Source organism: Chionomys nivalis, chromosome 10 (assembly GCF_950005125.1).
Source record: "Chionomys nivalis chromosome 10, mChiNiv1.1, whole genome shotgun sequence".
NCBI classification, from domain to species: Eukaryota; Metazoa; Chordata; class Mammalia; order Rodentia; family Cricetidae; genus Chionomys; species Chionomys nivalis.
This window is the reverse complement of record NC_080095.1, coordinates 11,345,591-11,417,679: the sequence shown is the minus strand read 5'-3', so window position 1 is coordinate 11,417,679 and position 72,089 is coordinate 11,345,591. Positions and strand designations below refer to the sequence as shown.

At 38.2% G+C, this 72,089-nt stretch overlaps 2 pseudogenes and 3 gene segments (V, D, J or C); all 5 read right to left on the bottom strand.

Annotated features, from left to right (window-relative positions):
- Window positions 1–1,082: 1,082 nt before the first annotated feature.
- Window positions 1,083–1,502, bottom strand: LOC130883083 (Ig heavy chain V region PJ14-like; the record flags this gene model as incomplete). The annotated part of the segment is given in 2 exon segments: window positions 1,083–1,372; window positions 1,457–1,502. Coding segments are annotated over 2 exon segments (336 nt in total), but the record flags the coding sequence as incomplete, so codon positions are not given.
- A 17,687-nt stretch (window positions 1,503–19,189) lies between these two features.
- On the bottom strand, window positions 19,190–19,718 carry LOC130882846 (immunoglobulin heavy variable 3-23-like; annotated as a pseudogene).
- Window positions 19,719–27,506: 7,788 nt separating this feature from the next.
- On the bottom strand, window positions 27,507–29,221 carry LOC130882671 (PC4 and SFRS1-interacting protein-like; annotated as a pseudogene).
- Window positions 29,222–44,896: 15,675 nt separating this feature from the next.
- On the bottom strand, window positions 44,897–45,382 carry LOC130882845 (Ig heavy chain V region PJ14-like). The segment is given in 2 exon segments: window positions 44,897–45,252; window positions 45,337–45,382. Coding segments are annotated over 2 exon segments (402 nt in total).
- Window positions 45,383–57,886: 12,504 nt separating this feature from the next.
- LOC130882843 (Ig heavy chain V region MC101-like) lies at window positions 57,887–58,438 on the bottom strand. The segment is given in 2 exon segments: window positions 57,887–58,308; window positions 58,393–58,438. Coding segments are annotated over 2 exon segments (468 nt in total).
- Between the last annotated feature and the right edge of the window lie 13,651 nt (window positions 58,439–72,089).

Below are 72,089 nucleotides of genomic sequence, written 5' to 3'. Positions count from 1 at the left end.
CATTTTAGGGTTGGCAAGAGACTTGACTCTAGATGGGTTCCCAGGTCTCCAATGAGATGTTCCTAGCTTGTTCCTTGGGCAGCTGAGGAGAGAGTGCCTGAACTGGCCCTATCCTTTTGCCATAATGATGAATATTTTGCATATCACCATAGAACCTTCATCTGGCGATGGAAGGAGATAGAGACAGAGACACACATTGTAGCACTGGACTGAGCTCCCAAGGTCCAAATGAAGAGCAGAAGGAGGGATAACATGAGCAAGGAAGTCAGGACTGTAAGGGGTGTGCCCACTCACTGAGACGGTGGAGCTGATCAAATGGGAGCTCACCAATGCAAGCTGAACTGGGACTGATGGAGCATGTGATCAAACCGGACTCTTTGAACGTGGCAGACAATGAGGGCGGACTGAGTAGCCAAGGACACTAGCACTGGGTTTTGATTCTACTGCATGTACTGGCTTTGTGGGAGCCTAGTCTGTTTGGATGCTCACCATCCTAGACCTGGATGGAGCAGGGAGGACCTTGGACTTCCCACAGGGAAGGGAATCCTGACTGCTCTTCGGACTGGAGAGGGAAGGGGAGAGGGAATGGGGGAAGGGGGAAAGAAATGGGAGGAGGGAAAGAGGTGGAAATTTTTAATAATAATAATAAAGAATAAAGAAAAATAAAAAATCTGCATATAAAATATGTGAATATGTGTGTATATATGTGTGTATGTAAAATATATAAAATTATATGTCATTCTATCTAATAACAGAAAGCAGATTGTTAGCTTACAGGGCTTGTGGGAAAAGCTATTTGTTATAGTATTTGAACAAATAGGAAGTTTATTACACTATGACAGTGAAGAGTTGCCTGTAGAGAAGTTTTTTTCTTATTTTTGTTTGGAAGAGGAAAACATAGATTCCAATATTAAAACATGTTCTCAAGCAGCATAGTCTAGAACTTCTTATGAAGCAACCACATACTGCTCTTCGGAGACATTGTTGATCCCCATCGCCCCCTGCTGGTCGTGAGGGTCTCCATATAGAGGTTTTTGTACAGGCTCACACTGGAGTTCTCTCACTGTGTCTCTGGTACAGTAATACATGGCTGTGTCCTCAGTTTGCAGACTGTGCAGTTTTAAGAAAACTTGGCTCTTGGAGGTGTCTCTGGTGATGGTGATTCGGGACTGGAGAACTGAGTTATAATCTGTACTTCCATCATTCCACATTATTCCCATCCACTCCAGACCCTTTCCTGGAGGCTGGCAGACCCAGTGCACATAATTACTCGTTAGTGAGAATCCAGAGACAGTGCAGGTGAGCGACAGGGTCTGTGAGGGCTGCACTAGGCCAGGTCCCGACTCCTTCAGCTGTATCTGGGACAGGGCACCTAGGGACAAGCAACATCACCATCAGTCATATAACCCATAGATGAAAAACCTGAGTCCCTTTCCTGAAACCCTGAAGCACTTACAACTTGGAAATGTCACCAGGCAGAGGAGCAGAACCAGGACAGCCATGCTGTGTTGGAGGCTCTAGTCAGAAGGAGATGGGGCCTCTCAGCTTGGCCATGGATTTCATCCTGAGCTTTAGGACTGCTTTGCATTGGGGGAGGTTCCAGAGAGCATCAAAGGAAGCACAGGCAATGTTTCCAATTTCCTCTCCAGGAAACTGAGATTTTCTTTGTGTGTCTTAGAAGTACTCAATATTCAACATCAGGATTATTGCTGTGATGATCTCTGAATTTCCCATTCCAGTGAAACAGGAAATATTAAGAGTCATACTGTGCAGTCCTTACAATCAAAATATGGAAGTGTTTACATTAGTTAGGTCCAGATTCATTCAGTGCAGGCAGAGGAGAATACCAGGTTCTCAGTACATATATGTATCTCTGTAACTTCCAGGAAAGAATTTAAATGGTTTTGGTACTTTTGGTGATCAGAAATCCTGTTTAAGGAACTACTTAAAATCCTTTTCTTGGTGTCTGTGGAGTTGTCTCACTCTTATAACTTCTCAGGAAATAACTTGTGAGGAAGCAGCTCACACACATTTCATACATGTGATTTCCCACGTTTATCTGTAAGGAAATCTGTGAGACTGATTTGGGTCCCATCTTATGAGGCTCAGATTTCACCTTCTCACTTAGGAACATCCTATCTGGACACTGGTTTTCATTCCTCTTGATTTTTGTTAGTCTATCCATGTACTATTGAATCTTTCTCCACCACTCTCCACAGCTTGTATCCAATCACAGGTTCCTAAATATGATTGTTGCTTTCCTAAGTGATGGGAAGCTCAGCTACTCATAACACTTCATAGAAAGCAAAAGCATGCAGCCAGGTTTGCTGGTTATGTTCACTGAAGTAATAACAAGACAGAGAACATTAAGTGATGACAAGAAGTAGACTGGAAGGCAGAAATGAACATGGGGAATCCTGTGACTTGAATGATAGTCAAGGCAAGATAACAAGAGTGTCTAGTGTCTTTTCCTGTGTCTTGTTAATGCAAATCACCAGGGAAGAGAAGTGCAGATCTGGACCCAACCTATTCATTCAAGACTCAGGAAATGTTTGTCTAACTTGGCATTAGAGATGTCACAATTTGTGTCCCTTATTTCTTTATGTATAGTCTTTTCACTTTTTACTGTGAGTTGCTGTGGCAGAAACTGCTCTTTACTTTAAGGATACAGCCATTCTGTGAAAGCCCTGGTCATCATGTACAGTATGAGTTTAATGTTTCCTGTGTTTTTGAATGCTTCAGGATTACAAAAAACAATTTCAGACATTACACTTATTTTTCTTCTTGGGTTTGTTTGATATTTCCATTGTGGTTACAATAATCTGGGAAGGAGTATCTCAGAAATAGATGCATATTTCTCATACTATATTGGGGAACTTGCTCAAATATTTTTTTGTCCTTAGTTTCTTCAGAGATATTGTCTAATTTAGGTTTCCATTTCTGTGAAAAGACACCATGATCGTAACTGTTATAAGGAAACTATATAAGTTAGGAGGTTTTCCTGCAGCTCCAGAAGTTCAGACCATTCTCATCATGGCAGGAAGGATGGCAGCATGCAGGAAGTCATGGTGCTGGAGGAATAGCTGAGAGTCCAACATCTTGCAAGGAACAAGAATTTAACTGACAAACTTGGCAGCATCCTGAGCATAGAAAACCTCAAAGCTTACCCTCCACAGTGACACATTTCCTCCAATCAGGCCATGCCCACTCCAGCATGGGCATCTTTAAAGTGTCACTCCCTTTGATATTATGTGGGCCGATTTCATTCAAATTCCCACAGAGAGTTTGTGTCTGTATTCCATACTCTCTTATTCCTTGTGTTCCTCTTTATCCTTGAGACTCTTGAGAAGGAAGTCACTGGGAAAAAGCATTTGCAAAGGAAATTCATGGTGAAGTCACACATTAATTGTTATCTTCTATTTGAGAGGTGTATCCTTATTCTTGAGGATTTATTCAGTTATTTGTTTAATTATGTAAAGTGGATAGATGGATACTCACTAAATGGGTCATGTAGAATTAACAATACCAGCCTGTCCACTTGTGTGGTGGTCAGAATTTTTTTACCTGATATAAACTAAGGTCATCATGGAAAAAGGAACCTTATTTGAAAACAATATACCTATATTATATTTGTATGCAGGCAAGATTGTGATGTCATTGTCTTGATTAACAACTGATGTAAGAGGGCCCATACAGACATAGGCATTGCCATGCATGGGCAGGTGTTGTTTACATATTGTATAAAAAAGCAAGCTGCAACCATGGAAAACAAGTCTTTGAATTGAGTTTATTTATGATCTCTGATTCAGTTCCCACTTTCAGGGTTCTGTCTTGATTTCACACCCTAATTTTCCTCCATGGTGGTCTGTAATATTTAAGATTACACAAACCCTTTCCTTTCCATGTTGCTGACCACATCAATAGGTAGCAGACTGGGTTGGTTTAAAATTTTTCTGATGAGAGAATGGGTTGAGAACGGTGACAGTGTGCACAACTGCAACCATAGTCACACATACAGTTACACTGTTAGGTACAGCTACACTCCTCAAGACACACATTCACACTCACACAGAATCACACTTACAGATATGGTCAAAAATATAATTATACTTCCAAATACACTCACAGACACAGATGCATACACACACATGCACACACACATACCACTACCACCAGCACCACCACCACCACCTCTACCACTACCACCACCACATGTGCAAACATACACTGTGATAATATGTGATAATATGAAATACTTGTTCATAAGCAGAGGGAATGAATTTCGTTCTTCCTGTCTTTTTCACAGGGCCACTCTGGTTGGCTTGGTCTCACTATGTTGATCAAGCTGATATTGAACCATGCTACTGTCTCCCTGGTGACTGAATCAAAGTTGTGTACTTTCTCTCCAAACCATCTCATACAGAGTTCTTAAAACTTTGAAATATTTTTTCATATAATAAATTACTTTCTTCCCTCATCTCTTTCCATGTCTTTCCTCTTTCACAATTTTCCAACTCTATAACAGGCATATTTTTCAGCCAATTTTGGGACCAGACTCGTGACATTCATTTTCATATTGACAATAAATGGTTTGACAATCCAGAATTGACAATGCTTTTTCTTTTAAAAATTATTATATGATGTATATGGTAGTTTAATAGTTTATAACATTTTTATTAATGTTTACAATGAATAGTGCTACAATTCAGGGCTGAGGAGATGGCTCAGTAGTAAGGTGCCTGCCTCACAGAATGAGGGCTGGAGTTAGATTTTCAGCACTTCACTCTGAAGCTGGTAGTGATGATTTATCCTTATATTCTCAGAACTGGTGAGGTAATGAAAGGAGCTTGTATGGATTTTACTATCCAACCATTCTGTCTGACCCTCCTCCTGAACTTCAGGTTTAGTGTGAGACCCTCAAAAAATAAGGTAGATGCCGACTGAGGAATACACTCAGAATCAACTTGTGAGCTCTACACCCACGTGCAAACATACACGGTGATAATTATTGTTTCCATTCATTCAAGCATTTCCCTTTCCATGTGTTGAGCTCATAGTTTATAGTTACTTAGCAAGTTATGGAAGGTGCAGGCCTAGGTAGAGCTGATTGCTATGGGAAGCAAGAGCAGAACTACTCTGACTCACTGTATACTTATTCCCACTCCAAAACTTTAAACTGCCCTTCATACTCCAGGATGATAATTCCTTCTCCAGTCATAAGATTGCTTGGTTTAACTATTAATGTAAGAAATGATATTTTTCTGTATATAATTCTAATATTTTTCTTTTTAGTTTGAACTTGGTTCTTAAAGCTTAATACCTTGTAGATGAAATGCAAATAATGTAACTCAGAGCTAGGCTAGTCCTTCTATTTTTTAAATAATCGTATTTTACATCAGAAAATAATGTTTTGATTATAACATTCAAATACAAACACCAACCTCTCCAAGTTCTACTTCATAACCAGCACTTATGACTGCATGTAACACAGTAGAAAATAATATAGGATCAATATTTTGATGATCAATGTCCAGGAGGATGTAGAGTAGCAAGAACAAATAAAACCAAAGAATTAAAATGAGGCCAGGGGAAAGAAACTTCCTTCCCTGCTTGTGGCTCCCATGCACAATCTAGAGTACATTAAATAATGAAATCATCATGCACTATACAGATTCATAGAACATGCAGGAATCTCCCTAATTATATTCAACACCACATACTTGAATGAAATGGTAAAAAATAAAAATGTACTGTGCACATGAACAACACAACACATTGTCTGCAACCCACTGAACTGAGGAAGACAGGGGCTACTGAGTTGTGCTCTCACTCATTGATGTTCTGATTGTCACTTTGGATCATGGGAAGAAAGTGGATCTGGGTTGTGTTTAAAGCCTTTGTACTGGGAAGGAGGCCCTGACTGTGAAGTCAATCCCCCAAGTCTCTCAGGACACCTGACACATTATCCTGGCCCTGTGGTCAGAGGATGCTGTGGTAACTGCTATAATGCAAACTATTAGCATAGTATGAGAAAATATGCTTTTCTTAAGCAAACACATAAACTCCCAAACATAGAGACAGACAGACAGACAAATAACAACATAGACAAGCCTACACAAAGACATATATACTAGAGCAAACAGATATATGTATGTCAACAGGTTATTTGAATGTCATTCATTCTACTTAAAATATCATGTTCATTCATAATATAGCTTGATAATATTGATACACCCTATTACCCTCTCCTTCCTGCATTCTAATCTGGATGACTCTAAGCTATGTGTTGCCCTGTGGACTGAAATATCAGAGAAGTGATTGAAATGAGTTGTTCTTGAGAAGAAACATGAGATGGTTCTTTTCATAAGAAAAGTTATCCTAACCTTTAACAGGGAGTAGTGATGATTCAAACACAGCATTTATTAATCAAAATGAGGAATTAATACTTGAAATGTTTCTTTTTCAATAAAAACAGCATTTATACTACACAAGAACTCTTCCATCAAATTAACTCCCAACACAAGATGAGTAATTTTTTAATAAACACATTTTTGTTGTTTTTTTTTCAAGACAGCTCTTCTCTAGCTGTCCTGGAACAGGCTCTGCAGACCAGCCTGACCTCAAAATAAAATGATCAGTGTGTCACTGACTCCTGAGTACAGAAATTAAGGATGTGTGCCACCACCACCAGGCAAATACATTATTTTCAGGCATGCATACATGATTCTGTGTGGATGGTGTAGTGATCATGGAGACAAACAGAGGTCACAGGGTACTTTGAACTCACATGTGATTATGAGCTGTCCTAAGTTTAGGGTGTACAATCTCCAGTTTCTTTAGTTATTTTCAGAACTGATGATGTAGAATCAGTTCCACCATTTATGACAGTTTTCATTTTGTTCATGTCTGAATACACCCTAAATTTAGAAAGCAACTTAAATGGGACAATAGAAATAGCTCTGCAGTTTAGGTTCTTGCTGAAGCAAAACCTTCAACTGGGATCTTAATTATGAGCTCAAGTCTTCAAGGCTACAAAAAGAGCTGTGTGTCAGCCAACAGGTGTTCCCATTCAAGAGATGTGGAGACAGTATAATCACTGGAACTCACTAAAACTAGTTTAACCATTTGTGATATTCAGGACATGGTACAGGAAGTTTTTCTGTCTATGTATTGCTTTTATTTGTTAATAAATAAGGTGCTTTTGGTCAATGGCTTAACAGAATATAGCCAGGCTGATATATATATATATATATATATATATATATATATATATATATATATTGAAATTAGGCAGAGTTAGTGAGACTCCATGTAGCTGCCAGAGGAGAAAGATGTAATCCACCAGCCAGAATCTTGCAAGTAGACCATGAGCATCATGGTAAAATATAAAGTAAATAGTAACAGGTTAACCAAAGATATAAGAGCAAACTATCAACATGCTTAAGTGATTGGCCAAGCAATGATTTAAATAATATAGTTTCTGTGTGATTATTCTGGGAGTCTGAGAGACTGGGAAATGAACAACCAGCCTCTGGCAACAAGGCTATGTGATACAGCTGTTTTTAAAATAAGGGCAGATAGATAGATGAATGAATCACATATAAAAATGTACTCAAATACACATATACATGGAGGTGGGGTTAGAGGGAGAGATAATGAGGAAGAAAAAAACAGTATAACAAATACATACATATACAAACATCATTTTATAAAATAAAAATGAATAAAACAGATACAAAAACCCTCATCAAACTGAAAAACAGAAATTTAAATAAACATTTGGACACTTCAAGGATTGCTACACAAGAAACCTGTAGAGAGAATCCTGAGTGTGATTTGGAGAAGTAGTACAGACACAGAGGTGTCTGGCATTTTTGCCTCTCTCAAGATGCTCTACTGTCACCAAGAGCTCTGTGTGCTCTTAGTGCCCCCTGCTGGTTTTTAAGTACCTGTAGGGAGGTTTGCATCTGAGCTCACAGTAGTATTCACTAACTGTGTACTTTGCACAGTAACACATGGCTGTGTCCTCAGACCTCAGACTGCCTATTTCCAAGTACTGAGTGTTTTTGTCCTTATCTAAGTACTGAATGTTTTTGTCCTTATCTCTGGAGATGGTGAATCAGATCTTCATGGCATCAACATAGTAGCTGGAACTACTACCACCCTTAATGCATGAAAACCACTTCAGCCCCTTCCCTCATGCTGGGCAGACCCAGTTCATGTTATAGATACTGAAGGTGCATCCACATATCCCAGGAGCTTTTTAGGCTTTAAAAAAGTCTCCACCAACTGCAGCTCTCACTAGACACCTGAAAGCTCAAAGAAATTTGATCATAAAACTGACTAAAATCCATTTTTTCATTCTCGTGCACATATGTGACACACTGTCTCATCTCTATAAATTACCTTTTAAAATAATCACAAGAAAAAGTGAAGTAAGCCTCAAGCCCATGGTGAGTAGCCTATTTTTAGTGTTAATCACTAAATGGGAGGACCTGGGAATTCAGGGCTGGGCTCCTTTGCGAGAACTGCAGAATCAGGGCATTGCTGGTATTCATGGGCACAGAGAAGACTTATTTGCATGTCTTCCTGCTATAGGAAGCACTGGAGTTGGATATCAAAGGAAGGCATCTCTCAAAGGAGATAATAGTCATCAAAGACAATAATGACTTTTATAGATATTGACACAGTATTGAAGTTCAGTATTCATCCTTTCCTGGTTAAGGATTTACCACCTATTTTTCTCTTTTGTGCAACTGCACAGAATTTGTTTTATTTTCATGATATATGTCTCCATTGGATAAATGTATAACTAAGGAGTTCCACACATATATCTGTTTCTATACACAAGCTCATCTTTTCCCGTTGTCTGGACTGGACATTTCTACTCCTTGATGTGTCTCTTAGATAGAGTTAGACTTGCAATGCGATCTTTGCAGAACTCCTTATCTGTTATGGGAACACTTAGGAATTTTCTGAATTTTAATTATCTGAGACAGTGCAGTTTCCAGGCAACAGGAGACTTAGAAATGAGACAAGTCTTGTCAGTGTCTTACTACCACTTTGCAGTCACATATTTCTATTTTCATCAAATTTACTTTCTGCATCCTTGCGTTCTCTTTTTGATTCATTTAAACTCTCTATCCTCTCCTTCATGTTTACACAAGATAACTCATGACTGCTTTTATGTTGTTTTAGCCTGGTTATTATTTCATCTAATTAATATAATTAGCATATCTTGGGATACTGATAAAGTTTTAGGATGACCTTGGTTTTTTTTATTTGCTAACATTTTCTTAAATTCTCTTGTTTCCTCCCTACTCATCCCCTTTCTCTCAGCACACCTCACTTTTGCTTTCACATCATCAGTATTACTCTGCCTTTGGTACCCCTTGTTTCTCACATAAGATGTCTTCCCTTCCTAGGGTTTCCATTCTAGTTCCAAAATCTACAAAACAGAAGCGAGAACATCAAACATGTAATATAGGTTCTAAAAATGATCAAAACGGGCAGTGTTCTTCCCCCACCAATCTTTATTCTACTGTTTGACACATGAATTTCTAGTGTCATTCAAGGTTCTCCTTGGCTGAATAAACACAGAGGAAGAGGATGCAAAAAGAATATAAAAGGTGGAGCATGGGGAGCAGTGCTGTGAAATCCTGTGTACAGGATGTGAAATAGTAATTACATTCATGAACTCATAATGGCTTCTGCTTTGTGTGTAAGCCCTACATAAGACCAAGTCTGCCAAAACCCTAGTGGAGATTATTTTCAGACATTACCTCTTACTGAGTAGCTGTTGGATGTAGACCATTCCTGGAGAGGAAGAATGCTTCTCATCTGAGACTGTGGTCATTGGTAGTTTCCTATGTTACAGTGTTTGTCTCCATACACATGCACATATGGCCAACATTAAGTGACCTTCTAAATGTCATGAAGTGTTGAATGGTGAGAAAGTTACATAGGGGAAGATATGGAAGGTAGTTGAATGGAAACAGCATAGAGATGTGATCATCTTTAACTGTATACAAGCAGAGTATACAATTCTTTAAAAGAAAGAAAAATAGTACCTACTGAATAACTAAATGGTTTAAAGAAGCTTTTGCTTAATGTGATATGCAGGGGGTAGTCAAGACAACCCTCAGTAAAAAGAATGATGATGAAGGTGTAATACACATTATCTCAGGCGCTACACTGCAGTTACCATGATAATAAATTCAGCTTGGGACGAGTACAAAATCAGAGAGAGAGAGAGCAAGCGTCTTGAAGAAGAAGTAAAGACCTAATGAGGTGGATGGTGTTTAGGCGGTGCCAAGAGTAAAATTAGTATTATCTAGGTCACGAAATGGTTTATTTTAGTCTTCAAGTGACATCAGGACAGGCTGAAACAGGACATTGGAATATTTGAAATGTAGAAACCCAATGGAATTTGTGCAGGGTAAAGGCTAATGGCTAAGTTTGGAGAAATACACGGGGGCCAGGAGGAAATGAAAATTTACTACTTGCTTTTTCTTGCCATATCATGCAACTGAAGGACAACTGGTTGGTGAAAATATAACTGTAGAGAATCTTAACTGAGAGGGCCTGGCACTGAATAGTGCAGTGCAGCACTGGCAAGGGCTTTATGAGATTCCTTAGTGGAGATGTGCACAGAGTAAAATGTGCATGATCATTCATTGTATTGTTGTGCTGGCTTAGTGAGACAAGTGCAGGGCCATTGATAGTCTCTGTTTATTATATGGGTACTCCTCAATAAAGAGGTACTGGGAAGAAAAATACAAGATACTGGTTGAATAGTGGATGGGGATTTGGTATTCCCTATCGGTAAGGGTTCTTTTTTTTTTTTTTTTTTTTTTGGTTTTTCGAGACAGGGTTTCTCTGTGGTTTTGGAGGCTGTCCTGGAACTAGCTCTGTAGACCAGGCTGGTCTCGAACTCACAGAGATCCACCTGCCTCTGCCTCCCGAGTGCTGGGATTAAAGGCGTGCGCCACCACCGCCCGGCCTCGGTAAGGGTTCTTAAGAGGAGGGGGTATGTTTATTGGCCTCCTAGGCCTATAACACAATTGTGAAATTTCTAGAGGGGGAGGATGACAGTAACCATAAATTTCTATGGTTCATTAATTTGTTAGAAATGGACTTAATTAATATTTCTTGAATATCTGCTGAGTTTCCATGTAGTGAGAGCAAAGGTCATTCATACCATAGATTTTCCATCATAGAAGACACAAGTATTTGACCAGGAAGGCTGAAGACAAACAAGCTATGAGCATAGAAAATTATAAAAATTATAAAATTCATTATAGAATTTCAGTCAGCATCTTTCTAAAGAGTAAAGAGCCAAAAAAACCATCCTGAAACTTAAATATTTCAATATATGAACCTCAAAGTGACTAGTAAAAAATTATATGATGCATTATTAATGGGAACTTCAGGGCAGAAAGGAATGCTTTACTATCTTACAGGACAATGGTTTCCCAAGTGTTTACTCACAAGACAACTGTTGTGATGTACAAGAAGTATATTAGTTATCAGAGATTATAATATGCTGAAAACACCTCAATAGGTCTCTTTTTAAAATTCTGACTAAGGTAACTTCTGTCCCCATTTTTTTCAAGGACAAGCTCCATGCTAACGACGCATAGAATTAGGACCATGGGAATGGGAGAGGTAGAAGTGCCATTCATTGAGTGTGTCTTTATGGGACTTCCGATTTAAGACTTTTCGACGCAGGATCCAGCTGGAGAGACAGTGTCACTGTGGTATCAGGAAATGAACACAGGAATGAAAAAAATCTATTTTAAATGAAAATGCCAGCCCATTTCCACACTACTCATTTAGAGATTGCTGATCACATGGCCTTTGTTTCTAATTCTCTGAAGGTCTTTAATTGCCAATGTCAAGCAGAACCATGTTCCTACTGAATGGTGTAGTGGTATTTAATTTGTACTTTAATAAGTAAATCTTGTCTGAGGAACAGAAGAGTAATACAGCCACATGGGTCAGCCTTACAGAACAGGCAGCAATGAAACACACCTGTAATTACAATACCCAGAGTAGATTGCCACAGAAAAGGACAATAATGGTGCACACACTTAATCGCAGAACTAGAGAGAATTATAAAACTGTAGGAGACAGTTCTCAGTCTCAGCCTCATTCTGAGTTTCCCGGAGGCAGGTCCACAATTTCTGACTGAAATAGAGGAAAGAGCCAGTGGATGGCTCTTTTGCTTTTCTGACCTTCATGTTTAACCACAATTTCTGTCTCTGAGTTTTATATATCATGCTTCATTTGGTGCCCAACATTAGGGATACAAATTCACCAAAGAGGAATTTGCCTGAGGCTTTTTAGGCACCAGCTCAGGACAGAGACGTCAGTGGAATTCCAGCTCTAGGAGTTAGAGCACAAAATCTAGCCACCTGGATTTACAAGAAGCACTAGTGTTCCCAGCTCCCATCCTCCCAACTTAACTTCTTCTCCTGCTGCCACTGTCCTTGCTGCCACTCCATGGGGCATCCACACAGCTTCTTGAGGTGTTACCCAGGTTCTTGAAGCTTTTTCCCAGCCTCACATACACGCATCCCCTTTGGCCACAACAGGTTGTCCTGACTCCTGCGACATGTTTGCAACTGCTCTATAGCTGCCCTGATCAGTATCTGTTTAATAAAATTCTGTTAAGTTTGGTTTTGAGTTCTGCTTAGAAAATTTGCAGGTTTTTCTTGCCCAGTGTTATTACACCTTAGGCTCAAGTAACCCAGGATTTTAAGAGAGAGATACATCATATGCTAAACACACTGTTTTTTGCTATTTGTAAATCTCTCCTAAGAAAATATCCCAATCCAAAATTATTTTTTAAGATAGAGTTTCATGTAACACTCCTTGTTGTTCTAGAATTAGCTCTTGAAGACAAGGCTGGCCTCAAACTCACAAAGATTTGCTTACATATGGCTTTCAAGTGCTTGGATTAAAGACATATGCCCCACTCACTGCCAGGCTCCCAATCCAGTAATTTAGTCAGCTTTTCATTTCTGTTATTGATAGAATTCTAGGAGAGGAATGAGACCTACCTGGGACTTATAATTCTTATCCATAACTCCTATCAGTTTAGTAAGTCATATGATATCTTTAGAGAAATGGTTTGATTACAGAGTCAAATATGAAAAACTTTTAGAAATCATGCAATCTCTACAGACCGGTAATGATAAGTTATTGGAAAAGATTCATGCCATTTAGAATGATAATCTTAATTTGACAGACAAAAATTCAATCATGTCAATGGGCTATGAAACCTTACAAAATGATACTGAGAGATTATATAAAAGATTCATCTTGTTGAAATTGACAATCAAAATCTACTAAAATGTCATATCAAGGTAGCAGATGGAACAACAGTCCTGAAAGAATATCTATATGCCATCCAAATAATCTCTAAAGGTAAGAAAATGTCATTAATGAAAAACTTAAAATCTTAGAATCATATGTACATGATGAGAACCAGAGATTAATTGATTTGAGCAAATATTTAGAAATAGTCACAGGTCAAGAAATTCAGACTTTACAAAAGACAATGATAAAAAGATTTCAATCAATTGAAGAACTTGTAAAACTTAATAAACAAGAAGAGGAAGAACAGACAAAAGACAGTAGCGAAGATGTAGCATCACCAGTACCTCTCAGAGTAAGAGATGACATACAGGTGTTTTTGCCAATTTTCCTGTTATTATTTCTGAAAAACCAGCAAATATTACATACACAAAGGACATGCAGAATGTAAATGGGAGCCTATACATATCAAAGATCAGAAAGATACTAGGCAAGCAATAGTATCCAGTGGCATTAATTCATCAAATGTGAAGCAGTTGGTAAAGTTATGGGTATCAAGAAATAAGGTCACTTCATGTAATTGGCTTCAACTAGTCTCAGCTGTACTAGACCATGGTCCCCAGTATCAGTGGAAGAGTTATTGGAGAGAACAAGCTAAGGTCTTGGGCAAGAAGGAAGTTTCAGAAGTTTTTCAGGCCTCCTAAGATCAACTTCTTTGTGAGGGCCCTTGTGGTGATCCATGTAGTCAAAGTACATCCAGTGAACACACATTGTCCCTCTGTCATTCAACAGCCTTGACTGGTTGGAACAAGATTTAAGAACTAGGAAAAAGAATTGAATCATATACTAAGGTTATACAAGGACAAAGAGAACTCTTTAGTGACTTTTGTAATGATTAACAAAAATTGTACAATTAAGTGTAGCAGATCCAGAACCTGATGAGTTCACATTGAATCTCTGGCTTTGGAAAATGCTAATTTAGAATGCAAAAGATACTTGGGTCCTTAAAGATCAGATTAGCACCAATGGTCAAATGGTTCCTACACACAGACAATCTTAAATCCTTTGACTATAACAGTGAGGCTTAGTTAAAAGAAGTGATTTCCAAAGGTATGACAAGATATCAAAATAACAAATGCTTTAATCATGGTACAATAGGCCATCTGGAAGGGGACTGTAGACTGGGATTTCCTAGAAATAATGTTTCATCTGGGACTTACCCATATTGAAGGCTCCCAATTTCTAGGTTATGCAGAATATGTGTCAAAGATCAAAACTGGACCAATAAGCCAATAAGTGTACAACAAAAAAAAGAGACAAAACGGCAAACCATTATCATTGGTAAACTCCTTGAAAGACCTCTCACAGGTTTCTAGGATGAACATGGTCTAGTCATTCTGAGTCACTGTGAAGCCTACCGAATAAGAAATGATCATCACCAACTGCACATCAGGATAAGGAATGATCTCAACATCATGGGATCTCCACATGTTATCTCTATGTTTGGGTACTCTACATTTTATGTCTCTCAGTTTGTTGTGCATAATCTGTTTATTGTGAGTGGTAGTGATGGAGCTAGAGCTTAACCTAGGTGAGGAAGTCATCCTTGTAAATACTGATGGGGAAACAAGACTATAAATGCTGTGTTCTCCTTATTCCTGGTGTTCAGGAAGTTAGAATATTTTCAGACATGTTTTGCATATCTCATTTTCTGTTTGTGTGTTATTCTCATTGTGGTTGTGAAAATGGGAGGAGGATTTTGATAAAAATAGTGAAACATTTCTGATACTACATTTAAGCACTTGGTATAGGTTGATTTATTCAGGTATTTTTACTTTGGTTACTGCAGAGATAGTTTGTATCTATATTCTGTTCTCTCTTGATCCCCAAGCTTCTTTTTTTCTGTGAATCTGTCTAGAATAAAATCACCAAGGCAAAGTCATTTGTAAAAGGAATGAGTTAAAGGTAAAGTCATACTTTATTTATAATTAACTTCTTTTTGAGAGGTGGATCCTTATTCTTAAATGGTTCATTAGTCATTTTTTTCTTATGCAGTATACAAATGACACTCATTTAATGGGTCATGTTATCACGACAGTACCAACTTTCCAATTTTGTTGTTATAATTTCATCAACATAATACAAGATAGGGTCACCAGGGAATAAAGAACCTCTGCTGTAAAATATGTCACTATAATTTTGGTCTTCAAGCAAAACTATGACAGCCATTTTTTTTGTTTAATGATTGATATGGGAGGGCCAATATTAATGTTGAAGAGGCCATGCATGAGAAAGTGTTCCTGGTTTGTATAAGAAAGCAGGGTGAACAAACATGGAGACCAAGCTGGTAAATCAGAATTTCTGCTTCAGTTCCCACCTTCAGGTTCCTTTTTTTTTTTTTTTTTTTTTTTTTGATTTTTCGAGACAGGGTTTCTCTGAAGTTTTTGGTGCCTGTCCTGGAACCAGCTCTTGTAGACAAGGCTGGCTTCGAACTCACAGAGATCTGCCTGCCTCTGCCTCCCGAGTGCTGGGATTAAAGGCGTGCGCCACCACCGCCCGGCTCCACCTTCAGGTTCTTATCTAGATTTAATGTCCTCATTTTCCTCATGATGGATTGTGAGAGTTAACATTACAGAAACCCTTTCATTCCCATGTTGGTTTTGTTCATAGTGTCGATCAAATTAAAAGATCACAAGGTAGGAAAATTAAAAATTTATCTCATGAAATAGGTGAAGTAGGAGATATGACAGACTGTCCAACTTCATCCTCAGCCACACACAGAGTTCCCCTTCCAGATACAGCCATACATTCCAACATACACAGACACACACAGAGAGAATGAGAGTCCCACTTCCAGATACAGTCCCATACCCATCCTACACACCCACAGTCAGAAACACTCTCCCATATACAGGTAGAGAGGATGACTTTCTTCTTTTTTACAGGGTCATCTGGGTGGCCTGGACTTTCTTTATAGACCAAGCTATAAGAGACAGTTTTGTTTCTGTCTCCCTACTGAATGGATTAAGACTATGTTTCCCCATGCCCAACCATCAAATGCTGTGTTGTCAAAAATTTATGAATTAATTTTCTTGAAAAATTTCAATACAATATCTTCTGGTAATTATTTCTTTTCTCTCATCTTTTGCAGATCCTGCCCATCTCCCCAATTTCAGAATTTCATAAAAAGTCAGAGTTTTAAAGGTTTTTTATGAGAACATATAAGGGTTTGGACATGAGACATTCATTTCCAGATAGACAGTTAATGCTTTAAAAATCCATAATTTGCAACACATTTTCTCTCTTAAATGTTATTAATATTAAAAAAATCAAACAGTATTAATTCAAAATAATTAAAAAATATCCAATACACATATTTTATTTCACAGAATACAATTCATATAACAATATATAGTGATAAAATTCAGGGCTCAAGAGTTCCCTAGTGGTACAGTGCCTGCCTCCCAGTATTAGTATCTTTGCTAGATTCACAACTCTTTGCTTAGAAGTTGGGTGTTATGGTTTATCCTATATTCCCATTACTGGGGGCAATGTGACTGGACGTACTGTAAGTCTTGCCATCCAAAAATTCTATCTGCATATTTGTGCTCCAGATTCACTGTGGTATCCTTCCTCAAAAATAAGATATAAATCAACTGGTGAGTATAGACAAATTCAACTCTAGCCCTCAAACACATGTGAGAACCATGTACTATGCATACACAGTCTAGCCAATTAGCATTTACAGTCATCCAAACATTGTCTTTACCCGCATGGGATTCACAATTTGTATTCATTTAGAACAGTGTCATGAATGTTGTGGAACCCAAGAAATGAATTCCTGTAGAATTGTTCCTTCTCCACAACTTTCCAACTGTATTTCCTACTCTGGAGACTTCCATTCCATTTCCATCCATGAAAGTGGCTCATGTAAGACTATGAAAACAAGAAATGATATTTTTCTAAGAGCTTAATTCCCATTTTTAAGTGATTTTGGTTCATAAAATTTAGACATTTTACATGGTGACAAAGCTCTCTACCACAGAGCTACAAGCCTAGCTCAATCTTTTAAAACATCTCATTTTTCTACAGAAAATATTTTTTGATGACTGCATTTATGCACTACTAAAATAAACAGCAGGAACCACAAATTTGTCTTTCTTGACACCAAGCAGTTATAACTGATTCTGTAAATTTATAACTGATTCAATTTACTGCCAGGCAGTGGTGGCACATGCATTTAATCCAGGCACTTGGGAGGCAGAGGCAGGCAGATCTCTGTTAGTTTGAAGCCAGTGTGGTGTACAAGAGCTAGTTCTAGGACAGGCTCCAAAGCTACAGAGAAATCCTATCTTGAATACACAAAAACAAAAACAAAAAACAAAAAGGATTTATTTAATAAGCATAGATTTCAAGAATTTTGGGTTATTGAGAAATAAGTCAAAACAAACAAAAAAAAAACAGAAGGAAGAGAACACAAAGCAGTATGGAAACTGCACCCTCAGCTGGTGACTCCTATTCTCATTCTGGACTCCATTACCTTTTCAATACTACTGTGTAGTTGAACCACAGCATTTGCTGGAATCTCACTACTCATGTTCAACACCACACACCTGAATAAAAAGAATAATAATAGCAGACTGTACATATCAGTAACAGTGTGTCACACATCTAAAAGACATAGACAGGTCCTCTTGATCTGTGTTCTCTACGTTTGATGCTTCGGGAATCACTGGGATCTTAAGGAAGAATGGGAACTGGATTGTATTCAGAGGCTTGCTCAGGGTAATGGAGGCCCTGAGCCTGAAGTCAAACCCTGAATCCCAGTGTTGCTGAGAGCAGGTTTCTGTGGTGATGATGTTATGGTAACCTCTGTAATGTAAACTATTTATAGATGATGAAAAAGTATGCATCACTGGAGCGAGGACGCAGACATATACACAGAGACAGATATACAACAACAGAGACAATCCTTCCCAAAAAACAAACTTAGAAGGGCAGATGGATACATGTATATTAACTTCATATGATATTTGAAAATATTCTTTTCCCACCTTTGTCATTCAATCTACTTAAAAACAAATAACCATGCTCATTAATAATGTACTGCAATTACATTGATTCATCACACTATCTTTTCTCCTCCTTCTCTCACTCGTTTGAACCTTCTGTCCTCTCCTACTGTCATGTCTCTTCTTTTCTTTTCTCCCTTCTTTCCTGTCTTCCTATACCAACTCTGCTTCTTTTTCTGCTTATCAAGGAGTGAGACAGCAGAGTCACATCATCTTGTGTAATTCTCTGAGGAATCCCCCAGCTTTTATAATGTCTTAGTAGGACCACATTGCCATTTCAACAGCACAGGAATCCCTTCTCCTCCATTCCAATAATATTGTCTCATTCTTTCTTTGGTAAATGGCACTCATATCATTAGTTACAGGCAACTAATTCTTTTGAGCTTATGCATCCTCTTCTGTCCACTTTCACTGGTCAAGATGAATCATCCCAAACAGAGGATGGAGGGCAAACACTGTGTGCTCATGAGGACATCACCTCTCATTTCTCAGTTCCCAAAGCTATCTGTTAACCTTCTGACTCAGAAGAAAGATTGAGAGAGAAAGAGGGAGATTGATCGAGACTGACATAGACACAGATAGGGAGACAGAGAGAGATAAAGAAATATAATAAATAAACACATACAACAACAGGAACCAGAAATGTAAGTAATAATTTAGACATTCAGGATTACTACACACTGTATCTATTAGAAAATCCCTAAGTGAGATATGGAGAGGCAGTGCAGACACAAAGAAGTCCGGTCTTCCATGCTTCTCTGAGGAGGCTCTTCTCTGACTATGATATCTAAGTGCTCTCATCGCCCCCTGTTGGTTCTGTGTTTCCCACAGGGATGTTTTTGTCTGAGCTCACAGTAACATTCACTCACTGTGTCTCCTGCACAGTCATACATGGCTGTGTCCTCAGACCTCAGACTGCTCATTTCCAGGTACAGAGTGTTCTTGGCATTGTCTCTGGAGATTGTGAACCGGCCCTTCACAGTGTCCGTATACCAGGTGCTACCACCACTTGGATTAATATGTGCGAGCCACTCCAGTCCCTTCCCTGTAGCCTGGCGGACCCAGTCCATCTAATAATCACTGAAGGTGAATCCAGAGGCTGCACAGGAGAGTTTCAGGGACTTTCCAGGCTGCACTAAGCCTCCGCCAGACTCCAGCAATTGCACCTCACACTGGACACCTGTAAACACAAAGAATTATGGTTAGAAAACTGACACAGAAGATATTTTTTCTCTTTCTCATGTCCACACAACACATAGCATCTCATCTTTATGAATTACCTTTTAAAATAAGGACAATGGAAACCAGTATAAGCCATAAGTCCATGGTAGGTGTCCTGTGTTCAGTGCTGAACCCTGACTGGGAGGACTTGGAAATCCAGGACTTGTCTCCTCTGCAGGAGCTGAAGGGTCAGGACAGGGCTGGATTTTATGGGCACAAAGAAGTCTTATTTGCATATCTTCCTGCCATAACAGGCTCTGTAGTTGGACCTGAGAAGAAACTAGTACTCAGAGCACGTATAAGACACCACAAACACTGATGACATTTATAGAAATTGAAGCACTAATGTAGCTCTGTGTATACATTTTTCTTGTTAGGGATTCAACCCACTTTATTTAGTTCTCTTTTCACCATATGCATGGAAAATGTTCTTGTTGCTGTCTGTCTTCCTCTCTGTGATTGCTGTAAGGACATATTTACATTTGCAGCACTCAATTGTTTGCATCCTGTAATTCTTCCTATGATCACTTTTTACTCCCCACTCTGCCTTTCCCTTTCCCATCTCGATACCAGGCAACACATGGTTGTCTTCATGCTGTCTTAGGTCAGTTTTTATTTCTGTATTTTATATAGTCAGCACAATGGGGACATTTAATGCATTTTTGTAACAAAACACAAAACTTTTGCATCAATTTTGTATTTTCAGAAGACATTGTTTTTATTTTCCCAAATTCTCATGCTTTCTAACCACTCATCCCCTTTTTCTCATTACACCCAACTTTTCCTTTCAAAACTTCTTTATTACCCTGTGCTTTATCCCTCTTACCCTTCATTTAAGATGTCTTTTTCTGTCTTGACTTCCATTCTAGTTCTAAGTTTACAGAACAGAAACCAGAACACCAAACACATAGAGTCTCAAACACACAATCTGTATTCTCTCCATAAGGCAGAAACTGTCCTTCCCAATGTTCAATACATTGTGTGATATAAGATTTCCAGTGTCATTCTAGTTCCTCCAAGGCTCAGAGAACACTGATGAAGAGGATGAGGAAAGAATGTGAGGAGTAGAACACAGGGAGGGGTGCTGTGAAATTCTGTCTTCTGGACATGACATGGATATCTCAATCACGAATTCATAATAGCTGTTGTTGTCTATATGAACCTAACTAGGCTCAAACCATCCAAAACCATAGTAAAGATAGGACTGATAATTCTTTGGCCATATTTCTTACTGAGAGGAGTTGGAAATTTATTTTTCTGGACAACGGACATAGTCACCCTTTTTCGATGGTATGGTCACTGGTATGTTTCCTATGTTTCAGTGCTTGGGTTCAAACACATGCAGATAAGGAAAACACTAACTGTGCTTAAATAAGGATAAGGTTGGTATGGCCTCATGTTTGGAAGATGAGGGAGGAGCTGGATGGAAAAATATCACATGTAGAGATCCTAAAGAATAAAGAAAAATAGTAAAAGATGTATAACTGAGGCTCCAAACAATAAATTCAGAAGCCAAATAAGGAACACTGGTAAATATCAAATAACTTGGTAGGCAACTTTATCAGGGACCATCTTCCCATCCAACTCAGAAATGGTGGGGTCCTTCACTTATTCTTTTAAAAATCCATTTACAGATAATCTTATTCATGATTTGTAAAATATCTTTACATATTTGGTTCGCTGTTACTATTTTCTATGGTGAAATATCAATCAGAGTTATGTAAAAGAACATATCATCCTTGTCATACCCTTGAAGGGCTCATGCTGCAGGAACAGTTATTCTTGTGTTAGATTATACATATGTATCTTTTAGGCATCAACTTTTATTTAAAATTATCTAGAACAAATCAGAGGACATACTGAAGAGAAGAGAATATCAAGGACATCTCTATAAACATTTGCTGCTTCTTTTCTATGAGAGAGGGAAAACTTTGCCTGTGCCTATTTGTTCAATAATTTATTTACTTTAATGTGAATATGTGAAGCCTTTTAATTTATATTGGTATAAATGAAAAAAAATTCTGGGTATTCTTGGTTAAAAGTAAAATCCTTTGATGGGGGAGAGTCTTCTGTTTTGTGTTAATTTCATTGGTTAGATAAAGAGACTCTCTTGGCCCTTTAATAGGACAGAAAATTAGGTAAGCGGAGTAAACAGAACAGAATGCTGGGAGAAAGAAACTGAGTCAGACAGTCGCCATGACTCTTCTCTCCGAGATGGATGCCCTTTAGACTCATCCCGGTAAGCCACACTCAAGTGGCAATACAGATATTAGAAATGGGTTAGATCAATATGTAAGAGCTAGTCAATAAGAGGCTGGAAATAATGGGCCAGGCAGTGTTTAAAAGAATACAGTTTCCGTGTAATTATTTCTGGTAAAGCTAGTCGGTGGCCAGGAGCTGAGTGGTGGGAAGCGGCCCACTGCTCCTACTACAATCCTTAGGATGAGAATAGAGTTATTGGTTCTGATATAGACTATGTCTAACAAACTCATTAAAATTTTACACTGTCCATCCATCCATCCATTTCAGTAGCAACTATGTAAGCTGTTCTTTACACTGACCCTGGAAAATATGACAGTGGAACCTTTGTATTCAACATTGTGTGTAGGTATTTAATTCACTGTTATTTATTCTTCTGTCAGTATTCTAAGAATGTAGTCAATGTGGTCTCCAAAGTTTCATCACCCACTATTAGTGTCACAGCCTGATATTCCAGAGAATCCTCAGCCTCATATGACTAGATTCTCTTTTCCTTTGTAAACCTGCCCCAATCATATGACCTATTAACATGGAGTCCCTAGCCAACATGGGTTCTCTGAAGGACACTTTTCTAGCTCACACATGAAACACCAGTCTCTTCCAGTTAGCAACAGCAAAGAATGCAGAGAAATAATTCTGAGAGACTTTGTAGGCAAGAAAAGCACCAACAAAAGCACAATCTGTGAAAATCATAGAATTCAGTTGTCTGTGGGAAGGGCTGAAGAGAGATGGACCAGGGACCAGAGCTGATTTTTACTGGGATGTGCATATTTGTGGATGAGAATTTTGTGGTCTGATTGCACAATGTGCTTATAAAGGAATCATTAGCTTGGACTTCAACATGCAAGCTAATTTTTCCCAAAATGCAAATGTTCAAAAATACAATCATGCAACAATTATAATAATTGTACACTTTTATCAAGGTCCTATTAGTTTACAGGTAGGAAACTGTGGGTGGTTGATTTTTTTAAGCTAACTTTGAAAAGTAACATCATTTCAAGGAATTTGTGCTTTATCACAAGTTTAAAAATAAATAGGATGAACTAAAGATTACTCAAAATTCTTACAAAGCTGTCTTACAAAGTGTCATAATTTCAGAATCTATCTATCATCTATCTATCTATCATCTATCAATCTATCTATCTATCTATCTATCTATCTATCTATCTCCCTATCTATAAATCTATCTGTCTGTTTGTCTGTCTGTCTGTCTATTTATCTCTCTCTCAATATATGTATACATATATATATATATATATATATATATATATATATATATATATATATTGTGCTGATTTGTTTGAAAAGGAGCAATTATACATCTTAGAGGATTGTGTGGGAACACAGATGATTAGTGCATAATTAAAAAGCAAGATTAATAGGCTAGGACAAGTAAAGTGTACTCTAGAGGATTACCTTGTGTAAAAGGCAAAAAACAAAGGTTTGACACCAAACAGTCAAACAGTTGCAAATGCTGCATATTCCTCAGGTTTCTTAAAATTGACCTAATGTTTCTGGGAGTACCTGTTTGTCTTCCATATCCAATGCTGGTCTGAGGAGAGAGGTTTCTGTCCAAGCTTACACTGGAATTCTTTCACTGTTCCTCTAGCATAGTAATACATGTCTGAAGTTTGAAGATTGTTCAGTTTTATGAAAACATAAGCTCTTGGATGTGTAGTGATATTTTGTTTGTGATCTAACAAGCATCCTGAAGATCAGAGTGCAGAGCTAAGACATTTGTTAGCCACAGAGGCTAGGCAATGATGACACAAACCTTTAATCTGAGTACTAGGAAGACAGAGGTGGGTGGATCTCTGTGAGTGCAAACCTATCCTGGGCTACAAGAGATTAATCTGTGCAAATTAAAAACACAGCTCACATAATGTTGATACCAGCACCTAAGATCATATGCCTTTAATATCAGCACCAGAGAAAGAGACACAGGAGTGACATGGATGGGCAGAGAGAGGAATATTAGAGAGGAGGAGACAAGGTCTCAGATAGAGTCTGAGGATTCACTCTGAGAGGCAGTCTGAGGTTTTGAAGAGACAGCACTTAGTCAGAGGCTTTATAGAAACAGGATCTTCCACCTTTGGTCTGAGCATTGGTAGAGGTGAGAACTCTCTAGTGACTGAACTCTGCTTTTCTGATCCTTCAGCTTTTGCCCCTGGTAACTGACTCAGGATTTTTATCATTAAGAAAAATTAGCATTCATGAAACAGGAGGTGTCTCTACTGATGTTAACTTGTGATTTGAGATCAGAATTATAATTTGTGCTTCCACCACTCCAGGTTCTTCACATCCACTTCAGACACTTTCCTGGAGGATGACAGACCCAGCAAACACAATAACTGGTTAATGACAATCGACTGACAGTTCCAGTAAGGGATGGGGTCTGTGAGGGCTGCTCCTGAAACAGGGAACTGGGAACAGGTACAATAATCATGGTACAGTCATCCCACAGATGACATGCCTGGGTCCCTTTCCTGAAACCCTGAAATACTTACAGCTTGGCAAGGGCACCATGCAGAGGAGCAGCACCAGTGAGAAAGAGATGGGACCACTCATCTAGGTCTGAATTTTAGCCTGAGCAGGAGGACTTTTTTTTTCATTGAGCAAGGTTCATGGAAGAATAAAAAAAAAAAGCACAGGGCAAGGTTTACAATTTGTCCTCAGGTTTCTTAGAATTGACCTAGTGTCTCTTAGAGGACCTGCCGATAGAAAATGAGTAACATTTTTCTGACACTGGACTCCCACTTGCATATAAATAGGAAACTGTATGTTTCACACTGTGCAGACCTTGGATGCAAAACATTAAGTGACTCCACGTTCATGCTGTGCAGATAAGAGGATACCACATCCTCAGTGCATATCCCTGTAAACCCCAGCAGAGTGTTTAGATGGAATTTAGTCATAAGATGCACTTCAGGCTCTTCCTGATGTGAAATCAGGATTAAGAAACTACTTAAAATACTTTCTGTTGTCATTGAAGTTAATTTTTTTATCACTCACTTTGAAATTCCAGCTTGTGAGAATGAAATTCACGAACACTTAGTGTATGCATTTTCATGATTTTATCTGAGAGGAGATTCATGGGATTGATTGTCATACACATAAGTGGTCTCAGAGTATTCAGCTGCCCACTCAGGGACACCACACCTGGATATTTCCTAGTACCTGTATTCTGTTTTTCTGTGTCTCTGTCACTATGTACTTTTAATTTCCTTCCTTGTCTCTTTACCACTTGAAACACATTGCAAAATCAGGTTCCTAAACATGACTGTTGCATTGGTGAGGAATGGATTGTCAGCTCTTTATGACACCTTATAAAAAGCAGCAGCATGCAACAAGTCTTCATGGTTATGTTACCAGAAGCAATAAAAAGACAGAGAACCCAAAGTGATGACAAGTAGTGGAGAGGAGGACTTGCCTTAACAGTGGGAACTGATTTTCTTGTTGTGATGATCACCATAGAGAAAAGGGATTCAGGGCTTTTCTCAATGCCTTGATACTGTAAACCATCAGGGAATGGTCAAAAATAGCTCAAAACAATCGTCAATAAATCCCAGAGAATATCAACCAATTCTTTCACTTTGGACACTGCATATGTTGTGTCCCTTATTTCTCTGAGAATATTCTGTACTGTGAGTAGCTGTACAGGTCTTAACACTAGGAAGATGACCATCCTGTTCCACCTCTGATGTACATCCACCCCTGTAAGTGTTTTGTCAATCTTGTTCAGGATGCAGTTTGTTAGAGCATTTTTAGGCATTATGCTTAGTGTGTCTCATCTTTGCTTTGTCTTATTTTTCATTGTGGTTTTTGGATCTTGTAAAAGATCACAAGAATAATTACGTATTTTTATGCAATTTTGGAGAACTGGTATGTGATCCCTTACTCAGTTTTTTCTTCAATTATATCAGACAGAGTTCATGTCCACATTTTATTTTCTCATGCTTCTAGGGTCCCCTTCTCCATGAAACTCTCTAGAAGGAATCACTAAGAAAAAAAGTATTCAAATGGAATTCCTTTAGGGTAAAGCTGCACATTACTCACAATTATCTTCTATTTGAGAGTTGTATCCTTTTTTAAAAAAATATTTATTTATTATATATACAATATTCTGTTTGTGTGTCTGCCTGCAGGACAGAAGAGGGCGCCAGACCTCATTACAGATGGCTGTGAGCCACCATGTGGTTGCTGGGAATTGAACTCAGGACCTTTGGAAGAGCAGGCAATGCTCTTAACCACTGAGCCATTTCTCCAGCCCGAGAGTTGTATCCTTATACTTGAGTTTGTTTAGTCATTTATTGTCAGGTCTAGTGACTCATGGACGTTCAGTTAATGGCTCCTGTTACAATGAAAGTACAATATTTTATATTCGTATGATGGTTAGAAATTTCTCAGTGTAGATAAAAGCTAAGCAACTCCATAAGGAGTCTCTTTGATGCCCATTTTCCTCTTCAAATAGATTGGTGCTGCCAGGAGCAGATGTGTCTCACTGCCATGAAAAAGCCTAAGTTATTAAAACATCTTAAATGCCTTAATCTGTAGTCTTTGAAAGATATGAAAAATGCCTATGTGAAATATACCTGTGCACATCTAGAACATTTAACTAACATGACTACAAACTTGACTATTATAGATGATTATCTATTAACAAGCTATATTTTCTAATTATACATTACACTTTTTAAACGAGCTACACAATCACAATGCCTTAATCAAGATCACAAATACATATACATATAGCAAAATTGACCTTAAGTTTATATCACTAAAGCAAAATTCATACCAATGCAAATTATCCATATCTATATCATATCCCCCTTTAAATGCAAAAGAACATTTATTTATTTATTTAGTTTTAGTTTTCTTATTTATTTACCACTTAATAGGCATCATGGACTGATTACAATTCAAAAACACACACATACCTCAATGAGCATGACCTTCTTAATGTGTGAGATTAAAAACAAACTAGCTTTAGGTTTTTGTGATTAGTAACTATAAAGGATTGTATATGAAGTTTCTCTATATACCCAATCTGTTCTCTTTAATTCTGACTCCACTGAATTCGCAGCCCTGAAACTAAATTACTTTCAAAAGTCATCAAATTTGTACCTTCTAATTGGACATGTGGGTGTCACACAGACTACACATTATTAGGAAGAGGCAAGTAATGCAGCACAATAGACTGAGGTTACAATAACTTCTGATTAAAAGGAGTGAGTACTTAGAAGTAACATTCATTTTATTAACCATAAAAATGCTCAACTTCTAAAAAACCCACAAACAGTGAAAAGACAGTCTGGTAAATCCAAGATTTGTAAAAACTATGCACAAAACCCATGTTATTTGGGAGAAGAACGATTTATACAAGTAGCAGTTTTAAAATGTAACTGGCCTACTACCAATTACATGTGCACACACACACACACACACACACACACACACACACACTCTAACCAAAATACACTAGTCACGTCTATAAAGCAGGTCAACCTTTCTAAGTAGGTTTCCCTCACACTTGAACTGGATGATGGAGTTGTTAATACTGCACATGGAAAATTAGCAATAAGTTTTACTTGTACACAAACATAAAGGGATTTTTCTTCCCCCAAACTACTTAAACATCAAAACCTATACTTATAAAAAATTTAATCCTTTCAGTCAGCAGCCTAAGTATTTCAGATGAAGCCACTCACAACAGACTTCACATACTCATTACACCCCACGTCTGCCAATCTAGTTATCTAGTGGTGACTCCTTCAGAGATAGTTCGGCCTCACTTTTCCAGGTGAGTTTTTCTTACTGCCAGCCTCATGGCTGTCTTTGCTTTCTTCGTTACTGTCACCATTATGTTGTGGATGACTACTGTCTTGAGCGTCAGACCCCCCAATTAGGGTCTTTGAATGTGTTTGTTCCTTTTCTAGCTTTTTGTTTGGCCCTTTCTTCCCTTGAACTTTGGTTTTATTTTCTTCCCCATGCTGTCTTTGTTCAGCAAGAGATTTGTTCAGCACTTGGGTGATGACTGAATCTCCTTCACCAGCCAAAAACATATTCTTAAATTTGTTATACAACATTGTAGACTTTTCCATGATAACTTGACTAACTTTGAACCGCCGTGTTTTTTTTTTTCAATGTTGTGATCATCTCTATGTGTTTCTGAGCTTGTTGCATTGTTACCTGAAGTGAAGCAAGTTCATCCGTGCCTCAATGCATCTGTTCACATCTAGATTATCAATTTTGAGTGAATTTTTAATTTCGGCATGTATCCTTTGAAGTCGAGAATCCATTGATGTTTCTCACTTCTTCTCCACTTCCTTAACTTCTGGCTTCTTTCCTTCATCTTTATTCTGCTGCTCAGTTTCCATTTGTTCCTCCTGCTTGCGCTTCTCCTCTGTGGCTTCCTTCTCATGTAGACCTTTTACCACATTCCTCCTGTGAGTGGTCTGGAAGTTTCTTCCACCCTTTCTCTTCTTTTCACCTTCTTTATCATCTTCGTCTTCTGAATCAGAGGTTGATATAACCCCTGATTTTGCTACATTTTTCCTTTTAGATTCAACTTCTTTCTTGCCTTCTTTCTTATCTTTTCTTGGCTTATCCTCTTCTTTTTGACCTTCTTCCTTTTTAACTTGCTTTTTAGGTTGTTTTTCCTCTGGTCCCATTTTTTTTTTTTTTTTTTTTTTTTACTTTTGTCTTCATCAATAACCATGTCACTCTTCGTAGGACAGGGCTGTTTTACCACTTTAGGTCTGCCTTTTGGTTTTGGAATCTTGACTTCAGTAGCTGCAGGTCAGTCGTCCTCTCTTAGGACTTGCTTTCAAGTTAGGAGAAGCTGTTGCTGCAGCCACCATTTATGCTTCTTCAATTTACACTGGTTTTTTGGCCTTTCTCTTTCTTCCTTGCCTGGCAGCTTTTGCAGTGGTTATGTCAACTGCATTAGACACATTTTCATTGCTGGCTTTTTCTTCATGATCAGTATCTTCCTTTGAAACACTAGTTTCTTTCTCCTCGACTTCAACATCAGATGATGCATTTGATTGTTTAGTTGGTGCCTGTTGACTTGAAAATTTCACTTTTGGATTGTTATCTATCTCCCATAATCCTTCATTAAAACCTTTTCGTTTATTTGGTTTGCCATACTTTTCCTTATTTTCAGAGTAAGGAAATATGTCCTTTGGTTCTAAAAAAGCAGTCTCATGGGTTCCAAAAAAGAAAATGGGTAGTTTGTTTGTGGGTGGTTTCACAGCTCCATCAGGAACTTCATCTACTCGAACTGGCCAATGAGGATAACCTTTCATCTTGGCGAAGATGAGGTCTCCAGGTTTGAAATTGCAAGTCATGTTGGAGGGGCGATACCGGGAGTCCCAAGACCAGAAGGGGGAGCAGTGCAGCGGCTATCGGGAGATGAGAGCGAGGACACAAGCTGGGACTGGCGGGCACGCGGGCAGGGGAGGATGCCTCCCGGTGTCCCTACCGAGCCTGCCAGGAGGCAACGCTGGGGCTGCGCCGACGACCTCTGCCCATGTCCACACCAGCCACCTGCACCACCAGCTGCCTCAGAGGCGTCTCAATGGCTCCGAGCTGCAACCACCACCGCCACCACCACTGCGCTGCTGCGCTGCTCGTAAAAGAACATTTATAAATAATGTTTGGGAATATGGGTGTATTTTTTCTCTCCAAACTGCTTTCTGCTGTATGGGGGCGCAATTAAGTAGGTCTCTTATGGTATATTCTGTGTGCTCTGTTCATCTTGGCAGTTGAGCAAAGTAAGTTTTTGAGGGTGTTTACGGCAACCTTTCAGGAGGGCATTGTCTATCATATTGGCCTGGAGGTAATCTACAGGCTCTCATCTTCTGTGAAAACAAAAGAACCTCTTTTCCAAAGTATCATATCCTTAGACCCAAATTTTGAAGTCAAGATAGCTTTATAATATATATGCTGGTTTACCTTGGCAACCCATATATGAAACGTCTCTCTGCATTTAGCTTTTTTACAGTCAAAAATTTTAAAGAAAACACAGTGTATATAATCCAGACTCTCTGTGATTTTTTTAATTTTTTTTATTTTTTTATATTTTTATTTATTTTTTTTGGGGGGGGGAGGTTTCGAGACAGGGTTTCTCTGTGGTTTTGGAGCCTGTCCTGGAACTAGCTCTTGTAGACCAGGCTGGTCTAGAACTCACAGAGATCCGCCTGCCTCTGCCTCCTGAGTGCTGGGATTAAAGTGTGGCTTGTTTTTCAATCTATGACTATCTGTACTTTGTCTCTTTAAATACGTTACCTTTTTTTAAAGCATTAACTTTATTTTATGAGTCTCTATACTCTTTATCTTTTTTCCCCAAGCGTATGTACATTTGTTTAACAGTGTGACCATTTAGAGGTCTTTTATGTCTGAATCTGTCCTATTATGGATCTGTAATTCTTTACTGTCCAAGAACGGTTTTGTTTTGCAGTTTTAAATCACTAAGTGCTTAAAAATCTAAGCTGCAACATTCCTAGGTCAAAAACAGGTACTGTGGGTTTGTATTGCTCAGTCCAGCATGTCAGAGCCACTTGTGCCTACGAGTCATGCACATTGCACCATTAGTATGGCAGAGCTGCTTGTGCCTCTGAGTCACTTGTGCCTCTGAGTAGCTACACACAATGTCCCCCTTTTCAGCACACAGCGAGTCCAGTTGCCATCAAGCAAACCATAGTACTTTAGTCACAAACCCCATTTAAATTCTTTGTCTCCCACAAGAGACAGAGGTCATGCTGACAGCACAGCCCAAAAACTGGTATTTAAAAATAGCCACTTTCTAGTAAACCTGATCCTGCTGCCTACTCAGGCAGGAAGACCTAAGCCATGGGCGTGGTCTCAGCTACTTACTCCCAACCCTGAGTGGGTAAACAAACATCCAAGCTCACAAATGCTCCATAGCCAGAGATTACACTGGTGGCAGGGACAGGAAGCCTCATTTTAAAACGGTGTGGCTTTTTTTGTTGTTGCTGAGTCAGAAAACTCTCTCTGCAGCACACTGCCAGCAAACAGCAAAAAGCTGTGTTAAACTCTCTCTGCTTTTTAAGCCTTCTCAGGTTTTTAAGTGGGTTTAGCCCCACATTGGGTGCCAATCTGTAGTAGGAGGCATGGCCCACATCCCTCTGCCCAGCTAGCTCAACCTCTGAAATAACCACAAAAAATGTATTAATTAAATTATTTCATGGCCCATTCTATCTAGCCTCTTCTTGGCCATCTCTCACATCTTGATTTAACCCATTTCCATTAATGTGCATCATCGCTTGACTGTGGCTTACCAGCATGAGTCTAACCAGCATCCATCTCGGGCAGGAGAATCATGACATCTGCCACACTGCCCTTCTTCCCAGCATTCTGTTCAGTCTACCCAACCTATCTAAGTCTGCCTTATCAAAAGACCAAGACAGTTTCTTTAGTCAACCAATAAAAGCAACACATAGTCAGAAGGACCTTACACACCACTTCATCACTTGCATGCATCTGTCCTTGGATGTACAGAAGACACCAAAGAGGAAGGGAAACTTTACAATATAGTTAATCACTAACAGATCTGTAAACCAGCAACATAAACTCTTAGACTGCTCAGTTAAGTCAAGAATATATTTTATAACAATTAATGACATAAAACTATGTTGATGATTCTTCTATCTACAAATAGGACACTGTGAAAACTGAGTCTGAAAAACCTTCTTTAATAACATGGAAATTTATTAATATTTTTGACTCCTCTTGTCATTTACTTTGGAGTATAAATCTTCCATCTAGTGCTCTCAGCTTCCTCAATCTTCTCCCTCTGAGGGTCCACATCTGCTTTATAATTGTAAAGGAAGTATAAGAACTGTGGTGTTTGGATCTCTGAGCAAATCCATTAAGAAAGATTTGAAAAAGAGTTAAAGGTCTGTTTGAAATAACTGTCAATCACAACAATGATCAGACTCAGGTATCAGCCTGGCTGGATTAATGTTCAGTTACTGAGACATTCTCTAGTCCTCCTGTGACTGTGAGCTGTCAAAGCCATGATGTTCAAAGTCTCACCTTCCTGTTAGTCAGAAAAACATTCCACACAAAAGTATGTGGACCTGATGGTGGAAAAGCAGTGCAGAAAAGATGCAACTGCTTTCTAGGAGCAATCTGTCTCCTGTCTGCAGCTCCCAGATGTTCTACCTATTGGATGAACTTACCAATACCCGGCTTCTTTCCTGCCATTTTTACAGAACTCACAGAATACCATTCTCAGTTATGACAACATCAAAGGTGAAAAAATTTCAAGAAAATCTGACCATGCCTTGATCAGTTCTCAGGTATCATTATATTTACACTGAAGAAAATAACATGTTTCCAATGCTTATCTGTTCTTTCATAGTGACATAGTCTATAGGATCCCATCATACCAGTGAGGGATCATCAGTTTTTCCAGGTCCTTGTATGATACAACTTGAGTATACCTGACTTTCAGATAAAGAATCTGTCTCGGATTTTACAACAGGGATTACCCATCATGTTTGCTGAGAGGTAATGTAAATAAACTGTAGTAAAGAGCCTGCAGGAAAGAAACTGGATGAACATGTTAAAAGAAAATTCTTTAGTCCCTTTAAATTAGGGAATTACATGAGTAAAGTCAACAAATAAATATTAATGAAGAAAACAAAAGACATGCTCTCTGCTGAGTAGATTAGTGACTGCCTGCAGTGAGGTGACACTGGTTGCATTGTCCTCACAGTCTCAATGATGGAGTCTCAGACACATTTTATTACCAGGTCCACACCTGTGTCTGATCTGCACATATTTTTGAGGATGAAGTTGAGAGTGAAGAGCACAGTGTTCTTGATTATTTGACCCTGCCTTATTTCCTTGTTGGCTCTAACTTGAATTCCATTGTTCTCACCAAGATAACTACTGAGACTTCTCTGAGTCTTGTACTTCACAATTTCCGGAGCCTTTGACCCTTTCAGGTTATGATACCAGAACCCATACAAAATCACTTTCTCCTTTTGTGATGTTCTGCATTTTATTCTGATCAGAGGGTGACATATTTATAAAAGTAACCCATAATAAGGACATGGACTTAGTTCTGTCATTTTATTTCTTCCATACAAGAATCTTTGTGTGAGATCTGTACTCTTAGTTGTCAAACCACAAAAAGCTTGGTGTGGCAGCCAACATCTCTGGATTGTGGAGATAGTGTTATCAATGTGGAACACTGGCCAACCAGTACAGCCAGTTGGTTTGATCTAGTGCCAGTGAAATATTTCTTTTGAAAATACAGTGTAGGCTGATTGAAATAAAAGATTTCATATGAACATGTGTCCAATTATACTCATACATACATGCACATGAACTAAAACACACACAAACATACCCACAGAGAGAGACACATTGACAGACACAATTCCACATCCCAACAAATACACACACACACACACACACACACACGCACATGTACACAGAGAGAGAGAGATAGAGAGAGAGGGTGGGGGGGTAAAATGGGAGGGAGTAAGAGAGGAAGAGTGTAAGAGAGAAATATAATGAATAAGTCATAGCACGTCACAATGGAAAACAGAAATTTGAATAAAAAAATTTTGACACTTCAAGGATTAGTACACACTCTACCTGTAGAGAGAATCCTGAGTGTGATTTGGAGAGTCAGTCAAGATACAAAGGAGTCCAACCTTTTATGCATCTCTGGACAGTCTCTTACCTGACCTAGATCTCTGGGTGAGCTCCCCAACCCTGCTGGTCATGAGCACCCTGTGGGGTTGATTGTGTCTGATCTCGCAGTAACTTTGAATCACTGTGAATCTGTTGCAGTAATACATGGCTGTGTCCTTAGGCCTCAGACTGCTCATTTCCAGGTACAGGGTGTTCTTGGCATTGTCTCTGCAGATAGTGAACCAGCCTTTCACAGCATTGGCATATTTGATGTAGTTACCACCACCACTACCAATATATGTGACCCATTCCAGTCCTGACATACCCAGTTCATTTGATAATTACTGAAGGAAGTTGAATCCAAGGGCTGGGCAGAAAAGTTTTTGGAACTTTCCAGGCCTCCCTACCTTCCAACTCTACCAGCTGTTCCTCAAACTGGCCACCTGGAAACACAGAGAATGCTGGTCAGAAGACTATCAATGAAGCTATTTTTTCTTTCTGATGTCCACACAACACACAGACAGCATCTCCTCTCCATTAATTACCATTTAAAATAACAACAAGGAAATCTCAAATAAGCCACAATTCTATGTGGAGTGATCATTGAATGGGAGGATCTGAGAATACAGGACTGGACTCCTCTGCCAGAGCTGCAGGGTCACGGCAGGGCTGTTATTCATGGGCACAGAGAAGCCTTATTTGCATATCTTCCTCCTGTAGCAAGTTCTGGAGTTGGACACTTTTGGGACGGCAATGCTCAGAGCAGATATAAGGCATCAAAGACATTGATGACCATTACAGAAACTGACATAGTAAAGAACCTCCACATGCACCTTTTCCTTGCTAAGGATTCACCACACTTCACTTGGTTCTCTTTCATGGATGTGATTAGGAGATGTTGTGTTTCCACACTGTTTTATCTCCTTAGCACATCAATGTAATTTAAAAGATCCACAAACTGTTGTTTCTATACAGACGCTCTGTCTTCTACACTGTCTGGACTAGACATGGCTTCTCCATAATGTGGATCTTGGACAGGGTCATGCCAGTCTGGAGAGGTTAGAAGAGCTTCTTCTTTGAGTCAGGAGCACTTGGAATTTTCTGAGTTTTACATATTTATGTGACAATGCTCTCCTCAGGCCATAGATTTCTACAAGTAAGAGAGCCCTTGTCACTTCTACTCTACTTTTGGTCATGGTGTTGACCACATCAATAGAAAAGAGACTGGGACAATTTAAAAATTTTCTGATAAATGGATAGATACACAGATCGTGATCGTCTGTATGGCTGCAACCAGAGTCATATACATAGTTACAGTTTTAGATGCATCTATACATCTCAACACACACACACACACACACACACACACACACACACACACACACACTGAAACACAGTTTACTCCAATACTGAGGGGACTAAGAGGTGAGTGAATAGCCATGTGACAGAATACCCCACTCTCTAGGAGCTCCACAATGGGGCAAAACTGGTGACCATCCCCCAACTTTCTAGGGTTTTCTAGCAAGCCAGTAGAAGTGTTTCCTGCATGTAGGCTCTCCCAACACCCTACACCATCCTCTATACCCTCCAAGCTACTAGACCCACCTCACATCCAAACTCACCTATATTCCTGCAACCTGGGTGGAACTCTGAAACACAGCTTGATCCAATACTGAGAGGACTAAGAGGTGAATAAACAACCACATGACAGGACACCCCACTCCACTCTAGGAAATCCACAGTGGACTAAATTCAGGGCCTCTGCCCCAACTCTCTTGGCTTTTCTAGCCAGCAAGCTGGAGTGTTTCCTGCAGGTAGGCTCCTCTAACACCAACCCCATCCACTGGATCCTCCAGATTACTAGGCCCACCCTATCCCCAAATTTGACTATCCTTCTGCAACCTCAGTTGAACTCTGAAACACGGCTTGTTCCAAAACTGAGAGGACTTAAGAAGTGAGTGAACAGCCACATGGCAGGACACACCACTCTCTAATCTCAGTGGGGGAAAAACCTTGGCCCCTTTCCCCCTCCATTAGATTTTCTAGCCAGCCAGTAGAAGAGTTTCCTGCAGGTAGACTCCCCCATTACCGAAGCCAATCCACTGGACCCTGTAAACTACTAGCCCCATCTTGAACCTCTAAACTTGTCTATTCTCTTGAAACCTCAGAGGAACTCTGAAATACAGCTTGCAACAAGAGAGAAAGCACTAAGAACTTGCTGCAATACTGAGAGGACCAAGAGCTTGCCATGCTACTGAGGGGAAAAAGAGCTTGCTATAGCACTGAGGGGACCAAAAGAGAGAACCAGGAGAGAAGACAAAGAGAGAAGTCTTAGAGAAACCTTAGAGGCTTACTAAGACATAGATATTAAAACTACAGAGCAAACCAAAAAAATTAAAAATTTCAGACAGCCAAAGAAAGGATTGGAAAGACTCTCAGATGTTGAAGATACTATAGAAGAAATAGGCTCATTGATTAAAGAAATCATTAAATTCAACAAATACTTAACACAAAATATCCAGGAAATCTGGTACACCATGGAAAGACTAAACCTAAAAGTAATAGGGGTAGAACAAGTATAATAAAATAATATAAAATATATAAGTATATAAATATATAAAGTATATAAAATAATAGCGATAGAACTTCAGTTCAATGGCACAGAAAATATGTTAAACAAAACCATAGATGAAAAGTATCCCTTCCTAAAGAAGGATATCCCTATGATGATGCAAGAAGATCAAAGAACTCAAAATACACTGAATCAAAAAACAAAACAAACAAAAAAGGAACTGTCACCTCACCATATAATAATCAAAGTGGAAAACATACAGAATAAGGAAAGAATATTAAGAACTACAAAGGAAAAATGAGAAGTAAAAATAAAGGTAGATGTATGAGAATTACACCTGACTTCTCAATGAGAACCATGAAAGCCTGAAGGTTCTTGTAAGATGCAATGCAGACACTAAGAGAACACGGATGCAAACCCAGACTACTATCTCCATCAATCACCATTGATGGAGAAAACAAGATATTCCATGAAAAAAACAGAATTAAAAAATATGTATCCACAAACCCAACCCTACAGAAAGTACTAGAAGGAAAACACCAACTCAAGGAATCTAACTGAACCCACAAAAATACAGGCAACAGATAACCTCCCACCAGCAAAGCAAAACAAAGGGAAACACACAAACACTAATATCAAAAAAATAACTGGAATTAACAACCACTGGCCACTAATATCTTTTAATATCAATAGACTCAATTCACATATAAAAACACAGGCTAAGAGAATGGATGCAAAAACAGGATTCAACCTTCTGATGTATACAAGAAACACACCTTAATATCAAAGACAGACACTACCTCACAGTAAAGGGTTGGGAAAGGGTTTTCCAATCAAATGAACCTAAGAAACAAGCAGGTGAAGCTTTCCTAATATCTAACAAAATTGATTTCAAAATAAAATCAATCAGAAGAGATGGAGAAGGACATTTTATACTCGAAAGAGGAACAGTCCATTAAGATGTAGTTTCAATTATGAATTTCAATGCCCTTATACAAAAGAACCCACACATGTCAAAGAAATGTTGCCAAAACTTAAATCACATATTAAACCCCATACACTAATAACAGGAGACTTCAACACTCCACTCTTGCCAACGGACAGGTCAACCAGACAGAAACTTAACAAAGAAATAAGAGCACTAACAGATGTCATGAATCAAAGGAACTTAACAGACATCTATAGAACATTCCACCCAAACACAAAAGAATATACCTTCTTTTCAGTACCTCATGGAACCTTCTCTAAAATTTATCATATACTCAGTTACAAAGCAAACCTCCACAGATACAAAAAAATTTGGAGTAACCCTCTGTGACTTATCAGATCACCATAGATTAACGTTAGAATTTAACGACAATATTACTCTCAGAAAACCTACAAACGCATGGAAATTGAACAGTGAACTACTGAACCACCACCCCTGGGTCAAGGAAGAAATAAAGAAAGAAAATAAAGACTTCCTTGAATTCAATAAAAATGAAGATACAACATATCCAAACCTATGGGACACCATGAAAACAGTTCTAAGAGGAAAATTCATACACTAAGGGCCCACATTAAAAAATGTAGAAAGCTCACATTAATTACTTAAAAACACACCTGAAAGCTCTATAACAAAAAAAAAGAAACAGATGCACCCAGGAAGTGTAGAAGACAGGAATTAATCAAATAGAGGATAAAATTAACAAAATGGAAACAAAGAAAACAATACAAAGAATAAATAAAACAAAAAGCCTTTTTTTTTTGAGAACATCAAGAAGATAGACAAACCCTTATCTAAACTAGTGAAAAGGCAGAGAGAGAGAACATCCAAGTTAACAAATTAACAAAACAAAAGAAGGGGAAGAGGAGTAGAGAAAGGGAGGGGTGAGGATAACTTGAGGCAATGGGCTAATTGATTACAAGGAAGAACAAAGTTGAGAGCAAGAAAAGAGATATATTCATTGAGGGAGCCATTTTAGAGTTACCAAGAAACCTGGCTCTAGAGAAATGCCCAGGAATCTACAAGGATGACCCCATCTAAGACCCTAAGCAATAGAGGAGAAAAAAAACCCAAACTTGACTTGCCCTGTAATCAGACTAATGAATATCTTAAATATCACCATAGAACCTTCATCCAGTAATTAATGGAAACAAAGGCAGAGACCTGCATTGTATCACTGGACTGAGCTCCTAAAGTCCAGTTAAAGAGAGGGAGGTATGAGAATATGAGCAAAGAGCTCAAGACCATAATGGGTTCACCTACTGAAACAGTCTTCCTGAGCTAATGGGAGTTCATCAACTCCAGATGGACTGGGAAGGAACAAGCAAAAGACCAATCTAGTCCCTCTGAATGTGGTTGACAGTTGCATGGCTGGGACAGACTGAGGGACCACTGGCAGTGCTCCAGAATTTATCCCTACTGCATGTACTGGCTTTTGGGTAACCTATTCTCTTTTGATGATACCTTGCTCAACCTAGACATAAATATGGCCTAGAACCTTCCCCAAAGCAATGTGCCTTACCATTTCTGAGAATTGGATGTTGGAGGGCATGTGGAGAGAAGAGGAGGAGTGAAAGGAGTGGGAACTTGGTTTGGTATGTATAATGAAAAAAGATGGTTTGTTTTCTTTTTCAAAAAAATAAATAAAAAGGAAAAAATGCATAATTGACCATACATTTTATCTTATAAAATATTCTATAATGTATATATTGGTATTATAGTTTAAAATGTTTTTATTAATGTGTACAATATATAGCAAAAATATTCAGGACCAATGAGGTGCCTCAGCATTAAGTTTCCTGTCTCCATATATGACTGTCTCAGTTAAGTTCTTAATACATAACTATGAAGCTGGGTGTAATGCTTTATTCTGTACTCCCAGCACTTGGGAGGTGGTGGCAGGAAAGTCTTTGTGACTTGCCATCCCACCATTCTATCTGAACCTCTGGGCTCCAGGTTCAGTGTGAGACCCTCTCTCAACAAATAAGGTAGATGTCAACTGAGGAATACAGTCAGGATCTACTTTTCACCTCCAACACCATTGGCAAACATACACTGTGACAATTAGTGTTTCCATTCATTCAAACATTTCCCTTTTCCTGTATTGAACTTTGAAGCTCTTTAGAAGCAAGCCATGGAAGCCGCAGACCTATACTGAGTTGATTGTTATGGGAAGGAAGAAGAGAACTCTTGTGACTCACTGTATACGTGTTCCCTCTCCACCACCTTCATCTGCCCTTCCTTCTCTAGGGATTGTCATTCCTTCTTCTGCCACAAGCTTGCCTATTTTAAGTTTATTAATGTGAGAGATGATATTTTTATGCATACGGTTCTCATATTTTCTTTTCAAATTGGTCTTGGTTCTTTAATTTAAGACCTTGCTCACGGAAAGCAAACATTATAACCCAGAGCTATAGATCTAGCCCTCCTATCTTTTAAAACTTGACATTTTACTACAGAAAATAACATTTTTATTACAGCATATGGTTATTAATTTCTAAAACAAACACCAGCCTCCCCAAATTCTTCTTGATGTCAGCACTTATGACTGTATGTTAGACAGAAAAAATTGTATGATCAATATTCTGTGCATCAATCTCAAGAACATAGGGTATGAAGGACAAATAAAATCAAAGAAATGAGAATGAGAGAGAGAGAGAGAAAGAGAGAGAGAGAGAGAGAGAGAGAGAGAGAGAGAGAGAGAGAGAGAGAGAGAAAGAGGGAGAGAGAGAAGAGAAAGAGAGGGGGGCATCTTGTGCCTTCTATCGAGAATCTGGACCACATGATATGATGACATCATTATCTACTTTAAAGACACATAGCATTTGCTGGAATTTCATTATTTATCTTGAACACTACACACCTGAATTAAATATAAAAATAAGAGTGGGCTGTGCCCATAAGTAACATGGCATCTGCCACACACTGAAATGAGTAAGGCAGGGGCTGCTGATCTGAGTTCACAACCACTAGTGTTCTGAATGTAACTTTGACCCTTAGGCATAAAATGGAGATTGGCTGTGTTTAGAGCCTTTATAATGTGAAATGAGGCCCTGATCCTGAAGAAATCCCCCAAGTCACAGTTTCCCAGGACACTTGACACCTGAGTTGAACTCTGTAGTCAGAGGATACTGTGGTAAACTCTGTAATGTAAACTATTAACATAGTATGAGAAAATATCCCTCCATAAAGCAAACATGCTAACTTCAAGACATTAACACAGAAAAATACACAAATAGCAACAGAGAGAATGATACACAACACACACATACTTAGAGAAACAGATATATGTATGCTAAAATCTTAATTTATTTGAAAACATTCCTTTTCAGCCTATGTCACTCATTCTACTTAAAAAAAAATCTACCTCATTAACAATATACCTTAGCTGGGCGGTGGTGGCGCACGCCTTTAATCCCAGCACTCGGGAGGCAGAGACAGGTGGATCTCTGTGAGTTTGAGGCCAGCCTGGTCTACAAGAGCTAGTTCCAGGAAAGGAACCAAAAGCTACGGGGAAACCCTGTCTCGAAAATCCAAAACAAAACAAAACAAAACAAAACAAAACAAAACAAAGCAAAGCAAAAAACTAATATACCTTGATAACATTAATGTATCTTAATACCCTTGCTGCATCTTACACCAGATGACCCCATGTTCCCTGAGCTCTATACTGTCCTGAGGAATCAAACCTCAGATGAGTGATAGAAAAGAGTTGTTTCTGAGAAGAACAATGAGCTTGTTCTTTTTATGAGAAAAAAAGTGTCCTAACCATTAACAAGGAGTAATGATTATTCAGATACAGTATTTATTTATCAAAATGAGGAATACAAACTTGAAATGGTACTTTTTGTATCAAAGTTTCTTGTATACTACACTATAACTCTCCCATTAAGCTAACTTCCAGCAAGGAATGAGAAACTTTTAAATAAATGTTTTATTTTTAGTGAAGTGTATATGTTTCTGTGTGGTTGGTGTAGTGAATTAGGAGAAAAACAGGAGGTCAGAGGGTCCTCTGGACTCACATGTCATTTTGAGCTGCCCTGAGTCCAGGATTTACATTATTTAGGTGTTTTAGCTTCTCCCCAATCTTATTGTGATCACCACAGAATTACTCCTACCTTGTGTGATGATTTGCATTTTCTTGATTTCAGAGCATATCCTAAATTTAGAATACAACTATAATGGAGCTGTGAAAATAGCTCTGTGCTTCAAGTTCTTGCCATAGCAGAACCATTGACTGGGATCTAAACTATGAATTCAGGTCTCCGAGACTGCAAAACAAGTTGTGTGTCAGTCAAACAGTTATCTTATCTGAGGGATGTGGGGATGGGATTATCACTGGGGCTCATTGGTTCACCACTCTAGCCATTTGTGAGATCCAAGACAGGTGATAGAAGTTGTCTTTATAAATATTTTGTAGAGAATTCTCTGTTCAGATCAGTGCCCCAATTTTTTATTGGGTTCATTAGCATTTTAAAGTCTAGTTTCTTGAGTTCTTTATATATTTTGGAGATCAGACCTTTGTCTGTTGCAGGGTTGGGGAAGATCTTCTCCCAGTCAGTGGGTTGCCTTTTTGTCTTAGTGACAGTGTCCTTTGCTTTACAGAAGCTACTCAGTATCAGGAGGTCCCATTTATTCAATGTTGTCCTTAATGTCTGTGCTGCTGGGGATAAACGTAGGAAGTGATCTCCTGTACCCATATGTTGTAGCGTATTTCCCACTTTTTCTTCGATCAGGTTCAGTGTGTTCAGACTAATATTGAGGTCTTTAATCCATTTGGACTTGAGTTTTGTGCATGGTGATAGATATGGATCTATTTTCATTCTTCTACACGTTGACAACCAGTTCTGCAAGCACCATTTGTTGAAGATGCTCTCTTTTTTCCATTGAATACTTTTAGCTCCTTTATCAAAAATTAGGTGTTCATATGTTTGTGGGTTAAAAATCAGGGTCTTCTACTCGGTTCCATTGATTGACTTCTCTGTTTTTATGCCAATACCAAGCTGTTTTCAATACTGAGGCTCTGTAATAGAGTTTGAGGTCAGGGATGGTAATGCCTCCAGACGATCCTTTATTATATAAGATTGTTTTGGCTATCCTGGGTTTTCTGTTTCTCCATATAAAGTTGATTATTGTCCTCTCAAGATCTGTGAAGAATTTTGATGGGATTTTAATGGGGATTGCATTGAATCTATAAATTGCCCTTGGTAGAATTGCCATTTTTACTATGTTGATCCTCCAAGTCCAAGAGCAAGGGAGATCCTTCCATTTTCTGGTATCCTCCTCAATTTCGTTCTTCATAGACTTAAAGTTCTTGTCAAATAGATCCTTTACTTCCTTGGTTAGAGTTACCCCAAGATATTTTATGCTATTTGTGGCTATCGTGAAGGGTGATGCTTCTCTGATTTCCATCTCTGCTTCCTTATCCTTTGTGTATAGGAGGGCAACTGATTTTTTGGAATTGATCTTGTATCCTGCAACACTACTAAAGAGAGAATTCTCAACAGAAGAAATTCAAATGGCCAAAAGACACTTAAGGTCATGCTCAACCTCCTTAGCAATAAGGGAAATGCAAATTAAAACAACTTTGAGATACCATCTTACACCTGTCAGAATGGCTAAAATCAAAAACAGCAATGATAGCCTTTGCTGGAGAGGTTGTGGAGAAAGGGGCACACTCATTCATTGCTGGTGGGAATGCAAACTTGTGCAACCACTTTGGAAATCAGTGTGGCGATTTCTCAGGAAATTTGGGATCAACCTACCCCAAGATCCAGTAATACCACTATTGGGAATATACCCAAGAGATGCCCCATCAAATGACAAAAGTATCTGTTCAACTATGTTCATAGCAGCATTGTTTGTAATAGCCAAAACCTGGAAACAACCTAGATGCCCTTCAATGGAGGAATGGATGAAGAAAGTGTGGAATATATACATATTAGAGTACTACTCAGTGGTAAAAAACAATGACTTCTCGAATTTTGCGTGCAAATGGATGGAAATAGAAAACACTATCCTGAGTGAGGTATCCCAGACCCAAAGAGAGGAACATGGGATGTACTCACTCATAATCGGTTTCTAGCCATAAATAAAGGACATTGAGCATATAATTTGTGATCCTAGAGAAGCTAAATAAGAAAGTGAACCCAAAGAAAATCGTATAGTCATCTGCCTGGAGAGGGGAAGTAGACAAGATTGCAGGGCGAAACTGGGAACTTGCGGAACCTTCATCTGGCGATGGATCGAGGTAGAGACAGAGACTCAATTTGGAACAACGGTCTGAGCTCTTAAGGTCCAAATGAGGAGCAGTAGGAAGGAGAACATGAGCAAGGAAACCAGGACCACGAGGGATGCACCCACCCACTGTGACAGTGGAACTGATTTATTGGGAGCCCACCAAGGCCAGCTGGTCTGGGACTGAATAAGCATGGGTTGAAACTGGACTCTCTGAGCATGGCGGACAATGAAGGCTGATGAGAAGCCAAGGACAATGGCACTAGGTTTCCATCCTAATACATGAACTGGCTTTGCGGGTGCTTAGCCTGTTTAGAAGCTCACCTTCCTGGACGTAGATAGAAGACCTTTGTCTTTCCGCAGGGCAGGGAATTTGTACTGCTCTTCAGTATCGAGAGGGAGGGGGAATGGTGTGGGGGGAGGAGAAGAGGAGTGGGGATAGGGGGAGGGGATTGGGGGGAGGGGGCAATATTTGGGAGGAGGGGAGGGAAATGGGAAATGGGGAGCAGGTGGAAATTTTAATTAAAAAAGAATAAAAATAGTAATAAAAAATATATAAATAAATAAATAAATAAATAAATATTTTGTAGATGGAGGGCCCTTGAGAGTCTGTGCTTTTTATTTGGGGACTCCTCAATAAAGAGGGACCAGGAATAGAAATACAAGATAGTGGTTGGACAGGCGATGAGAATTTGGAATTCTTCATAGTTAAGGGTGCTTAGGAGAAGCAGATAACGCTGGTAACCTTTGTTAGCAGTAAAAGCATCAACAAATCACAAACAGAAACTCACTTTTCATAGAACTCAGATGCTCTGGAAAGGGTTGGTGACAGTTGGAGGCAGTAATGAAGCTTATACCAGTATGGATGTGCACACTAGTGGCTGATAATTTTGAACATCAAGGGCATGCAAATATGCCTACAGAGGAATAATACCTTGAAAATTTGGGTGCATACTGATTTTTAACAAGATACAAATATTAGAACCTTTTACAAATGATAACCAAGTGTAATCTTTTAAATTTTCTTGGTTTAGAAGAAGGAAATATTGTATATTTCATTTTCAAATCTACCCTTGGAAAGTGTATTTTACAGAGAAGCTGCAGTTTCTCCATCACATGTTCAAAAACAAAGAGAATAAATTACAAAATATTCAAAATTCCAAAACTTTATTTTGAAATTTAAGTTAACAAGTGTCACAATTTCAGACTCATTTTGAATTATTATTTCACACAGAGGCACACAGAGAGAGAGAGACAGAGAGACAGAGAGACAGAGAGAACACCACAGAATATATTAAATTATATTATATTATATGCCATTCTTTCTGTTAATCAGAAGCAATTATATAATTTAGAGAGTATGTAAAAAAATTGATCTCATGTTTGCACACATAGAAAGTTGAGAGGGTCCTCAGGATATGCTTGCTGAAAGAGCAAACCACAGGTACTGATACTAAAATTCAAGGTCATGCAGCCTTAGCCTCTGAAGAAAACCTTACTTTTGGTTCTGAGGAATCCCTGTTCATCCTTAATGCCCTCTGCTGGTGACAGATGTCTCTACCAGGAGGTATTTTTTTGTGTAGGCTCAAATTGGCGTTTCCTCACTGTGTGTCTGGCACAGTAATATATGGCTGTGTCTTCAGTGTGCAGACTGTTCAATTTTAAGAAGACTTCATTCTTGGAGTTGTCCTTACTGATGGCGATTCGAGAGTGGAGAGCTGAATTGTACTTTGTGCTTCCACTAACCCATATTGCTCCCATCCACTCCAGATTCTTTCCTGGAGGTTGGCAGACCCAGTGTACAGCATAGCTGGTTAATGAGAATCCAGAGACAGTGCAGGTGAGAGACAGGGTCTGTGAGGGTTGCACCAGGCCAGGTCCTGTCTCCTTCAACTGTACCTGGGAAAAGACACCTGGAGACAAACAACATCATGATCAGTCATACATCTTATAAATGGCATGCCTGGGTCCCTCTCCTGAAACCCTGAAACACTTACAACTTGGAAATGTCACCAGGCAGAGGAGCAGCACCAGGACAGCCATGTTTTGCTGGAGCTCCAGTGAGAAGGAGATGGGGCCTCTCAGCTAGGCCTGGGCTTTTATAGTGAGTCTGAGGGCTGCTTTGCATTGGCACACACTCCTAAGGGGATAAAAGAAAGCACAGGTCTTGGTTTCCACTTCCCTCAGGTGAATGAGATTTTTCTTATGCTTCTTAGAGGATGAATATGGGAACTCAGGAACATTTTCTTGTTATTGTTTGTATTATCAAACCATGACAAATGGAAATTAGTATGAATCACACTGTGTAGACCTGGCAAGTTAAAAAAAAAAAAAGAAGTGTTTATAGTAAGTGAGTCCACATTTATGCAGTGCAGGCAGAACAGTGTACCATAACCTAAATGCAGTTGTATAACTCTATAAATTGCAGCACTGAATATAGTATGGGATTGGGCCTCTTAGTTATCAGTAATCCTACTTTAAGGAACGACTTAAAATTTATTCACTTGGTGTCAGTGAAATCATTCTTATTCTAATAACTTGTCTAGAACATAACTTGTGAAGATAAATCTCACTAACATTAGTAAATGTGATTTCAAGTGTTTATCTGAGAGGATAGCCAAGAGACTTTTTTGTTTGTTTGTTTGTTTGTTTAGCATAGGTCTTTTTATTTATTTATTTTTATTTTTATTCTTTTTTAATTAAAATTTCCACCTGCTCCCCGTTTCCCATTTCCCTCCCCTCCTCCCAAATATTGCCCCCTCCCCCACTCCCCTCCCCTTATCCCCACTCCTCTTCTCCTCCCCCCACACCATTCCCCCTCCCTCTCGATACTGAAGAGCAGTACAAATTCCCTGCCCTGCGGGAAGACGAAGGTCTTCTATCTACGTCCAGGAAGGTGAGCATCTAAACAGGCTAAGCACCCACAAAGCCAGTTCATGTATTAGGATGGAAACCTAGTGCCATTGTCCCTGGCTTCTCATCAGCCTTCATTGTCCGCCATGCTCAGAGAGTCCAGTTTCAACCCATGCTTATTCAGTCCCAGACCAGCTGGCCTTGGTGGGCTCCCAATAAATCAGTTCCACTGTCACAGCGGGTGGGTGCATCCCTCGTGGTACTGATTTCCTTGCTCATGTTCTCCCTCCTTCTGCTCCTCATTTGGGCCTTAAGAGCTCAGACCGTTGCTCCAAATTGAGTCTCTGTCTCTACCTCGATCCATCGCCAGATGAAGGTTCTAAGGTGATATGTAAGATATTCATCAGTATAGGATAGGATCATTTCAGGTTCCCTCTCCTCAGTTGCCCAAGAGACTTATTTGGTTCCTACCTCCTGTGGTCTCAATATATTCACTTTATCATTTTGGAACATAGTATCAAGGGACTGGTTTTAGTACCTCTTGACATATGTCAGTCTACCTTTCTCTATGCGCTTTTATCTCTCTTTTTAGCCAGCAATATAGAAAAACCCTTGTTCCTTTATATAATTATTGCATTATAAGGGATGTGAAATTTGGCTGTCAATAAAACTTCAGGAAGCACAGTAGTATGCAACTAGTCTTGAGAGTTGTGTAAATGAAAGTGAAAAATAAGGAAGGGAAGCTGAATCATTACAAAAAGTGGAGAAGTAGGCAAATATGAATATGGGAACCCTGTGCCTTGAGTTGTAGATCACCATAGAGAACAAGAGTGTGTAGAACTTTCATCCTTGCTTTGGTAAAACAAACCATAGGGGAAATAAAGTTCAGAGCTGGACCCATGCTGATCAATCAGCATTCAGAGAATGTCTGCCTATTACTTGGTATTGGAGATCTCACATTTTAAATTCCTTAGTTGTGTGTGCATAATCTTTGTACTAGAGTGGCAGTGGTAGAGACAGGTCTTAACATTAATGATTCAGCCATCTTGTGCAAGCTCTGATGGTCACTTCCACTATGAGTACTGTGTTCCACAAGTTTTTTGCTCTGGATGTTAGAACAATTTTCAGATATTATTCTCAGCATGTTTCATAGTGGGTTTATCTAATATTTTTATTGTTTTAACAAAAATTTGGGAAGGAATATTAAATAAATAAATGTGCAACTCTTTTACTCTATTGGTGAATTTGGCCTTTGGTGGTTTCAGAGATAGTTTGTGCCTGCACTTTCTTGTTAATTGGGTTTCCCTTTTCCATGCATCCCATAAATGAAGTCACTAAACAAATTATTTGTAAAGGTTAAGAATTCATGGTAAATCCACCCATCACATATAATTATATTCTACTTGATATGTAAATTTTTAGTTCCAGCTTGTACATTTGTCGTGTGGTTAGAATACGCTGAGCATAATACAAACTATAGTCATCAGGGAAGAAGGGACTTCATTTGGAAAAATCTTCTCTACCAGGTTGTTCTTTAAGAATGAATGTAGGGTCATTTTCTTGAATAATAAATGATGAGGGAGGGTTTATACACACAGGGTAGTGCCATCTATGGGAAGTTGTTCCTGATTTGTATAAGCAAGCATGCTGAACAACCATGGAGTGCAGGCCAATAAACAGGGTTCTTTATGGTTTTCTATTCATCTCCCACCTTCAGGTTACTGTTCTGATTTCATGTGCTGATACACCTACATGATGGACTATAAGATTTGGTTCATGCCTGCATCTTCCAGATCTTTGCCTAATGGTTTAACCTATGAACGCACAGCTCTCTCCTTGCTATTTCTCCAGAACTCGCAGGATGCGAATGTGTTACAGCCACAGCTATTCCATCATTACAGGCAACAATGTTCATGGTTTTCTGAAAAATCTAGATCATTTCACAGGTGACATCATGCTTTGATTGAAGAAACAAAATCACTTGGCTTCCAATGCCCACCTACTCTTTCATAATGAAACTTTATATGATTCCATCATGTTATTCAGAATACTCCTTTCTTTCGACTTTTGTAACCTGAATACATCAGAGTTCTAGATAAAGATCCTCAGTTCAGAATTAGTCAGAGGTGTTATACTCCATACTTTTTTGAACAACAGTGTAAATAAGACTCTTAGAAACTTGTAGGAAAGAAAACTCATTACACCTATTAAATTTTGCTGGAATTCCACAAGATGAACTTTAACACACAAACAGGAAAGAAGCAAAGAAATCACGTTATGTATGAGTGGGTTAGGAGCTATTTTAAACTAACTGAAGCTCAGTGAGTATCACTAGATACATTGAGTTCACAATCTCAGTGCTGGGGCCTCACACACATTTTATTACTAGAACTACAGTTGATTCAAGGCTAGGTCTGTTTCTCAGTTTGTGTGATGATGACGTACAGACTAAAGGCAATCTGTGTTCATGGTTCGCTGACACTGACTGGTTCCCTTATGGGCTCTGACATTAAACAACACAGTGCTCTAACTAGGGAATATTACTGAGTCTGGTCATAGTCTAGGATTACACAATCTCAAGGGTTCTTTGCTTCTTCAGGATCTGATTCTGGCCCCCATATGGTCTATTCTTTTTTTTATTTTTTTTATTAAAAATTTCTGCCTCCTCCCCACCTTCCATTTCCCTCCTCTTCCCTCCACTCCTCTCCCCCTCCCTCTCAAGTCCAAAGAGCAGTCAGGGTTCCCTGTTCTGTGGGAAGTCCAAGTTCCTCCCCACTCCATCCAGGTCTAGGAAGGTGAGCATCCAAACAGGCTAGGCTCCCACAAAGCCAGTACATGCAGTAGGGTCAAAACCCAGTGCCATTGTCCGCCATGTTCAGAAAGTCTGCTTTTATCCCATGCTTTTTTATTCCCAGTCCAGTTGGCCTTGGTGAGCTCCGAATAGATCAGCCCCACTGTCTCAGTGGGTGGGTACACCCCTCGTGGTCCTGACTTCCTTGCTGATGTTCTCCCTCCTTCTACTCCTCATTTGGACCTTGGGAGCTTAGTCTGGTGCTCCAATGTGGGTCTCTGTCCCTATCTCCATCCATCGCCAGATGAAGGTTCTATGGTGGTATGCAAGACATTTATCAGTATGGCTATAGGATAGGGCCGTTTCAGGTTCCTTCTCCTCAGCTGCCCAAGGAACTAGCTGGGGACATCTCCCTGGACACCTAGGAACCCCTCTAGAGTCCAGTCTCTTGCTACCCCTAAAATGGCTCCCTTGATTAAGATATATATACTTTCCTGCTCCCATATCTACCCTTTCTTTATCCCAACCATCCCAATCCCCCAAGCTCCCTGCATCCTCCCTTTCTCACTTTTCTCTCCCCATTTCCCCTCAACCCCATCTCACCCCACCCCAAGTTCCCAATTTTTGCCCAGCAATCTTGTCTACTTCCAATATCCAGGAGGATAACTATATGATTTTTTTGGGGGGGGTGGTTCACCTTCTTATTTAGTTTCTCTAGGATCACGAATTATAGGCTCAATGTCCTTTATTTATGGCTAGAAACCAATTATGAGTGAGTACCTCCCATGTTCATCTTTTTGGGTCTGGGTTACCTCACTCAGGATAGTGTTTTCTATTTCCATCCATTTGCATGCAAAATTCAAGATGTCATTGTTTTTTACCGCTGAGTAGTACTTTAATATGTATTTATCCCACACTTTCTTCATCCATTCTTCCATTGAAGGGCATCTAGGTTGTTTCTAGGTTCTGGCTATTACAAATAATGTTGCTGCCTATTCTGTCCTGTGTGATGATCTACATTCTGTTCAAATCAGAGTATATCCTATATTTAAAAATACCTAAATTGTTCTGTGAAGATAGTTCTATGATTCAAGTTTTAGCCACACACACAGAAGGAACTTTGTTTAGTTCTGCAGAACTAAACAATAAAGGTATGTGTGATATTCAATCAGTGAGCCAATCTCTGAGACATGGAATCAGTATGATCATTGAGACAAATCTAGGCAATTGGTGAAATTTTTTCCCAGTGATGGAAATTATTTTAAAATTATCATATAAACATGTAGAGAAAACCATCTCATGTCAACATATATGCAAACACAAAGAAAAAAGACACACAGAGAGACACAGAGATATCATGGGATAGACATACAGAAAGAGACAGAAAGACAGATACAAACACTATAATAAATAATAAATATATAGACACAAACCTTAACAAAAAACCTGAAATTTGAATAAATCAACCTTTGGAAACTTCAAGGATTAGTACACACTACCTCTAGTGAGAATCCCTGAATGTGATATGGATTCGCAGCCAGGACACAGGGGAATCCAGTTCTGAATTTCCAGAACTCTCTGTGTTCTCAGCCCTCTCTTCTTCTCCTAATTTGCTACAGGGAGGTTTGAGTCTGAGCTCACAGTAGCATCTACCTATTGTGTCTCTTACACAGTTATATGTGAATGTGTTCTCAGACCTGGGACTGCTCATTTCCAGGTACAAGGTGTTCTGTGCATTGTCTTTGGGCATGGTGAATTGGTTCTTTAGAGCATCAGCATAGTAGATATACCTACTACTAATGTTAATGCATGTGACCAACTCTGATTCCTTCCCTGGAAGCTGACAACCCAATGCATTCATTATCTAATGAAGGTGAATCAATAATTTTTGTTTTCTATGGAAACAAAGATGTAACCTCTTAGCTAAGATGTTGTCTTGATACAGTCACTTCTACACAAACATATTGGTCAAGATAAAAGACCCAATTCAGATTGAGGGCAGAAAGATGTTTGCCCAAGAATGCAACACTTCTCATTCATGTGATGTCTAATCTATATGTTATCCTTTGGATTCACATCTCAAACAAGTGATAAAAATAATTATTTCTTGAAATAAATAAATAAAACCAGTCTCTTGGATGTCAGTAACAGTATACTAACCTTTAACAGGGGGTAATAATTCAAATAAAATACTTATTAATCAAAATAATGAGCATGTTTTTGAAATATCACTATTTGAATCAAAGGCTTTGATTCAATATAGTGCTGATTGTGGGTAGAACAGTGTTCATGGAATTAAAGAAATTTTAGTGGGTCCTCAGGAATTGCAGGTGGTTATGAGCTGCCAGTTGTGTTTGTCAGAAACTGGAGCTGATCCTCTACAAGAACAGTATGTTCTCTGAACCACTGAGGTGTTTCTCCAGTACTTGGATGAGCAATCAAATCCTTTCCTGTCATGTTTTTCCCAGTTCAGTTTACAAAGGTCTAAATATCACAATGACCTGAATGAACCTGAGAGATATTGTTTTAGTGAAAGTCAGACACCAAAAACATGAAAGGAGTTCTTGTGAATGGAACCTGAGAAAACTGACTTCAAGTTATGTAACACTTAGGGAAGGTTGACCCTGGATTACACACTGTAGACTGAGATGACTAAACAGTTATATTTGGAGGATTATTCTAACAATGAACTGTAGGGATATTGACCACAGTTAATATGATATTATATTCCTAATATATAGAGTGAGTTAATCTTCTGAGATACACCCCCATACAATAACTCAACAGTGAATACATATGTGAGAACATAATGTTGGACACAGTAAATAAAGTTTCAAACACCATACAATAGTATAGGACCACTAGTAAAAATACAGGCAGAAGAGACATAAATACATTATGAACATCTCTAATGTTCATTCTCATCATACTCTAGTGAGGTTTCTTCATAAGTATCAACTGTACAAATTTTTATTTTACATTAATAAATTATAGCACCATTTTCTTATATTTAAAAGTTTTAAGATGTAAACATAATTTATTATATTTCTAATTATACTACTGTTAGATTCATAAGTATGTTAGTCAATCAACTTTTCAATTTCTGGATTTCTTCTAATAAATTATAATAATTAGAGATATCAATAATTTTATATTTTAACTAGTTAAAAAATTTACAAAGTCTATGATTATCTCAAACAAGTTCATAGTAAGAATAGTTATAAAATGATTTAAAGTGGGACAAGTATATGATATATTTGGGGCTACCAGGCACTGATGAAATGTATTTTCATGTCTGTTCTGATTGAACCGTGCTCAGTCACTTATTCTGGACCAATAGGGAACTGGTCAGATTCTTCAGTTATTTATATAAGACCTATTTACAGAAAAATCTATACATAGTTTATAAAATAGTCTATTTTACAATTGATACCAAATTGATGGTCAGACAGAATTAAGGAAAGAACAGCATACTTCTGTTAGTGTCTGTCTAGTCACACACTATTAGGACACATGTAATAAGAATACCTAGTCCAATGTTTTTGACCTTGAGATTGTGCATGCCATGATTCTACACTCACATCATTTAGTTTTTGTTTCCTTTATAACTCCCTAGAACAATCCCTAGATAGTTAAGAGCAGACTAATTCAAGGGACTTTCCATGTATTATTATGTTTTTGTTGTACTTAAGAGGAGGATACTTCTACTTTTGTTTATTAATTTATTGACACTGATATGGTATGTGAGCAGTACTTTGGAATATAATGTTAGAATCTTAATATCATGTCATGGATATTTTTTATCATAGTATAAATACTTAGAATTAGAACCTCTAGTTATTGGCTTTGGTACATTTTAGGTCTATCCAAATTGTTTAAAACTTTCTACCTGCTCATACCTAGTCCCCAGCAGTCATGAATTCTGATCCTCAGCCTGACCCAGGGTAACATAAGACTGAATAAGCTGTTTTCTGCTTTGTGTGTAATTATAAGTCCTAATATTAAGATTCTAAAAATCTAGACACTTCTGTATCTATCCAAACCTTCAACAATTACTCCTGATGTCAATGCAGCTCTCTATGACAAAACTGATGATAGAGGGGACAAGGACTGGAGCTGACATCTGATGAAACATGCACACTGGAGGCTGAGAATTTTGTGATCTGAAGGTTCAGGACACATCTGAAGAGGAACAAGTCCTTTTTATTTTAATGTGAAATGTAAATTTTACCAAGAGGGAAATACATAAAAATGTGAATTGTCAGAAATGAAAGTGAGGTGAACACTTCTAAGTCCTTGTGGTTTAGAAAACGAAAGCAATGTATATTACATTTTCAATGTGTCTTGTGAAAGGAACATTAATTCAGGCTACAAATAGTTTTTCCATCATGTCTACAAAATAATTAAAAAAAATTACAGATTACTGTAAATTTCTAAGCATACTTAATGAACTTACACATAACAAGTGCCCTAACTTACATTCTCCTTTTGAAATACACACAAATACACACACACACACACACACACACATACTCACACACACTGTATTGAATGGAATTAAGTGGAAATGTATATGTAAATAAATGGCACATATAAAATTATATGTCAATCTGTCTGACAATAAGAAGCAAATTTATAGCTCTGATGATTTGATTTATGGGTATAATCCATTGGTTCTAGTTTGGGAAAAAAGCAGGAAGCTTGATAGACTTCAATAGTTGAAAGAGACATCGACTGGACTTTTTTGAGTGAAAGAAAAAATTCATATTTTAAAATTAAAGCAAGAATTCATGCAGCATAGTTTATAACTTCCATATTTCTGAAGTGACCCCTAATGGTCTTGGAACTCCTGTTGGACTTTTGCATCCCCTCCTGTTTCCAAGTTTTCTGAAGAGGGGCTTTCTTCAGGCTCACACTGAAGTTCCCTTGCAGAGTGTCAGTCACAGTAATACATGTCTGTGTCCTCAGTTTGCAGAGTGTTTAATTTTAAGAAAACTTGTCTTTTAGAGGTGTCCTTGCTGATGGTGACTCAGGATTTGAGAAGTGAATTATATTTGCACAGATACAGAGATGTACAGGTAGATGTAAGAGGTGACTTTGACGGTGGCCATCATTTTTGAGTTGATGGCATTGTAGGATCTTCTCAATTATGAGACCATGATGAAGAGGAAATGCCAGCTCCTCAACTCTCTGAACTAGTGGGTTGCCAGCTCAGCTTCTGGCTTCTGAGTCTTTATTTGTAAATAGAACATTATAGAATTAGTTACAAACTACATTTTGTGGAAGTGGCAGGTTTGGATGTGATTGACTTAGACATGGGCTGGCTAGTAACCATGGAGTCACAATTACTTTCTGAAACAGCAACAGCTACAGATGGAATCACTGTGCATGTGTTAAAAGAACAAGTTTTTATTTTATATACATGGAAGAAAAGAAGATGATAAAATTAATGTAAACATGGCAAAAAATTAACAGTTTCAAATGTATTTTAGATGACAAATCAAGAATCATTAAAATCACCTTAACTTAAAACATGCAGAAGCTTCCTTGTTGAGAAAAGTGAGGGGGTAGCAGTTACAAAATTTATAACACAAAATGTTATATCTTGCCTGTTTAATAAAAAATGTATTTTAGCAATGAGAATCCAAACATTATATTTCAAATTTTCTGAATAATTTTGTCTCATGTGAATAATCAGGAAAACATAAGGACTGCTGCCTAACCTTGACCAAATTGCAGCCCAATGTTTACATCATGGTCTTCTCTGATAAAGCCTGCAAATAGGACCCAGAGTCCACATCCTACAATTCATTCTGAATTCAAGTATTTCTGTATATTATGACAAATCCTAGGGCTTCTTGTCAGAGTGCCCCAGATTGTGGACAGTAGGTGGGGACTTCACGATTTCCCAGCAAAATCAGCATAGAGACTTAGAGATGTTACCTCTGTTGCCCAGGCTTATGGAGGAGTTGGAGGCTGTCTCACAGGCGAAAAATAGCAACATGAATGATTTTTATATTCCATGTATCTGTTAAATTTATTTTAAATTTACTAATAAATAAATTTAACAGATACATGCTTTATGCTTATTATCAATACCATGGGATACAAAAAGATATTCTATAAGAGATATTCTTTATGCCTGAAGACAGAGGATGAACATGAGAGCTTGGAGAAAAATAAACCACTAGAATGGAGAACACTGTGACTAGGAGAGTCTGCTTCAATTAGAAAAAGATCAGTCAATGTTGGTTCAAGTGCAACAAAGGCCAGTGGCCAGTGAGCAATGCAGCAAACTCATGAAGTGAGCATAACTGTTTTAAATAAAAATGCCCCATGTTCACTAAAATAATCATATAAGGCAATCATGAAAGGGGCTTCAAGGGAACAATGAATAGTTTTCTTTTTCCTGTCTTACAGTATAATATTTTCATAAGTCTTTACTCACTTGAAAACTCTGCAGGATATTGATATTTGAATGCACAAATTATTATTTGGTCACTTTAATTCAATAAATTAATTTACAAAAATATAACCAATGTAATTTCTGTGCCCACTTTTATTTATGGACAATTGCCATACTGAAAACAATTAAGTGAAAATTATAGGCATATGATCACTACAGTCACAATTAATTGTGGGCATCTCTGTGAGATGTGACACCTCAGGCTTCACTTATAGAGAGTCCAGCAGTGAGAGACAGTATAACAGTGGGATATGGAAATAATCATTGAAATGCAATAATCTATTTTAATTGAAAATGTCATTTTCTTCGGTTCCTTGCATAGAAATGAGAATGTTGGGCATTTGTTCTTGTATACAAAATTTTTGTGATTCACACAAACTCCTTTACAGTAACGTAACATAACCATGTTCTGCTTTATAAGGCACAGTGCCTATTTCCCTCCATCCTTATAGCACTGTGATTACTTTCTTTCCTTTAGCAAATGAGTCTTGAATTATTGGTAACAGGCAACATATCCTTTCAGCTTCAACTTTCATTGTTATATTGATCAAAAATGCTTGTGCTATGCAACCTCCTGTGCCCACATGTATTGGCCAAGATGAAAGAACCAAAGGAAAGGATGGCATGCAGGAAAATGTCTGTTCATGAGGGCATTAGTGTAACAATGAGAGGCCTGCTTGTTTGTTGGGGTTTCTATCCTCCCACCAGGTCCCACAGCCAGCAGGACCCAATGAAAATCACACAGAGATCTCTATAAGTTATAAAGCTGATTGGCCCATTAGGTCAGGCTACTTATTAGCTCTTGTAGCTTATATTAATCCATAATTCTGATCTATGTTAGCCATGTGGCTCAGTACCTTTTTCAGTGGGGCAGATCACATCCTGCTGCTTCGGTGATCTGAGCAGGAGTGGGAGGAATCGACTTCCCCCTTCCCAGAATTCTCTTGTTCTCATTGCATCATTTCTACTTCCTGTCTGGTTTTTCCCATCTATACTTCCTGCCTGGCCAATAAGCATTTATTTAAAACATGATTGACAGATTACAGACAATTCTCCCACACCGCATTAGAGTTAAGTGCTATCCTTAGAATCAATTTTCAGACAAGTGATAAAAATGAGTTATATTTGATAAGAAAAATGAGTCTAATTTCTCGAATGAGGCAAAAATGTTAGGATTTAAAGGTCCTAACATTTACTTTTTGAAATTTTCTATATGTATCAAAGCTTCATATAAACTATGGAGCACTCACATTGGGTTAACTCTCAACAGTGGATGATAAAATGAAATACTTTGTTTTTAATTATGTGTATATGTTTCTGTGTGAGTAGTGTAGTGAGCATGGGGACAAGTAAGACCATTGGTTCTCCAGACTTACAGGTATGTGTGACTTAACCATTGTGGGTGCCAGAAATTGAAACTGTTTCCCTGAAAGAACAGTTTCCTCTTTGAACTTCTCAGCTGCTTCCCCAGTGCACAGATGATCAGTGGCAACCTTCTCTTTTATGTTTGCTGCAGCTCAGTTCTCAACAGTTGAAATATCAAACCAATCTGCATGAACAAGGAAGGCCTTGTATCCGAACAGTCAGGCATCAAGAGGACAAAATGATCACTTAATCTGTGCAACTTAAGAAGCTCATTGTAGGAAAAGTAAAATTAGGGAAGTCTGATCATAGTTTGAACAGTGTAGAGTGTGAAGATTAATCAGCTAGTTGGGAAGGATTATCCCAAATAATAAGTTATATTGAAGTTGACCAAAATTAATAAGAACACATCCTGTTCTCACATATGGAGAAAATCAGTATTAAAATTAGACAAACTCTGAAACAATAACTATTTGTTTAGCCTGAGGAACAACTGCTTATAAGTCTGATGGCAGAGATAATTTTTACCATGATGCAAATGCATGATATGGGATCTGTGAAAAGCAATAATCAATTCTATCCTTTTATGAGACCTTCTTGGTGTAGAAGGAAACTATGGCTATTTTAGTTTCCAGGGTATTGTGGGAAAATGACTTTAAATTAGGGAAGCTGTGGTTTCTCTATCACAGTTGCAAAAACAAAGAGGACAAATTACAGCTCTTTTAAAGTTCTCTAGCTTATAACTGAACCTAACATACAACAAGTGTCATAACTGCTCACTCCTTTAAAATATCTACATATATAAGAAAATGTGCGAATATGTAGGTATATATGTGGTATGTAAAACATGTAAAGTTATATGTTATTCTATCTATAACAAGGAGCAGATTGTTATCTTACAGGACTTGTGGGAAAAGCTATTTGTTATAGTAATAGAAAAATAGGAAGTTTATTAAACTATGACAGTGAAGAGACACCTCTAGAGAATTTTTTTATATGTGTTTGGAAGAGGAAAACACAGATGCTAATGTTGAAGCATATTCTCATCCAGAATAGCCTAGAACTTCTTATCTTTTTAAGCAGCCAGATACTGGTCTTGGGAGACACTGTTGGTCTCCATCGCGCCCTGCTGGTTGTGAGTGTCTCCATTTGAAGGTTTTTGTGCAGGTTCACACTGGAGTTCTCTCACTGTGTCTCTGGCACAGTAATACATGGCTGTGTCCTCAGTTTGCAGACTGTTCAGTTTTAAGAAAACTTGGCTCTTGGAGGTGTCCCTGGTGATGGTAATTCGGGACTGAAGAGCTGAATTATAATTTGTGCTTCCACCAGTCCATATTATTTCCATCCACTCCAGACCCTTTCCTGGATGTTGGCGGACCCAGTGTACATCATAGCTGGTTAATGAGAACCCAGAGACAGTGCAGGTGAGCAACAGCGTCTGTGATGGCTGCACCAGGCCAGGTCCTGACTCCTTCAGCTGTATCTGGGACAGGACACCTAGGAACAAGCAACATCACCATCAGTCATATAACCCATAAATGAAAACCTTGTGTCCCTTTCCTGAAACCCTGAAGCACTTACAGCTTGGAAATGTCACCAGGCAGAGGAGCAGCACCAGGACAGCCATGCTGTGTTGGAGGCTCTAGTCAGAAGGAGATGGGGCCTCTCAGCTTGGCCGTGGATTTCATCCTGAGCTTGAAGACTGCTTTGCATTGGGGGAGGTTCCAGAGAGCATAAAAGGAAGCACAGGCAATGTTTTCAATTTCTCATCCAGGAAACTGCTATATGCTTTATGCTTCTTAGAGGTACTAAATATTGAACCTCAGTAACATTGCCTTGATGCTGCCTGGATTTCCAATTCCAGAGAAACAGGAAATATTAAGAGTCATACTGTACAGGCTTTAGAAGCAAAACATGGATGTGTTTGCACTAACTAGGTATACATTCATTCTGCGCAGGCAGAGGAGTATACCAGGTTCTCAATGGATTTATGTGTCTCTCCATCTTCCAGTAGAGAATTTAAATGGTATTGGTATATTGGAGATCAGAAATCCTGTTTAAGGAACTACTTAAAATTATTTCTCTTGGTGTCTGTGGAGTTGTCTCATTCTTATAACTTCTCACGAAATAACTTGTGAGGAAGCAGCTCACACACATTTCATACATGTGATTTCCCATGTTTATCTGTAAGGAAATCTGTGGGACTGATTTGGGTCCCATCTTATTAGGTTCAGATTTTACGTTCTCACTTAGGAACATCCTAACTGGATACTAGATTTCATTTCTCTTAATTTATGTCAGTCTATCCATGAACTTTTATATCTTTCTCTGTCACTCTCCTCAGCTTGTAGTCAATCACAGATTCCTAAATATGATTGTTTCTTTGGTAAGTTATGGGATGCACAGCTACTCATAACACTTCACAAAAAGCAACAGCATACAACCAGGCTTGAGGCTTATGGTCACTGAAGAACTTTAAGTGATGACAAGAAGTGGACTGGAAGTCAGATATGAACATGGGGAACCCTGTCACTTGAATGATAGTCAAGACAGAGATAACAAGAGTTTCTAGTGTCTTTTCCTGTGTCATGTTAGTGCAAATCAACATGGAAGGGAAGTGCAGAGCTGGAACCAACATGGTCAGTCAAGACTCAGGAAATGTCTGTCTAACTTGGCATTAGAGACATCATAATTTGTGTTCATTATTTCTTTATGCATAGTCTTTTCACTTTTTACTGTGAGTTTCAGTGGTAGAAACTACTCTTCACTTTAATGAGACAGCCATACTGTGAAAGTCCTGATCATCATATACAGTATGAGTTCAATGTTCCCTGTGTTTTTTAATGCTTCAGTGTTATAAAAAGATTTTTTTCAGATATGATGCTTAGTATGTTTCATCTTGGGTTTGTTTGATATTTTCATTATGGTTACAATAATCTGGAAAGGAATATCTTGGAAACAAATGCACATTTCTTATACTATATTGGGGAACTAGGTATAAATTCACTTATTCAAATATTTTTTGTAGTTAGTTACTTCAGAGATATTGTCTAAGTTAGGTTTCTATTTCTTTGAAAAGACACCATGACTCCAACTATTATAAGAAAACTGTATAATTTATGGGACTTTCCTGCAGCTCCAGAACTTTAGACCATTCTCATCATGGCAGGAAGAATGGCAGCATGCAGGAAGTCATGGTGCTGGAGGAATAGTTGAGAGTCCAACAACTTGCAAGAAATAAGAACTCAGCTGACAGACTGAGCAGCACCCTGAGCATAGAAAACCTCAAAGCCTACCCTCCCCAGTGACACATTTCCTCCAACCAGGCTGTGTCCACTCCAGCAATGCTACACATCTTAAAAGTGTTACTCTCCTTGAGAATATGCGGGACAATTTCACTCAAACTCCCATAGAGAGTTTGTATCCATATTCCATACTCTCTTACTTCTTGGGTTTCTCTTATTCCATGAGACTCTCAAGAAGGAAGTCACTGGGAAGACAGCATTTGCAAAGGGAATTCATGCATGGTAAAGTCACACATTATTCATTATTGTCTTCTATTTGAGTGGTGTATCCTTGCTCTTTTTTTTTAAAGATTTATTTATTTATTATTTATACAACATTCTGCCTCGATGTATGCCTGCACGCCAGAGGAGGGTGCCAGATATCAGTTCAGATGATTGTGAGCCACCATGTTGTTGCTGAAAATTGACTCAAGCCCTCTGGAATAGCAGTCAGTCCTCTTAACCTCTGAACTATCTCTCCAGCCCCCAAGTATCCTTATTCTTAAGGGATGATTCAGTCATTTGTTTAATTATGTAAAGTGGATAGATAGATACTCACTTAATGGGTTATGTAGAATTAACAGTACCATCCTGTATACTTGTGTGGTTGTCAGAATCTTTTTGCATAATATAAACTAGGGTCATCATGGAAAAAGGAACTTTATTTGGAGAAAAAAATACCTACATTATATTGGTATGCAGGCATGACTATGATGCCATTGTCTTGATTAATAACTGATGTAAGAAGGCCCAGACAGATGTAGACATTACCATCCATAGGTAGGTGGTGATTGTGCATTGTATAAGGTAGCAGGTTGCATAACCATGGAGAACAAGTTTATGAATTGAATTTATTTGTGATCTATGATTCAGTTCCCACTTTCAGGTTTCTGTCTTAATTTCACATCCTAATTTTACTCCATGGTGGTTTGTAATATTTAAGATTACACAAACCCTTTCCTTTCCGTATTGCTGACCACATCAATAGGTAACAGACTGGGATAGTTTAAAACTTTTTCTGATGAGAGAATGTGTTGAGAAAGGTGATAGTGTGTATAACTGCGACCATAGTCACACATACAGTTACACTTTTAGGTAGAGCCAAACTCTGCAACACACACATTTACACTCACACTGAATCACACATACGATATGGTCACAAATAAAATTATGTGGGGGCAAGCCATGATAATTTAAGTCTGAGCAGGTCACCCAAAGGAATTTCTTCCAGTCAATATCACCTGTGACTCTGGCCACTGAGATATTTAAGTAAGAGGCCTGAGTCTCAGTAGTTTACCCTGAAGAAATACCTGGTAGCAGGAAAGAACTACAAACTGAGATAATTCAACCCTGACTCAAGGGCAGACCATTCAAATGTAATGCCTGACATTCCAACTACTGTAGTTAGGATCATCTGCCAGAGCACCTGACCAGGACACCTTTACACAAATGACAGCCAACAGGGGTCCTAAACCTCAGAAGACCATCATCCCCACCTCTATTGCTATAAAAACCCTATTCTAATTGAACTCAAGGCTCTCTGGATATTCCAATAACTTGGACATAAGGAGAGACAGAGTTTGCAAACTTGATTAAAATAAAGGCTCAGTCTCCTTTGTTGGCTTTTGTGGGGACCCTGAGGATTTGGGCATAACAATTACACATTCAAACACACACACACACAGACACAAATACATACACGTGTATGCACAAACACACACACACACACACACCACCACCACCATCACCACCACTACCACATCCACATGTAGAAATAATTATTCATAAGCAGAGGAGCTGAATTTCTTTCTTCTTGTCTTTTTCACAGGACCACTCTGGTTGGCTTGGTCTCACTATGTAGGCCAAGCTAATACTGAACTATGTCACTGTCTCCCAACTATCTCATACAGAGTTCTTAAAACTTTGAAATATTTTTTTCATATAATAAATTCTGATCATTATCTTTTCCCTTGTGTCTTTCCATGACTTTCCTCTTTTACAACTTGCTCAACTTCATAAGAAACATAGTTTTACAGCCAATTTTGGGACCAGACTCATGACATTCATTTCATATTGACAATAAATGGGTTGGAAATCTAGAACCCATTTTTCATTTAAAAAATTTTATATGAAATATGTTTGTTCTATAGTTTATAACATTTTTATTAATGTTTACAATAAATAGCGCTACAATTCAGGCCTGAGGAGACGGCTCAGTAGTAAGGTGCCTACTTCACAGAATGAGTGTTTCAGTTTGATTTTCAGCACTTAACTGTGAAGGTGGTGGTAATGGTTTATCCTTATATTCTCAGAACTAGTGAGGTACTGAAAGGAGATTATCTGGATCTTGCTATCCAACCATTCCATCTGACCCTCCTGAACTTCAGGTTTAGTTTGAGACCCTCAAAAAATAAGGTAGAAGTCAACTGAGAAATACACTCAGAATCAACTTTTGGCCTCTACTCCTATGTGCGAACATACACTGTGAGAATTAGTGTTTCCATTTATTCAAACATTTCCCTTTCCATGTGCTGAGCTCATAGTTTATAGTTATTTAGAAGCAAGTCATGGAAGCTGCAGACCTAGCTAGAGCTGATTGTTATGGGAAGCAAGAGCAGAACTCCTCTCATTCACTGTATACTTATTCCCAGTCCAAAACTTTCATTTGCCCTTCCTATCCAGGAACTATCATTCCTTCTCCAGTCATAAGATTGCTTGTTTTAAGTGTATTAATGTGAGATATTATATCTTTCTGATATTTTTCTTTTATTTTGAACTTGGTTCTTAAATTTAATATCTTGCAGATGGAATGCAAATACTATAACTCAGAGCTAGCCAAGCAATCCCATTATTTAAAATATATTTTTCATCAGAAAATAATATTTTGATTATAACATTCGAAACAAAACCAGACACTACAAGTTCTACTTGATAACCAGCACTTATGACTGCATATAACACAGCAGAATAAAAGTATAGGATCAATATTTTGAGCATCAATGTCCAGAATGTAGAGTAGGAAGAACAAATAAAACCAAGGAAATAAAATGAGGCCAGGGGAAAGACCTTCCTTCCCAGCTTGTGACTCCCATCCACAATCTAGAGTACATTAAATAATGAAATTATCATGTACTGTAAAGATTCACAGAACATACAGGAATCGCCCTATTTATATTCAATACGACATACCTGAATGAAATGGAAAAAATAAGAATGTACTGTGCACATGAAAACACATTGTCTGCAACACACTGAACTGTGGAAGGCAGGGGCTACTGAGTTGTGCTCTCACTCATTGATGTTCTGATTGTCACTTTGGATTTTAGGCAGAAAATGTATCTGGGTTGTGTTTAGAGCCTTTGTAATGGGAAGGGAGGCCCCAACTGTGAAGTCAATCCCCCAAGTCTCCTAGGGTACATGACACCTTACCTTGGCCCCGTGCTCAGAGGATGGTGTGGTAACCAGTGTAATGCAAAATATTAACATAGTATGAGAAAATATGCCTCTCTTAATCAAACACATAACCTCCCAGACATGGGCACAAACAGACAAAAAATCAACATAGACAAACCTACACAAAGACCTATTTACTTGAGGAACCAGATATATGTATGCCAACATGTTATATGAATTCATTCATTCTACTTAAACTATCGTGTTCATCCATTATATAGCTTGATAATATTGATATATCCTATTACCCTCTCTCTCCTGCATCCACTTTGGATAACCCTGTGATTTCTGAGCTATGTGTTGTCCTGTGGACTGAAATCTCAGAGAAGTGATTGAAATTAGTTGTTCTTGAGAAGAAAAATGAGACAGTACTTTCATGATAAAAAGTTTCTTAAACTTTAACAGGGAGTAGTGATTATTCAAACATAGCATTTATTAATCAAAATGAGCAATTAATACTTGAAATGTTTATTTCTGAATCAAAACAGCATTTATACTACACAAGAACACTTCCATCAAATTAACTCACAACACTAGATGAGTATTTTTTTAATAAATACAATTTTTTTCAAGACAGCATTTCTCTAGATGTCCTGGAACTGGCTCTGCAGACCAGGGTGGCCTTGAATTCAAATGATCTGCCTGTCTCTGCCTCTTGAGTGCAGCAATTAAAGATGTGAGCCATCACCACCAGGCAAATACATTAATTTGAGTTATGCATATCTGATTCTGTGTAGATGCTGTAGTGAACATGAAGAGAAACAGAGGTCACAGGGTCCTCTAGATCACATGTGGTTTTGAACTGCCCTGAGTCTAGGATTTACAAACTCCAGTTTCTTTCAGATCTGATGCTGGTCATGGCAGAATCAGTTCCACCCTTTATGACAGTTTTCATTTTGTTCATGTCTGAATATTCCCTAACTTTAAAAAGCAACTTAAATGGGGCAATGGAAATATCTCTGCAGTTCAGGTTCTTGTTGAAGCAGAATCTGGGATCTTAATTATAAGCTCAAGTCTTTAAGGCTACAAAAAGAGCTGTGTGTCAGCCAAGAAGTTTTCCTATTCATGTGATGTGGAGACAGCATAATCACTGGAACTCACTAAAACTAGTCTAGCCATTTGTGATATCCAGGCCATGGTGCAGGAAGTACTTCTGTCTATGTATTGCTTTTGATGGTTAATAAATGAGGTACTTTTGGCCAATGGCTTAACAGAATATAGCCAGGCTGGAAGAGATATATGTAGCGAAGTAGACAGAGTCAGTGAGACTCCACGTAGCTGCCAGAGGAGAAAAATGTGAGCCACCAGCCAGAATTTTGCCAGTAGGGCATGAGCATCATGGTAAAATATAAAGTAAATAGAAATAGGTTAAGCAAAGATAAAAGAGGAAACTGTCAACATGCTTAAGTGATTGGCCAACCAGTGATTTAAAGAATATAGTTTCTGTGTGATTATTTTTGGAGTCTGGGAGACTGGGAAATGAACTAACAGTCTCTGGCAACAAGGCTATGTGATACAGATTATCTTTAAAATAAGGTGCAGATTGACAGATGAATGAATCACATATTAAAATGTACAGAAATACACATATAAACATGGGCGGCTTTACAGGGAGAGAGAGAGAGGAAGAAAAAACAGTATAACAAATGCATACATATCTAAATACAATTTTATAAAGTAAAAATGAATAAAACAAATACAAAAACACTTATCAAACTGAAAACCAAAAATTTAAATAAACATTTGGAGACTTCAAGAATTTCTACACACCAAATCTGTAGAGCGAATCCTGAGTGTGATTTGGAGAATCAGCACAGACAATAGGTGTCTGGCCCTTTTTGCATCTCTCAACAAGCTTATCTGTGACCCAGAACTCTGTGTGTTCTTAGCGCCTCCTGCTGGTTCTTAGGTACCTGCAGGGAGGTTCGCATCTGAGCTCACAGTACTGTGTACTTTTCACAGGAATACATGGCTGTGTCCTCAGACCTCAGACTGCCTATTTCCAGGTACAGAGTGTTCTTGTCCCTGTCTCTAGAGCTGGTGAATCAGATCTTCATGGCATCAGCATAGTAGTTGGAACTACTACCACCCGTAATGCATGAAAACAAACCCAGCCCCTTCCCTCGTGCTGGGCAGACCCAGTTCATGTTATAGCTACTGAAGTTGCATCCACAGAGTCTCAGGAGCTTTTCAGGCTTTACTAAGAATCCCCAAGTCTCCATCAACTGCACCTCTCACTAGACACCTGAAAACGCAGAGAAATCTGATCATAAAACTGACCAAAATCCATTTTTTCATTCTCATGCACACACGTGACACACCTTCTCATCTCTATAAATTACCTTTTAAAATAATGACAAGAAAAAGATAAATAAGCTTCAGGTCCATGGTAAGTGGCCTGTTTTTAGTGCTAACCATCACCAAACACATATTCTAGGTTCTAAAAATGATCAAAACAGGCAATGTTCCTCCCTGGATGATGTTTAGGAAGATGGCAAGAGTACAGTGAGTATAGCTAGGTCACTAAATGGGTTACTTTATTTATCTAAGGTGAAAGCAGGACATTGGGGGGTATTTAAAATGTAGAAAACCAGGAGATGTGCAGGGTAAAGGATGATGGGTGAGTTTGGGGAAGAGCACAGGGGACAGGAGGAAATGAAAATTTACCACTTATACTTCCTTGACACATGGGGCAACTGAAGGATCAATGGCTGGTGAAAATATAACAATAGAGACTCTTAACAGAGAGGGCCTGAGAGAGAATAGTGGGGCATTAACAAGTGGGACTTTGTGATGTTCCTAAGTGGAGATGTTCACAGAGTAGAAGTTGTGAGATCATTTATTGTATTGTTCTGCTGGCTTAGTGAGAAAAGTAGGGAGCCCTTGATAGTCTGTGTTTGAAATTTGGAGATGCATCAATAAAGAGGGACCAGGAAGAGAAATACAAGATACTGTCTGGACAGTGAATGGGGATTTGGGAATTCCCTATTGGTAAGAGTGATTAGGAGTTTCAGGTGTATTTATGGGGCCTCACAGGCTCATGAGAGAAATGTAGGATCTCTGGAGAGGGAAAATGATAATAACCATAAACTTTATGTTTTATGAATTTGTAAAAAACACATTTAATTAAAATTTCTTGAATATCTGCTAAGTTTCAAGATAGTGGGAAGCAAAGATGCTTCATAGCATAGATTCCACACCCTTGAAGACTCAGGTACTTGACCAGGAAGACTGAAGCCAAACAATCTATGAGATTAGAAAATTATAAAAACTATAAATCCATTATAAAATTTCAGTGAGCATCTTTCTAAGGTGAAAAGATCATGAAAACTCATCCAGAAAGCATAAACATTTTAATACATAAGCTTCAAAGTGGTTAAAAAATTGTATGATGTAATATTGATGGGAAATTCAGGAGAGAAATGAATGTTTTACAACTGTTTACTCACAAGACACCTCTTGTAATGTACATCAAGATATATATTAGTAAGCAGAGATGGTAGTATGCTTAAAATACCTCAGTAAATTCCTTTTCAAAATTCTGACTAATGTAACTTCAGTTCCTGTCATACCACAACCTCATGAGGAGTCTGCATGGTCACTCGTGTAAGATGTGGCGCAATCTTCAAGGAAGAATACCCGCTGAGAAAATGGGCATGTGCTGTCCTTCCTGCATTGGAGCCCTTGTTCTTTTGGCATTATCTTCTTATGTTCTAAGGAATACAGTCTGCTTTCTTCTAGAAGGAAAGATAGTATATTTATGTTTCCAGAGTCTACTAATGAGCCATTGCCCTATACAGGAGTATATGATGCTAATGGAAGACAATGGGTTAACATTCAAGAGAAAAAAGTTTCCATGTTTAATGTGGTGCTTAGTAGATAAAGAACAAAAGGCAAACTTAAGGAATTAAGACAGATTCAGCAAAGATGGGAAATGTGTAAGAAGAGAGATAAATGCCTGTAACATTTTGAGATTGGTTTTGGGGAAGGTTTGAAATGGAGTTATAAACACGAATTAGAAGAAGAAAAGAAGTTCTTCTGTATATATTTCAGAAATATAAAAGGACTGTAGACTACTGGACTATTAACCCTGACTGCTTGACCTCAGCTCAAAATATTATGAATTCATAACCTAGATAAAGATTTATATCTAAACTAATGCCAAGCCATGTCTAGCATGACCAATCGCAGACTCATACCAGGGACATCTGTCTGATGAAAATCTATTCTCATGCATCTGATATAATGATTATAAGAATAATCTGTATCACATAAAAAAACAATACATGCTGTTAAGCCCTTTTTTTGCTGTATAAACAATGAGCCTCATGCCTAGTAAAAATGCATTCAGATGCAATTCCTTTGAGTCTTGTGTCTGTCATTCACTGACTCCTTATCCACCTGTTCCTGAGACCCTGTGCCATTGATTTTAGATCCACAGCTGAGCTGGTTCATTGCAAGTCCCAAGTTTCATTCAAGGAACAGCTCCATGCTAATGACATAGTATAAGGACTGAGGGGATGTGAGATGTAGAAGCACCATTCATTGAGGATGTCTTCATGGGACTTTATGGGGCTCAGGCTTTCAGACAGAGATTTCAGAATGAGAGATAGTGTAACTATGGTATCAGGAAATAAACATGGAAATAAAAAAAAATCTGTTCCAAATGAAAATCCTTCTCCATTTCCATACAACACATCTACTGCTCATCACAAGGCCTTTGTTTCTAATTCTTTGAAATTCCTACACATTGTTAACCAATGTTTAGCAGAACCATGTTCCCATTGAAAGGTGCAGCGGCATTTTATTTGTACTTTAATAACTATAGCTTACCTGAGGATCAGACAAGTAAAACAAACACAATGGCCAGTCTTACAGACCTGTTAGCAATGACACACACCTTTAATCCCAGTAGCCACACTAGCTTGTCTTAGAAACAAGGCAGTAGTGGTACATGCCCTTAATCCTAGCACTACAGTGGATTATAAAGTGGGAGGAGACAGCTCTCAGACTGTTTCTCATTCTGAAATCACTGGCGGCACAAGCATCATTTTGGACTGACGTAGAAATAAGAGTCAGTAGCTGGCTGTTTTTCTTTTCTGAACTTCAGGTATAACCCCTATTTCTGTCTCTGGTTTTATTAATCATGTTACATTTGGTACTCAAATTTGGAGTACAAATTCACCAAAAAGCTGTTTGTCAGAGGCTTTTTAGCCATCAGGCCAGAGCAGAGATTGGAATTCCAGCTCTGGGAATTGGAACCCAACATAGCCATCAGGATTTGGGAGAGGCACTAGCACTCCCATCTATAATCTGTCCCAATTTATCATCCTCTCCTGCTGCACCCACCCTTGCTTACACCCACATGCCATACACATGGTTTCCTACAGTGCCCCAGAAGATTTTTTGGCTCACAGGGCCACATGGTGCATATGTGACTATTATTACTACAGAATATTGGCATATGCATTAGCCTTTATAAGAGACAGATGTTCAATTCTTAGGAATTGGAAACCTATCTCAGATAAGTCAAACATTAGTTAGGCTGGTTGCATAGGCCCAAGACGGCAGAGGGAAAGGCTCAGACCATATGTGGCTAATATAGTAGAGATGCTAAGGCGTTGTGATGTTTTACAACGGAATACCCAGATAAACATTTATGCAATCTCAGAACAGACCACAAGCCAACTTATATTTTATGGAAGGATATTATAAGTTACTATAAAAAACAGACACCGAACATTCAGGCTGTCCAAACACACAGAGCAACTGGCAAGTTCTCATAGAATCCAATGGCCCTAAGTTCAAAATGGTTAACTAAGAAAGCTATATTGGTTAAATAATGGTTTTATAAATAGAGACACTACAGGCTTTAGAACATCTGATTTAGGAGCAACAAGATTTTCAGCATATTGAAGAATCAAGTAGCCCTTGGAATACTCCTTGTATGTGTTGTCAAAAAGAAATTTGGGAAATGGAGAGTGATAAAAGATTTAAGATGTCTTAATAATGAAATTCCACCAAATACCTCTCTACAATCTGGAATTTCTTGCCTTCCCTATTACCTAAACAATGGGCTCTTTATAGTCATTGATTTAAAAGTTTGTTTCTTCACTATACTTTTACAAGAAAAACACAGAGAAATATTTGCCTTCACTGTGCCTACTTATAATAAATCTCAGACTGCTAGAAGATATCAGTGGTAGATTTCCCCACAGGAAATGTTAAATAGCCCTACCCAATGCCAATATTTTGTAGTCAGCCATTGGAAAAGATATGCAAATCTTAAGTTTACCACTACATTGATGGCATTTTGCTATCTGATTCAAATGTGGACACTTTAGAAAGAATGTTTGAAGAAGTAAAGAAAATTTTGCCTTGTTGAAGATTACACATTGCTCATGAAAACAATTTAAGGAGGAGATTATTTAATTATTATTTGAGTTATAAAATAGGTTTACAGATAATTAGACCACAAAAGTTGTAATTTAGGAGAGATCAATTGCAGACTCTTTATTACTTTCAAAAAATGCTAGGAGACATTTCGAATCTAGGGCCCACTATTGGAATAAAACCAAATGAACTGACTAATTTAAACAAAACTTTGGATGGTGACAAAGACTTAATAGTCCCAGAGAATTATCATCTTAAGATGAGAGGAAATGACTATGATTGATGAGAATTTACAAAGGCATTTATGGACCATGTGGATCTGAATCTTAAAAAAATTCTGGTCATATTATGCTCCAAATATTACCCTACAGAAATTTTAACACAGATGGAAGATATTATCTTCAAATGGATCTTTGTAATACATAAACCTAGTAAAAAATTAAAAATTTATATGAAAAAACACTGTGAATTAATTATAAGGAAAACAGTGAACTCAAGGAAAGAGCTTTACTAATTTTTGGGAGGAGATTCAAAACAACTAAGCCAAACATGAGAAAACTTGTCTTTTAAAGAGAGCTAATTGGATCCTTCCTTGCATTGTGTAGAAAACACAACAACTAGATCACCTACAATCTATATTCTTGCAAATAAATCAGAAAAGGCAGGTTACAAATCAGAAAATTTAAGTAAAGTGGAACAAAGCCCTTATGATTCTGTGCAAATTTCATAATTATATGCTACTCTCATGATGTCAGGAGATTTTAAACTTTCAGCATATTTACCCATCCACAATACACAGAAAGAAATGTTTTGCATATTGAAACACCTGAATTTATGTCAGGTGATACAAAATTTACTTTAGTATTTATCCAGACTCAAGATTTAATCAGGAAAGACTTAATTTACATATATATATATATATATATATATATATATATATATATATATATATATATTAGTCTAATATACATGGATCTGCCAGTTCCTCTAGCACAAGGTAATGTATTGATTGGAAATGTGCTAAACATCTCAGAATTTCACAAAAAAAAACCATTTCAAGAACAAAAGTTTAAAAAAAGGTCTTTTTCAATGCATGGCCACAAGACAAGGGAATTATAAGGAGATGCTGTACTTGTTCTTTTTAAAACCAAACACCACTCCCTGCAGGAAGTAATCCAAACAGTATTCAAAGGAATGAAATTTGGCAGGTGGATGTGTTTTATTTTTTAGAATTTGGAATATTAAAGTATGGTACACCACACCATTGATACCTATTCACGTTTTCAATGGGCAACTGCCTTGAGTTCAGGAAAGGCTGATTCAGTATCACACGTTGCTAGAAGTTATATCCATCATGTGTATACCAGCACAAATAAATACAGATAATGCTCATTTATATGTCTCAAAAAAGGAAACAGTTTTTGTTCTTATTATAATATAGCATATATTACAGGTATAACACACAATCTTACAAGTCAGGCAGTTATAAAAGATCAAATTGAACCATAAAGAATATGTCAAACTAACAGAAAGTAATGATAAAGACTGCCAAAATAGATTGCACAATGCTCTATTAACCTTGAATATTTAATGCTAATGAGAATAGAACAGCATGTGCATAAAGGCATTATATAAACTTCTGAGTTAAATCAGTCAGAATATTCTAAGGATGTATTGACCTCAGAATGAAAACCAGCAGAAGTGCTGTGTTTGGGAAGGAGAAACCTCTTGATAAATGTAAATGACAGCTCATCCACAGAGATGACAATACTACAGGTTGTAAGAAAAGCTCATAAGTGTTGGGGCAGGGTTTTTTCTTGTCAGTAGAGGCATCTTATTCTTATCCCTCATCTAGAAGATAGCTTGTGATTACTAACATTTAATATGTGTGATCCCATGTGTTCACTGGGAAAAAACACAAGTGACTTACATGGATCTGATCTTACTAGGCTCAGACTATTTACCTTTTTAAATGGGGACATCATATCTGGGAACTTGTCCTTGAACATCTTTATTACGTCAGTCTTTTTTTTCTCTTTGTATTTTTATATTTCTCACTTTCTTTGTCCTCAGGTTGTAGCACATAAGAACCCAGGTTTTATGATTATTGCATTATCGATGGATGAGAAAGCCAGAAGTTCATAACAC